The following is a 63782-nucleotide window of genomic DNA, read 5'->3' as shown; positions in this document are numbered from 1 at the left end:
GGGAATGGAGGGATATGGACATTGTGTAGACAGAGGGATTACATTTATTGAAATTACTGGTTTAATTAGTTTGACACAACATGGAAGGCTGAAGGGACCATTCGTATGTCGTAAATGCAATGACTCTGGTCTTTAAGGACTCAAATTTAATTGCCGAAGTCTGCAGCCGTTCCTCATTATAATTCCTCTTGTTTTGGACTCTGAACAGCCCCATTCTCTCCAGCCCCACAACACCTTGCTTCCCGCCTGCCAGCCTTCTGCTGATTTCCTCCATTTGTTTCTCAGTCCTTCGCGGCCGATTTCTGAAATACACCCAGACCCTGGCCCATGACCTCTTCTGTTAAGTTCACAATGCTGTTTTGTTTTCCTGAAGCTCTCTCAATGAATCACTTTCCTGTTGAGTTTCCGTACCTTGCAATACTTACTTTATACAACTTCAGTGTTATTTTTCTTAAAACGTTAACCATTGCCTGTCCCACCTTGCACACCAGTTGTCACTTTCTTAGGTTAAAGTTGGGCACTTTTTGTCAGACACTCTAACAAAGTCCTACAGATGTCCTGTTGAAAGTATCCTGTCTGGTTACATCACAGTCTGTACGGAATGTACCGGAATGGAAGAAGCTGTAGGGAGTAGTGAACTCAGCCCAATCCATCACAGACATATCCCTCCCCACCATCAGTAGCATCTACAGGAGATGCTGCCTCAGGAAGGCAACGTCTATCATCAAAGATCCCCACCATCCGAGCCATGCCATCTTCTCACAGCTCCCATCGGGCAGGAGGTACAGAAGCCTGAAGTCCCACATCTCCCTGTCAGGAACATCTCCTTCCCTTCAACCATTCAGTTCTTGAACCAACCAACACAACCCCAATGACTGCCTCAGTACGGCAACACCGTGACCACTTTGCACGAAACGGACTTTGTTCTAATTGTGTTCTTGCCTGTAATAACTGTATGATTATGCTTAGTTGACGTTCTTGTGAATGTTGTGTTTGTGAGACACTGTTTGTTGTAAGTACATTTTTGTTTATCATTGCACCTGTGCACATGGAGAAGGTTGATAGGTTCTTGATAAGTTCGGGCCTGAAAGGTTACAGGAAGGCGGCAGCAGAACGGGTTTGTGGGGAAAGTAACACCAAAGTTGCATAAAGTAAGTATGTGGGTGGTACAGGAACTCAACAAGAAAGTGATGATGAAATAGCTGAGAAGACTTGATAGGCTTAATGACCTAATTCTGCTCCTATGTCTTATGGTTGAATAAACACCACTGTGACTGTAATCTATAACCATCCCTTAGCCTAATCAATTCATGTCCCTTCACCCTAATCCTAGGCTCCTGCTTTGGGAGATGCACCGTGCAAAATTCCATATTCTGATCAATCTTTCCTAAAAACCACTTTATAATGACACCATCAATGAGCCAGAAAACATCCACATAAACCATGTCAGCAGTGTAACCAGAGTTTTATAGAGCTGCAACACCATCTTGTGGCTTTTGAACTCTGTCCCCTGACTAGTGAAGTTCAAGACACCGGTCTCCCAACTTGCACAGCTCTCCCCTCCCAGCCTTGGGAATTGTCTGGGGATCACTGGATCCGCAGCACATTCCACACACACAGCGCCTTCTGTGTAAAAAAATCTTTCCTCACACATCTCTTTTAAACATTCCCTCTCTCACCTTAAAAACATGTCCTCTGGCATTCATACTTCAACCCTGGGAAAAAGATAGTCCCTGTCAATTTTATCTCTGCCTCTCATAACCTTATAAACCTCTGTCAGATCTCCCGTTAGCTTCTGCAGAAAACAAAGCTAGTCTGTCCAACCTCTCCTTACAGCTCGTACCTTCTACTCCAGGCAGTAACCTGGTCATCCTCTTCTGAACCCTCTCCAGTCTCCACATCCTTCCTGTAGCAGGGAGAACAGAAATGCACGCCATACTCCAGATGCGGCCTAATTAGAGATTTATACACTAGTAATATAGCTTTCGGACTCCTGGACTCTGTGTCCTGAGTGAACTAGGCAAGCATGCCACACACTGTGTGGCTCCGGTTCACCTGCACCCCCTCTGTCCACAAAGTGAAAAAGAGGTCCTACTGACGGACAGGGGGAGAGAGGACCATCCTCACCCTTCCCAAGGAAATCACTCACCGGCAAGTTTTGTTTACATGTTGTTTATTATTAATAGATATAAAAATATATTAACTATTTTCATGTATATCACATCAGGAAAAGGTTAAAACCCCCCTTCCCCTCCTTTCTCAAAAGGGTTCATTTCAGAGCTTCCCCAAACTCAGCACAACTCTGCCAGCCATTTGACTACAGCAGGCAGCGCAGGGAGGACACCTGATAAACCCTGTAACAGCAGCAAGGAAGGACAGGAGACAGCGACAGGTTACCAGTTAACTTAGCTGTACACATTAACAGGGATGTAGATCCATCAGAAGTTTCTGATTCCCAGGAAACATCACAGACAGCCGTCAGTAGCTGGAGGGAGGGAGGGGCTGCATGTGGTTCAGAGGGGCACGTTCAGGTAGATGTGGGGCAAACTGTGTCGGGGGGACTGGGGGGGGGTGGGTCAACCTCACACCAGTGGCTGGAACACACACACACGCAGAGAGATCCATATTGACACACACACACACACACACACACACACAGATCCATATTGACACACACACACAGATCCACATTCACACACACACACAGAGATCCACATTCACACACACACAGAGATCCATATTGACACACACACACAGATCCACATTCACACACACACACACACAGATCCACATTCACACACACACACACACACAGAGATCCACATTCACACACACACACAGATCCATATTGACACACACACACACACACAGATCCATATTGACACACACACACAGATCCACATTCACACACACACACACACACAGATCCACATTCACACACACACACACAGAGATCCACATTCACACACACACACACACACACAGAGATCCATATTGACACACACACACACACACAGAGATCCACATTCACACACACACACACACAGAGATCCATATTGACACACACACACAGATCCACATTCACACACACACACACACACAGATCCACATTCACACACACACACACACAGAGATCCATATTCACACACACACACACACAGAGATCCATATTGACACACACACACACACACACAGAGATCCATATAGACACACACACACACACACACAGATCCACATTCACACACACACACACACACAGAGATCCATATTGACACACACACACAGATCCACATTCACACACACACACAGATCCACATTCACACACACACACAAAGATCCATATTGACACACACACACACACACACACACAGATCCATATTGACACACACACACACAGAGATCCACATTCACACACACACACACACACAGAGATCCATATTGACACACACACACACACACACACACACAGACACACAGAGGATGGAGCGATTAATGTGCATTGTGCCTAAGTGTGCCAGCGTGCACACACGTGACCTGCGTCACACACTCATTGCAAATGTCGCACCAATAGGTCACGCCCAACTGACAAACATGTCCACACCTGGGTGGAGGGACGGTGGAAGCCCTACTCCAAGGGTAGGGACCAGGGGCGGAGAGGTAGATCGGTTCTGGCAGGGTAGGTGGGGGGAGAGCACCCGAGACCCTGTCGCAGATCACTTGCGCCGTTTCCGTGTCCGAGGGAGGGGTGGCCCCCAGAGCGGGAGAAGGAGCCCGGGCGGAGGGCGCGGCACAGTGGGGAGCAGACACCGGCTGAGGAGTGGGGTCGAGGACACGAAGGCGGTGACTGGGAGCAGCTTGGGCGAGTAGGGAGGCCAGGGGAGGGGGGAATCCAGCAGAATGGGAACCTGCAGGAGAGACAGAGAACAGGAGCAGTCAATAAAGGAGGGAACAGTCCCACCCATCCCACGGCACGCTGCGGCATTCCCTTGTGGTCCCAGTTCACCAAGCTCTGGCCAGTTTCTGTGTGACTCAGTGCTGTCTCTTGGTGCACATGTCAACCTACTTGCAAAGCTAAACACGACCGCCACCTGCTGGATCCCCACATCAATGTCAGTACAGACACAGGAAGAGGATGGGCAGGGGTGTAGGGGTCATGGAGACGGGGAGGGGTGCAGGTCTCACGGAGACGGGGAGGGGTGCAGGGGACACAGAGACGGGGAGGGGTGCAGGGGACACAGAGACGGGGAGGGGTGCAGGGGGTCACGGAGACGGGAAGGGGTGCAGGGGACACAGAGACGGGGAGGGGTGCAGGGCTCACGGAGACGGGGAGGGGTGCAGGGGGTCACGGAGACGGGGAAGGGTGCAGGGGACACAGAGACGGGGAGGGGTGCAGGGGGTCACGGAGACGGGGAGGGGTGCAGGGGGTCACGGAGACGGGGAGGGGTGCAGGTCTCACGGAGACGGGGAGGGGTGCAGGGGACACAGAGATGGGGAGGGGTGCAGGGGACACAGAGACGGGGAGGGGTGCAGGGGGTCACGGAGACGGAGAAAGGTGCAGGGGGTCACGGAGACGGGGAAGGGTGCAGGGGGTCACGGAGACGGGGAGGGGTGCAGGTCTCACGGAGACGGGGAGGGGTGCAGGGGACACAGAGACGGGGAGGGGTGCAGGGGGTCACGGAGACGGGGAAGGGTGCAGGGGACACAGAGACGGGGAAGGGTGCAGGGGACACAGAGATGGGGAGGGGTGCAGGGGACACGGAGACGGGGAGGGGTGCAGGGGACACGGAGACGGGAGGGGTGCAGGGGACACGGAGACGGGAGGGGTGCAGGGGGTCACGGAGACGGGGAGGGGTGCAGGGGGTCACGGAGACGGGAAGGGGTGCAGGGGACACAGAGACGGGGAGGGGTGCAAGGCTCACGGAGACGGGGAGGGGTGCAGGTCTCACGGAGACGGAAAGGGGTGCAGGGGGTCACGGAGACGGGGAGGGGTGCAGGGGACACAGAGACGGGGAGGGGTGCAGGGGACACAGAGACGGGGAGGGGTGCAGGGGGTCACGGAGATGGGGATGGGTGCAGGTCTCACGGAGACGGGGAGGGGTGCAGGGGGTCACGGAGACCGGGAAGGGTGCAGGGGACACAGAGACGGGGAGGGGTGCAGGGGGTCACGGAGACGGGGAGGGGTGCAGGGGACACAGAGACGGGGAAGGGTGCAAGGGACACAGAGACGGGGAGGGGTGCAGGGGGTCACGGAGACGGGGAGGGGTGCAGGGGGTCACGGAGACAGGGAGGGGTGCAGGTCTCACGGAGACGGGGAGGGGTGCAGGGGACACAGAGACGGGGAGGGGTGCAGGAGGTGACGGGGAGGGGTGCAGGTGGTCACGGAGACGGGGAAGGGTGCAGGGGGTCACGGAGACGGGGAGGGGTGCAGGTCTCACGGAGACGGGGAGGGGTGCAGGGGACACAGAGACGGGGAGGGGTGCAGGGGACACAGAGACGGGGAGGGGTGCAGGGGGTCACGGAGACGGGGAGGGGTGCAGGGGACACAGAGACGGGGAAGGGTGCAGGAGGTCACGGAGACGGGGAGGGGTGCAGGGGGTCACGGAGACGGGGAGGGGTGCAGGTCTCACGGAGACGGGGAGGGGCGCAGGGGACACGGAGACGTGGAGGGGCGCAGGGGACACGGAGACGGGGAGGGGTGCAGGGGGTCACGGAGACGGGGAGGGGTGCAGGGGACACAGAGACGGGGAGGGGTGCAGGGCTCACGGAGACGGGGAGGGGTGCAGGGGGTCACGGAGACGGGGACGGGTGCAGGGGACACAGAGACGGGGAGGGGTGCAGGGGGTCACGGAGACGGGGAGGGGTGCAGGGGGTCACGGAGACGGGAAGGGTGCAGGGGGTCACGGAGACGGGGAGTGGTGCAGGGGGTCACGGAGACGGGGAGGGGTGCAGGTCTCACGGAGACGGGGAGGGGTGCAGGGGACACAGAGACGGGGAGGGGTGCAGGGGGTCACGGAGACGGGGAGGGGTGCAGGGGACACAGAGACGGGGAGGGGTGCAGGGGGTCACGGAGACGGGGAGGGGTGCAGGGGACACAGAGACGGGTAGGGGTGCAGGGGGTCACGGAGACGGGGAGGGGTGCAGGGGACACAGAGACGGGGAGGGGTGCAGGGCCCACGGAGACGGGGAGGGGTGCAGGGGGTCACGGAGACGGGGAAGGATGCAGGGGACACAGAGACGGGGAGGGGTGCAGGGGGTCACGCAGACGGGGAGGGATGCAGGTCTCACGGAGACGGGGAGGGGTGCAGGGGACACAGAGACAGGGAGGGGTGCAGGGGGTCACGGAGACGGGGAGGGGTGCAGGGGACACAGAGACGGGGAAGGGTGCAGGGGACACAGAGACGGGGAGGGGTGCAGGGGGTCACGGAGACGGGGAGGGGTGCAGGGGGTCACGGAGACGGGGAGGGGTGCAGGTCTCACGGAGACGGGGAGGGTGCAGGGGACACAGAGACGGGGAGGGGTGCAGGGGGTGACGGGGAGGGGTGCAGGGGGTCACGGAGACGGGGAAGGGTGCAGGGGGTCACGGAGACGGGGAGGGGTGCAGGTCTCACGGAGACGGGGAGGGGTGCAGGGGACACAGAGACGGGGAAGGGTGCAGGGGACACAGAGACGGGGAGGGGTGCAGGGGGTCACGGAGACGGGGAGGGGTGCAGGGGGTCACGGAGACGGGGACGGGTGCAGGGGACACAGAGACGGGGAGGGGTGCAGGGCTCACGGAGATGGGGAGGGGTGCAGGGGGTGACGGGGAGAGGTGCAGGGGGTCACGGAGACGGGGAAGGGTGCAGGGGACACAGAGACGGGGAGGGGTGCAGGGGACACAGAGACGGGGAGGGGTGCAGGGGGTCACGGAGACGGGGAGGGGTGCAGGTCTCACGGAGACGGGGAGGGGTGCAGGTCTCACGGAGATGGGGAGGGGTGCAGGGGACACAGAGACGGGGAGGGGTGCAGGGGGTCACGGAGACGGGGAGGGCTGCAGGGGACACAGGGACGGGGAGGGGTGCAGGGGACACAGGGACGGGGAGGGGTGCAGGGGGTCACGGAGACGGGGAGGGCTGCAGGGGACACAGGGACGGGGAGGGGTGCAGGGGACACAGGGACGGGGAGGGGTGCAGGGCCCACGGAGACGAGGAGGGGTGCAGGGGGTCACGGAGACCGGGAAGGGTGCAGGGGACACAGAGACGGGGAGGGGTGCAGGGGGTCACGGAGACGAGGAGGGGTGCAGGTCTCACGGAGACGGGGAGGGGTGCAGGGGACACAGAGACAGGGAGGGGTGCAGGGGGTCACGGAGACGGGGAGGGGTGCAGGGGACACAGAGACGGGGAGGGGTGCAGGGGACACAGAGACAGGGAGGGGTGCAGGGGGTCACGGAGACGGGGAAGGGTGCAGGGGACACAGAGACGGGGAGGGGTGCAGGGGGTCACGGAGACGGGGAGGTGTGCAGGTCACACGGAGACGGGGAGGGGTGCAGGGGACACAGAGACGGGGAGGGGTGCAGGGGACACAGAGACGGGGAGGGGTGCAGGGCCCACGGAGACGGGGAGGGGTGCAGGGCCCACGGAGACGGGGAGGGGTGCAGGGGGTCACGGAGACCGGGAAGGGTGCAGGGGACACAGAGACGGGGAGAGGTGCAGGGGGTCACGGAGACGGGGAGGGGTGCAGGTCTCACGGAGACGGGGAGGGGTGCAGGGGACACAGAGACAGGGAGGGGTGCAGGGGGTCACGGAGACGGGGAGGGGTGCAGGGGACACAGAGACGGGGAAGGGTGCAGGGGACACAGAGACGGGGAGGGGTGCAGGGGGTCACGGAGATGGGGCGGGGTGCAGGGGGTCACGGAGACGGGGAGGGGTGCAGGTCTCACGGAGACGGGGAGGGGTGCAGGGGACACAGAGACGGGGAGGGGTGCAGGGGGTCACGGGGAGGGGTGCAGGGGGTCACGGAGACGGGGAAGGGTGCAGGGGGTCACGGAGACGGGGAGGGGTGCAGGTCTCACGGAGACGGGGAGGGGTGCAGGGGACACAGAGACGGGGAGGGGTGCAGGGGGTCACGGAGACGGGGAGGGGTGCAGGGGACACAGAGACGGGGAAGGGTGCAGGGGACACAGAGACGGGGAGGGGTGCAGGGGGTCACGGAGACGGGGAGGGGTGCAGGGGGTCACGGAGACGGGGAGGGGTGCAGGGCTCACGGAGATGGGGAGGGGTGCAGGGGGTCACGGAGACGGGGAAGGGTGCAGGGGACACAGAGACGGGGAGGGGTGCAGGGGACACAGAGACGGGGAGGGGTGCAGGGGGTCACGGAGACGGGGAGGGGTGCAGGGGACACAGAGACGGGGAAGGGTGCAGGGGACACAGAGACGTGGAGGGGTGCAGGGGGTCACGGAGACGGGGAGGGGTGCAGGGGACACCGAGATGGGTAGGGGTGCAGGGGGTCACGGAGACGGGGAGGGGTGCAGGGGACACAGAGACGGGGAGGGGTGCAGGGCTCACGGAGACGGGGAGGGGTGCAGGGGGTCACGGAGACGGGGAAGGGTGCAGGGGACACAGAGACGGGGAGGGGTGCAGGGGACACAGAGACGGGGAGGGGTGCAGGTCTCACGGAGACGGGGAGGGGTGCAGGTCTCACGGAGACGGGGAGGGGTGCAGGGGACACAGAGACGGGGAGGGGTGCAGGGGACACAGAGACGGGGAGAGGTGCAGGGGGTCACGGAGACCGGGAAGGGTGCAGGGGGTCACGGAGACCGGGAAGGGTGCAGGGGGTCACGGAGACGGGGAGGGGTGCTGGTCTCACGGAGACGGGGAGGGGTGCAGGTCTCACGGAGACGGGGAGGGGTGCAGGGGACACAGAGACGGGGAGGGGTGCAGGGGACACAGAGACGGGGAGGGGTGCAGGGCCCACGGAGACGGGGAGGGGTGCAGGGGGTCACGGAGACCGGGAAGGGTGCAGGGTGTCACGGAGACAGGGAGGGGTGCAGGGGACACAGAGACGGGGAAGGGTGCAGGGGACACAGAGACGGGGAGGGGTGCAGGGGGTCACGGAGACGGGGAGGGGTGCAGGGGACACAGAGACGGGTAGGGGTGCAGGGGGTCACGGAGACGGGGAGGGGTGCAGGGGACACAGAGACGGGGAGGGGTGCAGGGCTCACGGAGACGGGGAGGGGTCCAGGGCTCACGGAGACGGGGAGGGGTGCAGGGCTCACGGAGACGGGGAGGGGTGCAGGGGGTCACGGAGACGGGGAAGGGTGCAGGGGACACAGAGACGGGGAGGGGTGCAGGGGACACAGAGACGGGGCGGGGTGCAGGGGGTCACGGAGACGGGGAGGGGTGCTGGTCTCATGGAGACGGGGAGGGGTGCAGGTCTCACGGAGACGGGGAGGGATGCAGGGGACACAGAGACGGGGAGGGGTGCAGGGGACACAGAGACGGGTAGGGGTGCAGGGCCCACGGAGACGGGGAGGGGTGCAGGGGGTCACGGAGACCGGGAAGGGTGCAGGGGGTCACGGAGACGGGGAGGGGTGCAGGGGACACAGAGACGGGGAAGGGTGCAGGGGACACAGAGACGGGGAGGGGTGCAGGGGACACAGAGACGGGGAGGGGTGCAGGGCCCACGGAGACGGGGAGGGGTGCAGGGCCCACGGAGACGGGGAGGGGTGCAGGGGGTCACGGAGACCGGGAAGGGTGCAGGGGACACAGAGACGGGGAGGGGTGCAGGGGGTCACGGAGACGGGGAGGGGTGCAGGTCTCACGGAGACGGGGAGGGGTGCAGGGGACACAGAGACAGGGAGGGGTGCAGGGGGTCACGGAGACGGCGAGGGGTGCAGGGGACACAGAGACGGGGAAGGGTGCAGGGGACACAGAGACGGGGAGGGGTGCAGGGGGTCACGGAGATGGGGCGGGGTGCAGGGGGTCACGGAGACGGGGAGGGGTGCAGGTCTCACGGAGACGGGGAGGGGTGCAGGGGAAACAGAGACGGGGAGGGGTGCAGGGGGTGACGGGGAGGGGTGCAGGGGGTCACGGAGACGGGGAAGGGTGCAGGGGGTCACGGAGACGGGGAGGGGTGCAGGTCTCACGGAGACGGGGAGGGGTGCAGGGGACACAGAGACGGGGAGGGGTGCAGGGGACACAGAGACGGGGAGGGGTGCAGGGGGTCACGGAGACGGGGAGGGGTGCAGGGGACACAGAGACGGGGAAGGGTGCAGGGGACACAGAGACGGGGAGGGGTGCAGGGGGTCACGGAGACGGGGAGGGGTGCAGGGGGTCACGGAGACGGGGAGGGGTGCAGGGCTCACGGAGATGGGGAGGGGTGCAGGGGGTCACGGAGACGGGGAAGGGTGCAGGGGACACAGAGACGGGGAGGGGTGCAGGGGGTCACGGAGACAGGGAGGGGTGCAGGGGGTCACGGAGACGGGGAGGGGTGCAGGTCTCACGGAGACGGGGAGGGGTGCAGGGGACACAGAGACGGGGAGGGGTGCAGGGGGTCACGGAGACGGGGAGGGGTGCAGGGGACACAGAGACGGGGAGGGGTGCAGGGCTCACGGAGACGGGGAGGGGTGCAGGGGGTCACGGAGACGGGGAAGGGTGCAGGGGACACAGAGACGGGGAGGGGTGCAGGGGACACAGAGACGGGGAGGGGCGCAGGGCCCACGGAGACCGGGAAGGGTGCAGGGGGTCACGGAGACCGGGAAGGGTGCAGGGGGTCACGGAGACGGGGAGGGGTGCAGGGGACACAGAGACGGGGAAGGGTACAGGGGACACAGAGACGGGGAGGGGTGCAGGGGGTCACGGAGACGGGGAGGGGTGCAGGGGACACAGAGTCGGGTAGGGGTGCAGCGGGTCACGGAGACGGGGAGGGGTGCAGGAGACACAGAGACGGGGAGGGGTGCAGGGCTCATGGAGACGGGGAGGGGTGCAGGGCTCACGGAGACGGTGAGGGGTGCAGGGGGTCACGGAGACGGGGAAGGGTGCAGGGGACACAGAGACGGGGAGGGGTGCAGGGGACACAGAGACGGGGAGGGGTGCAGGGGGTCACGGAGACGGGGAGGGGTGCAGGTCTCACGGAGACGGGGAGGGGTGCAGGGGACACAGAGACGGGGAGGGGTGCAGGGGACACAGAGACGGGGAGGGGTGCAGGGCCCACGGAGACGGTGAGGGGTGCAGGGGGTCACGGAGACCGGGAAGGGTGCAGGGGACACAGAGACGGGGAGGGGTGCAGGGGGTCACGGAGACGGGGAGGGGTGCAGGTCTCACGGAGACGGGGAGGGGTGCAGGGGACACAGAGACAGGGAGGGGTGCAGGGGGTCACGGAGACGGGGAGGGGTGCAGGGGACACAGAGACGGGGAAGGGTGCAGGGGACATAGAGACGGGGAGGGGTGCAGGGGGTCACGGAGACGGGGAGGGGTGCAGGTCTCACCGAGACGGGGAGGGGTGCAGGGGACACAGAGACGGGGAGGGGTGCAGGGGACACAGAGACGGGGAGGGGTGCAGGGGGTGACGGGGAGGGGTGCAGGGGGTCACGGAGACGGGGAAGGGTGCAGGGGGTCACGGAGACGGGGAGGGGTGCAGGGGGTCACGGAGACGGGGAGGGGTGCAGGGGACACAGAGACGGGGAGGGGTGCAGGGGACACAGAGACGGGGAGGGGTGCAGGGGGACACAGAGACGGGGAGGGGTGCAGGGGGTCACGGAGACGGGGAGGGGTGCAGGTCTCACGGAGACGGGGAGGGGCGCAGGGGACATGGAGACGGGGAGGGGCGCAGGGGACACGGAGACGGGGAGGGGCGCAGGGGACACGGAGACGGGGAGGGGTGCAGGGGGTCACGGAGACGGGGAGGGGTGCAGGGGACACAGAGACGGGGAGGGGTGCAGGGGACACAGAGACGGGGAGGGGTGCAGGGCTCACGGAGACGGGGAGGGGTGCAGGGGGTCACGGAGACGGGGAAGGGTGCAGGGGGTCACGGAGACGGGGAGGGGTGCAGGGGTTCACGGAGACGGGGAGGGGTGCAGGTCTCACGGAGACGGGGAGGGGCGCAGGGGACATGGAGACAGGGGCGCAGGGGACACGGAGACGGGGAGGGGCGCAGGGGATACGGAGACGGGGAGGGGTGCAGGGGGTCACGGAGACGGGGAGGGGTGCAGGGGACACAGAGACGGGGAGGGGTACAGGGGACACAGAGACGGGGAGGGGTGCAGGGCTCACGGAGACGGGGAGGGGTGCAGGGGGTCACGGAGACGGGGAAGGGTGCAGGGGACACAGAGACGGGGAGGGGTGCAGGGGGTCACGGAGACGGGGAGGGGTGCAGGGGGTCACGGAGACGGGAAGGGTGCAGGGGGTCACGGAGACGGGGAGGGGTGCAGGGGGTCACGGAGACGGGGAGGGGTGCAGGTCTCACGGAGACGGGGAGGGGTGCAGGGGACTCAGAGACGGGGCGGGTGCAGGGGGTCACGGAGACGGGGAGGGGTGCAGGGGGTCACGGAGACGGGGAGGGGTGCAGGGGACACAGAGACGGGGAAGGGTGCAGGGGACCCAGAGACGGGGAGGGGTGCAGGGGGTCACGGAGACGGGGAGGGGTGCAGGGGACACAGAGACGGGTAGGGGTGCAGGGCTCACGGAGACGGGGAGGGGTGCAGGGGGTCACGGAGACGGGGAGGGGTGCAGGGCTCACGGAGACGGGGAGGGGTGCAGGGGGTCACGGAGACGGGGAGGGGTGCAGGGGGTCACAGAGACGGGGAGGGGTGTCGTGGGGCTCTGTTGCTCACCTGACAAGTATTGTGTCGAAACCATTCGAGAGATTTCTGCGAGGCTGTCACGGAGACTGGCTGCTCCTCCTCATCAGATGTTCCCTCACTGCTGGATTCAGGCAGACTCTGATCGGAATCTCTACAGACACCTGCACCATCACCTCCTCTCCCCGTCTCAGAATCCTTGTCAAAGCAAGCAACGGTGAAGGGCTGGCTCCCCTCTCCCGAACTGTACAGACAGAAGTGTGATCAGGGATTCATCCGAATTGCGAATGGTGTGATCAGGGGGGATGGTGGCAGGGAGGTGGGGGGAGAGAGGTGGGGGTAGGGGGGGAGGGGGGAGAGGGGGGGAGGGGGGGAGAGAGGGGAGAGAGAGGGAGAGAAGGGGGGGAGGGGGGAGGGGGGGAGAGGGGGGGAGGGGGGAGGGGGGAGAGGGGGGGAGAGGGAGGGAGAGGGGGGGAGAGGGGGGAGAGGGGGGGAGATGGGGGGAGAGGGGGGGAGAGGGGGGGAGAGAACTTTGGGTTAGAGAGGGACGACGAGAGAGGGAACTTTGGGTTAGAGAGGGACGACGAGAGAGGGAACAGTGGGGTAGACAGGGACGACGAGAGAGGGAACAGTGGGGTAGACAGGGACGACAAGAGAGGGAACAGTGGGGCAGAGAGTGGGACAATGAGAGAGGGAATAGCGGGATGGAGAGGGGGGCAGTGGGACAGACAGAGGGGATGATGAGAGAGGGAACAGTGGAAAAGAGAAAGGGAGAAAGGCAGGCAGTGACAGACAGACAGATGGAGAGTGACAGTCATAGGGCTATAGAGCATTAACAGGTCCTTCGGCCCATCTGGCCCATGCTGACCCGATCTTTTTGCACCCGGACCATACCACCCTACTGCCAAATGTTTGTCCCATTCCTATCAGTCTCTGTGACCCCCTACACCCTTCGCCATCTCTGTGACCCCCTGCACTCCTCCCCATCTCTGTGACCCTCACAACCCTCCCCATCTCTGTGACCCCCACACCTCTCCACGTTTCTGTGACCTCCCACACCCCTCCCCGTCTCCGTGATCCCCAACACCTCACACTCGGCGACAATAATTTTCATCTGCCAATTTTCAGCAGATTTTTCCAGCTGATGCTGATCCCTCTGCAAGCCCCAATATCCTTCCTCGCAGTCCAGTGCACCCCTAGCCCTGATGTCATTTGTATATTTGCTGATTCAGTTAACCACATTATCATCCAGATAATAATTCGATTTAAAGAGAGATGGGCAGAGACGGACAGAGAGGGGAGGGAGGAGTAAGCAAGGGAGGGACCCCTCTGTGTACCTGGTGAGATTAAGAGGACAGAGATAGCTGGGCAAACATATGGTATCAGTGAACTTGGCCCATTCCTCCTGAGAACTAGATCTCCCACACATTTCCTTTCTCCTCCATTCCCCAGGTTTCTCCAACATTGGGAAAATTCCTAGTGGACTGAACCTCCCTCCCCAATCTTATATTAGGTTTTTTTTTAACCATAAGATTTGAACATCATAACATGGAATTATTTGAAGTCAACCTGTCACGTTATTTATATCACTTTAGAAGAAAATGCAGATATTACTGTGTAGATATATATCTGAAACTCTGAAGTCTTTATGAGTTTAGTACTTTTAGTAAACATAATGTGACAAAATGGAACCTGTGAGATCGCAGAGTGCTTTGCTACTTTGGTTGGGTGGCTTACAAATTTTATGATGGGGATGTTTATGTCTGGGATGTTTTCACAACGGGGAAAACAGGACATAACCTCTGAAGAGAAATGGACTTCTTGAAGTAGCCTTTAAAGAAGAAATGGCAGGAACCAGAGACGTTTGCAGATAATGGAGAAATGTTATTATGGAATGGAAAAACCTAATTACCGTTCTCCATAAAAAGTATAAAAGTGGTCTATTTGAGCTATAAGATTGAAGCTATTCTCCAACGATAATGTGTGGAGGTAGCTTACGCTGCAGGTAAATAATAAATGTGCCTATAATTTGATCCACTCTGAATTTATTGCTGTATATTAGGAGACCTAGCTGAACAGTACACAACGACTGTAAAAGGGGAAATACTGCTGTTCAAAAGCACCTGTTCACTTCTACAAATGAACTTTTCACTGTTTCAACTTATTTTCTAGACAGATTTATTTAAAAATTGAAGAAACCTGAATGTCTGGATTTTTTGATTTACAGATTTTTTGATCGTTTTGTGTCAAATCAAATCGATAAGGATTGAGTTGGGGACAGCCCACAATTGTCGCCAAGCCTTGGCAGTCTTCCTCACTGTCCACTACACCACCAATCTTAGTGTCACCTGCAAATTCACTGATCCCGCTTACATTATCATTTGTCGCCAACAGAGCATGCCCACAAAATAACTAAGAAAACATGGAAAAGTTCTGATTTTCTTTTGACTGATTAGAAATTGTTTAATTTCCATCCTCACTGAAGTTGCACTATATATCTTGCTTTCTCCTCCAATATCTTATGCCCCCCTCCCTGAAATTACTCAGCCCCTCAAACTCTGGATTCCACCTCCCCAGTCCTGAAGGTCCGGGACTTAGATGATGCAGAAAATTGGATGGTGAGGAGGTTAGGATGATAGCGTTTGTTTGGTGGAAGAACAAGCTGGACTAGAATAATCAGCAGTCATGCTATACAGGGACTTGGGCTATATTATATATGACCTTTCTTCCTGACTGTATGTCTTTTCTGAAATTGTATTTGTGCTATGTGCTACTTGAAGGGTGCTGTGTGTTGCTGGCAATGTGTTTTGCACCTTGGCCATGGAAGAACACGGTTTCATTTGGTTATATTCATTTATGGTTGAATGACAATTAAACTTGAACTTGAGCAGATGTCAACACTGGGCTGCCCTGAATGAGGACAGCACGCATCCCTCCCTTGGGTTCCCTAGACTCACCGACACCACACTTCTTGGGGATCGATCCACAGTGTCATCTCCTGTGGAAGCTGCAGCTGGCTGTAATCCACATTGCATTTCTGACAGGCAAGCAGTAACACCGGGTCCCTCCGCTGGCTCCCGTTTATACGGATACACCTGTGGTGCAGATGACGGGGGCAGGTGGTGAGGAAAATCCCTCCAAACACCAGCCACAGTTCCCAATACCCGATCCACGGCTCAGACCCACACCAGAAACACAGTTCCAGTCTCCGTATCCCTGGGTCAGAACCACACCGGGAGCACCGTGCACGGTTCCTGTCTCCGTATCGCTGGGTCAGACCCACACCGGGAGCACCGTGCACAGTTCCAATCTCCGTATCCCTGGGTCACACCCACACCGGGAGCACCGTGCACGGTTCCAGTCACCGTATCCCTGGGTCACACCTACACCGGGAGCACCGTGCACGGTTCCAGTCACCGTATCCCTGGGTCACACCCACACCGGGAGCACCGTGCACGGTTCCAGTCATTGTATCCCTGGGTCAAACCCACACCGGGAGCACCGTGCACGGTTCCACTTGCCGTATAACTGGGAGATCCCACTTCCTCTGACGGATGGAGCGTAGGGGCTCGGCAAAGTTGGTCTCCTAATCTATGTTGGGTCTCACCAATACACAGGAGGCCTCACTGAGAGCCCTGGATACAGCAGATGACCCCAACAGACTCACAGCTGAAGTATCGCCTGTACTCCTTAGTGGGATCCTGTTCGAGGGGCAAGTAAGAGGAGGCGTCTGAGAGTTGTCTCTGCGCATCAGTACGCACCCCCCCCCATCAGCCGTTTTGATAGGGGGTTAGGATTAGCACAGAGAGAGTGGAGAGCAGAGTGTTCGGAAGGAGTGAGATTGGAATTGAACAGATGAGTGGTGAAGTTGAGACATTTGATGTCCCAGTGGCATTTGTCAATGAATATATTCAGGGTAGGCAGAAGACCAGAGCTGGGTGTCCAGGAAGATGAGGAGGGCTGAAGGGGTCATTAATGTGGGGTGGAGAGTCCTTGCCAAAGAAGTCAGCTCGGAGACGGAAGTGGTGGAAGAAGAGCTCGGTGTCATGGCGGGGGCGGATCTCGATGAAGAGTGGGCACCTGGCCATTGACTCCCATACCATCACCAAACTTATTAACTTTAGGGATCTCCCATCCACTGCCACCAACCTCAGTTCCCGCACCCTGCACCTCCTGTTTCTACCTTCTTTCTGGACACCAGACCCAACCAGTTCCCCTCTACCACCACTCTCCTCCGCCTAGCGAAACTTGTCCTCACTCTTAACAATTTCTCTCTTGGCTCCTCCCACTTCCTTCAAACAAAAAGGGCAGCCATGGGCACTCACATGGGTCCCAGCTATGCCTGCCTGTTTGTTGGCTACATGGAACAGTCTATGTTCCAAACCTACTCTGGTCAACTTTTCTTACACGACATCGATGACTGCACTGAAGCTGCTTCCCGAGCCCACGTGGAGCTTGTCGACTTCATCAACTTGCCTCCAACTCCCACCCTGCCCTCAAATTTACCTGGTCCATTCCCTCCCCTTTCTGATCTCCCTGTTTCTATCTCTGGAGACAGCTTATCCACTGATGTCTTTTATAAACCCATTGACTCTCACAGCTACCTGGACTATATCTGTTAATTGTAAAAATGCCATCCCCTTCTCTCAGTTCCTGCACCTCCTCTGCATCTGCTCTCAGGATGAGGTTTTCACTCCAGAATGAAGGAGATGTCCTCCTTTTTCAAAGAAGGGGGCTTTCCTTCCTCCAACATCAACGCTGCCCTCAACCACATCTCTTCCATTTCACACACATCTTCTCTCACCCCATCCTTCTGCAACCCTACCAGGGAGAGGGTTTCTCTTGTGCTCACCTACTACCCCACCAGACTCCGCGTCCAGCACATAATTTTCCAAAACATCCGCCACCTCCAACTGCATCCCACCACCAAGCACTTCTTCCTCCCCCCCCCCAACTTTCTGCTTTCCACAGGGATTGCTCCCTACGCAACTCCCTTGTTCACTTGCCCCTTCCCACTGATCTCCCTTCTGGCACTTACCCTTGCAAGTTGAACAAATGCTACACCTCCTCCCTCACTACCATTCAGGGCCCTAAACAGTCCTTCCAGGTGAGGCGACACTTCACCTGCAAGTCTTTTGGGGTTATTTTCTGTGTTTGGAGCTCCCGGTGAGGCCTCCTGTATATCAATGAGACCTGACGTAGATTGGGAGACCGCTTAGCCGAGCACCTACAAGTTCGCCAGAAAAAGGGGGATCTGCCAGTGGCTGTCCACTTTAATTCCACTTCCCATTCGCATTCCAGCATGCTAGTCCATGACCTCCTCTACTGTCGCAACGTGGCCACACTGAGGTTGGAGGAACAACACCTTATATTCCGTTTGGGTAGCCTCCAAACTGATGGCATGAACATTGATTTCTCAAACTTCCAGTAATGTGCGTCCCCTCTCCTTCACCAGTCCCCATTCCCATTTCCCTCTCACACCTTACCTCCTTGCCTCCTCATCACCTCCCTCTGGTGCCTCTCCCCCTTTTCTTTCTTCCACGGCCTTCTGCCCTCTCCTATTAAGATTCCTCCTTCTCCAGCCCTGTTTCTCTTTCACCAATCAACTTCTCAGCGCTTTACTTCCCCCCGCCCTGTTTCACCCTGATTGTATTTCTTCCTCCCCTCTCACCACCTTCTTACTCTGACTCCTTGACTTTTTCTCCCCCCAGTCCTGATGAAGTCTTGGCCTGAAACAGCGATCTTTTCTATAGATGCTGCCTGGCCTGCTGAGTTCCTCCAGCATTTTGTGTGTGTTACTTGGATTTCCAGCATCTGCAGTTTTCTCTTGTATGTGATGGGACATGGACACTCCACCCCACCCCAGGGATCAGCCCTGTCAATCTCTCCTGGACTGCCCCTGGTGTCAGTCTATTTTCTCATTAATATTTCATATTTTTTATATCAAGGCAGAGTTGTGGATGTTGTCGACATGGATCTTAGTAAGGTGTTTGACAAGGTTCCTCCGAGAAGCCTCAGCCAGAGAGGAAACAGAAACATAGAAAATCTACAGCACAATACAGGCCCACAATGCTGTGCCAAACATGGACTTACTTTAGAAATTATCTAGGGTTACCCATAGCCCTCTATTTTTCTGAGCTCCATATACCTATCAAGGAGACTCTTAAAAGACCCTATCATATCCGTCTCCACCACCGTCGCCAGCAGCCCATTCCACACACTCACCACTCTCTGCATAAAAAACTTACCCCTGACATCTCCTCTGTACTTGCTTTCAAGCACCTTAAAACTGCCCTCTCGTGTTAGCCATTTCAGCCCTGGGAAAAAGCCTCTGACTATCCACACGATCAATGCCTCTCATCATCTTATACACCTCTATCAGGTCACCTCTCATCCTCTGTCGCTCAAAGTAAAAAAGGCCGAATTCACTCAACCAATTCTCATAAGGCATGCTCCCCAGTCCAGACAACATCCTTGTAAATCTTCTCTGCACCCTTTCTATAGTTTCCACATCCTTCCTGTAGTGAGGTGACCAGAATTGAGCACAGTACTCCAAGTGGGGTCTGACCAGGGTCCTATATAGCTGCAACATCTCAGCTCTTGAACTCAATCCCGCAATTAATGAAGGCCAATATACCATATGCCTTCTTAACCATAGAGTCAACCTGCACAGCAGCTTTGAGTGTCCTATGGACTAGGACCCCAAGATCCCTCTGATCCTTCACACTGCCAAGAGTCTTACCATTAACACTATATTCTGCCATCATATCTGCCACCTATCAAAATGAACCACCTCACACTTATCTGGGTTGAACTCCATCTGCCACTTCTCAGCCCAGTTTTGCATCCTATCAATATCCCACTGTAACTCTGACATCCCTTCACACTATCCACAACACCCCCAACCTTTGTGTCATCAGCAAATTTACTAACCCATTCCTCCACTTCCTCATTCATGATGAAAAGGAAGATGCATGAAAACCACAGTGAACTGGCCATTTGGTTTCAGGATTGTTGTGCCCACAACTGGGGGCAGTAGTCAGGATAGGGATTATTCTGGCTGGAGATCTGCGATTAGTGGTATTCCACAGGGATCCTTGGGTGAAAACATGGATGTGAGAGTTATTAAATTCGTAGGTGATACAAGGATTTGTGGCACTCTGGACAGAACGGACACTCTGCCAAAGGATGTAGAATATATGGGCAGAGCAGTGGCAGATGGAGTTTAACCTGGCCAAGTTGGAGCTGTTATACTTTGGGAGGTCAAATGTAAAAGAACAGGGCAAGGTAAATGGCAGGACCCTGTACAGTGTTGATGTACAGAGGGATCCTGGGCTCCCTGAAAGTAGCCGCACTAGTAATGGCCGGTAAAATGGCGACATGCTTGGTCACAGCTGCACACCCCCCGCCATTCCAACAAATAGTGCAAATGGTTGATTTAAACATTTCCTTGTGATTGCAAAACATTGGTAGTACAAAATACTCTAAGTCCAGTTTATTAGTTAATTGGCAAGTCCAAAAGCAGGAGACCCTCATGCTCTACAATACACACTACTACTCTCTGCAGCAGAGAAACGCTTATCATATCTTTCACCCAACTGTATTTGCCTTCCTCTTGACCAGTTGATCTCACGTCGATGGCCAGGACGCCTGGTTGGTTACTGTCGGCCTGTCCCCTGCTGGGGATTGGCTGGAGCCGGTTGCTAGGACGCCCAGTTGCTTACCTGTAGGCCTGTCCTTTGCTGGGATTGGCTGGGTACCAGTGGCCCTGGTAGGAGTGCTGGAGGACCCCAGTAAGCTTCTCGCCAAACTCCTCGATCTTCTCACGGCCCAGGCAACTCCGCCGCTTCACCAGATTGGTCAGGAAGACCACCCCGGCATCAATCTCCTCCTTCATCACCTTGGGCCTGCCTGGACAGCAGCAGAGGTGAAGAGTCAAAAAACATGATGCCACCGGGAGAGGGCTCCTTGCCCATCATCCACCACGGACAGACAGACGTCTGAAGCCTCTCACTGTCTCTGTAACCTTCTACACCCTTCCCCATCTCTGTGACCTCCCCCCCCCCACACCTCTCCTAGTTCCAGTCTGTGTGACCCCCCACACCTCTCCCAGTTCCAGTCTGTGTGACCCCCCTCACACCTCTCCCAGTTCCAGTCTGTGACCCCGCTACACCTCTCCCAGTTCCAGTCTGTGTGACCCCCCCCACAGCTCTCCCAGTTCCAGTCTGTGTGACCCCTCCTACACCTCTCCCAGTTCCAGTCTGTGTGACCCCCCTCACACCTCTCCCAGTTCCAGACTGTGACCCCCCTACACCTCTCCCAGTTCTAGTCTGTGTGACCCCCCACCACACCTCTCCCAGTTCCAGTCTGTGTGACCCCCCCCACACCTCTCCCAGTTCCAGTCTGTGTGACCCCCCCACACCTCTCCCAGTTCCAGTCTGTGTGACCCCCCCACACATCTCCCAGTTCCAGTCTCTGTGACCCCCCCCACACCTCTCCCAGTTCCAGTCTGTGACCCCGCTACACCTCTCCCAGTTCCAGTCTGTGTGACCCCCCCCACACCTCTCCCAGTTCCAGTCTGTGTGACCCCCCACACCTCTCCCAGTTCCAGTCTGTGTGACCCCCCCTACACCTCTCCCAGTTCCAGTCTGTGTGACCCCCCTCACACCTCTCCCAGTTCCAGTCTGTGACACCCCCCTACACCTCTCCCAGTTCTTGTCTGTGTGACCCCCCCACACTTCTCCCAGTTCCAGTCTGTGTGACCCCCCCACACCTCTCCCAGTTCTAGACTGTGTGACCCCCCGACACCTCTCTCAGTTCACATCTCTGTGACCCCCCCTACACCTCTCCCAGTTCCAGTCTCTGTGACCCCCCCACACCTCTCCCAGTTCCAGTCTCTGTGACCCCCCCACACCTCTCCCAGTTCTAGTCTGTGTGACCCCCCCACACCTCTCCCAGTTCCAGTCAGTGTGACCCCCCGACACCTCTCCCAGTTCCAGTCTGTGTGACCCCCCCCACACCTCTCCCAGTTCCAGTCTGTGTGACCCCCCCCACACCTCTCCCAGTTCCAGTCTGTGTGACACCCCCCACACCTCTCCCAGTTCCAGTCTGTGTGACACCCCCCACACCTCTCCCAGTTCCAGTCTGTGTGACCCCCCCACACCTCTCCCAGTTCCAGTCTGTGTGACCCCCCCCCACACCTCTCCCAGTTCCAGTCTGTGACCCCCCCACACATCTCCCAGTTCTAGACTGGGTGACCCCCCGACACCTCTCCCAGTTCCAGTCCTTGTGACACCCCCACACCCCTCCCAGTTCCAGTCTCTGTGACCCCCCCACACCTCTCCCAGTTCCAGTCTGTGTGACCCCCCCACACCTCTCCCAGTTCCAGTCTCTGTGACCCCCCCACACCTCTCCCAGTTCCAGTCTCTGTGACCCCCCCACACCTCTCCCAGTTCTAGTCTGTGTGACCCCCCCACACCTCTCCCAGTTCCAGTCAGTGTGACCCCCCGACACCTCTCCCAGTTCCAGTCTGTGTGACCCCCCCCCACACCTCTCCCAGTTCCAGTCTGTGTGACCCCCCCCACACCTCTCCCAGTTCCAGTCTGTGTGACACCCCCCACACCTCTCCCAGTTCCAGTCTGTGTGACACCCCCCACACCTCTCCCAGTTCCAGTCTGTGTGACCCCCCCACACCTCTCCCAGTTCCAGTCTGTGTGACCCCCCCCGACACATCTCCCAGTTCCAGTCTGTGACCCCCCCACACCTCTCCCAGTTCTAGACTGGGTGACCCCCCGACACCTCTCCCAGTTCCAGTCCTTGTGACACCCCCACACCCCTCCCAGTTCCAGTCTCTGTGACCCCCCCACACCTCTCCCAGTTCCAGTCTGTGTGACCCCCCCCACATCTCTCCCAGTTCTAGACTGTGTGACCCCCCGACACCTCTCCCAGTTCCAGTCTGTGTGACCCCCCCACACCTCTCCCAGTTCCAGTCTGTGTGACCCCCCACACCTCTCCCAGTTCCAGTCTCTGTGACCCCCCCTACACCTCGCCCAGTTCCAGTCTGTGTGACCCCCCCCACACCTCTCCCAGTTCCAGTCTCTGTGACCCCCCCACACTTCTCCCAGTTCCAGTCTCTGTGACCCCCCCCACACCTCTCCCAGTTCCAGTCTCCGTGACCCCCCCCACACCTCTCCCAGTTCCAGTCTGTGTGACCCCCCCGACACCTCTCCGAGCTCCAGTCTGTGTGACCCCCCACACCTCTCCCAGTTCCAGTCTGTGTGACCCACCCTACACCTCTCCCAGTTCCAGTCTGTGTGACCCCCCCGACACCTCTCCCAGTTCCAGTCTGTGTGACCCCCCACACCTCTCCCAGTTCCAGTCTGTGTGACCCCCCAACACCTCTCCCAGTTCCAGTCTGCGTGACCCCCCCTACACCTCTCCCAGTTCCAGTCTGTGTGACCCCCCTACACCTCTCCCAATTCCAGTCTGTGTGACCCCCCCACACCTCTCCAAGTTCCAGTCTGTGACCCCCCCTACACCTCTCCCAGTTCCAGTCTGTGTGACCCCCCACACCTCTCCCAGTTCCAGTCTGTGTGACCCCCCTACACCTCTCCCAGTTCCAGTCTGTGACCCCCCCTACACCTCTCCCAGTTCCAGTCTGTGACCCCCCCTACACCTCTCCCAGTTCCAGTCTGTGTGACTCCCCCCACACCTTTCCGAGTTCCAGTCTGTGTGACCCCCCCCACACCTCTCCCAGTTCCAGTCTGTGTGACCCCCCCACACCTCTCTCAGTTCCAGTCTCTCTGACCCCCCACACCTCTCCCAGTTCCAGTCTGTGTGACCCCCCCTACACCTCTCCCAGTTCCAGTCTCTCTGACCCCCCACACCTCTCCCAGTTCCAGTCTGTGTGACCCCCCCCACACCTCTCCCAGTTCCAGTCTCTTTGACCCCCCCAGACCTCTCCAGATTCCAGTCTGTGTGACCCCCCTCGCACCTCTCCCAGTTCTAGACTGTGTGACCCCCCGACACCTCTCCCAGTTCTAGTCTGTGTGACCCCCCTCACACCTCTCCCAGTTCTAGTCTGTGTGACCCCCCCACACCTCTCCCAGTTCTAGTCTGTGTGACCCCCCCACACCTCTCCCAGTTCCAGTCTGTGTGACCCCCCCACACCTCTCCCAGTTCCAGTCTGTGACCCCCCCCTGCACCTCTCCCAGTTCCAGTCTGCGACCCATCCCTGCACCTCTCCCAGTTCCAGTCAGTGTGACCCCCCCACACCTCTCCCAGTTCCAGTCTCTGTGACCCCCCCCCGCACCTCTCCCAGTTCCAGACTGTGTGACCCCCCCCACACCTCTCCCAGTTCCAGTCTGTGTGACCCCCCCACACCTCTCCCAGTTCTAGACTGTGTGACCCCCCGACACCTCTCCCAGTTCCAGTCTGTGTGACCCCCCCACACCTCTCCCAGTTCCAGTCCTTGTGACCCCCCCACACCTCTCCCAGTTCCAGTCTGTGTGACCCCCCACACCTCTCCCAGTTCCAGTCTGTGTGACCCCCCTCACACCTCTCCCAGTTCCAATCTCTGTGACACCCCCCACACCTCTCCCAGTTCCAGTCTGTGTGACCCCCCCCCACACCTCTCCCAGTTCCAGTCTGTGTGACACCCCCCACACCTCTCCCAGTTCCAGTCTGTGTGACCCCCCCACACCTCTCCCAGTTCCAATCTCTGTGATCCCCCCACACCTCTCCCAGTTCCAGTCTCTGTGACCCCCCCACACCTCTCCCAATTCCAGTCTCTGTGACCCCCCCACACCTCTCCCAGTTCCAGTCTCTGTGACCCCCCACACCTCTCTCAGTTCCAGTCTGTGTGAACCCCCACACCTCTCTCAGTTCGTCTGTGTGACCCTCCCTACACCTCTCCCAGTTCCAGTCTGTGACCCCCCCTACACCTCTCCCAGTTCCAGTCTGTGTGACCCCCCCCCACACCTCTCCCAGTTCCAGTCTGTGTGACCCCCCTCACACCTCTCCCAGTTCCAGTCTGTGACCCCCCCTACACCTCTCCCAGTTCCAGTCTCTGTGACCCCCCTCACACCTCTCCCAGTTCCAGTCTCTGTGACCCCTCCTACACCTCTCCCAGTTCCAGTCTGTGACCCCCCCTACACCTCTCCCAGTTCCAGTCTGTGTGACCCCCCCCACACCTCTCCCAGTTCTAGTCTGTGTGACCCCCCACACCTCTCCCAGTTCCAGTTTGTGTGACACCCCCCACACCTCTCCCAGTTCCAGTCTGTGTGACCCCCCCACACCTCTCCCAGTTCCAATCTCTGTGACCCCCTCACACCTCTCCCAGTTCTAGTCTCTGTGATCCCCCCACACCTCTCCCAGTTCCAGTCTGTGTGACCCCCCCACACCTCTCCCAGTTCCAGTCCTTGTGACCCCCCCACACCTCTCCCAGTTCCAGTCCTTGTGACCCCCCCAACACCTCTCCCAGTTCCAGTCTGTGTGACCCCCCCACACCTCTCCCAGTTCTAGTCTGTGTGACCCCCTCCACACCTCTCCCATTTCCAGTCTGTGTGACCCCCCCCACACCTCTCCCAGTTCCAGTCTGTGTGACCCCCCCACACTTCTCCCAGTTCCAGTCTCTGTGACCCCCCACACACATCTCCCAGTTCCAGTCTGTGTGACCCCCCCACACTTCTCCCAGTTCCAGTCTGTGTGACCCCCCCCACACCTCTCCCAGTTGCAGTTTGTGTGACCCCCCACACCTCTCCCAGTTCCAGTCTGTGTGACCCCCCCTACACCTCTCCCAGTTCTAGACTGTGTGACCCCCCCACACCTCTCTCAGTTCCAGTCTGTGTGACCCCCTACACTTCTCCCAGTTCCAGTCTGTGTGACCCCCCCCACACCTCTCCCAGTTCCAGTCTGTGTGACCCCCCCACACCTCTACCAGTTCTAGACTGTGTGACCCCCCCACACCTCTCTCAGTTCCAGTCTGTGTGACCCCCCCACACCTCTCCCAGTTCCAATCTCTGTGACCCCCCCTACACCTCTCCTAGTTCCAGTCTGTGTGACCCCCCCTACACCTCCCCCAGTTCCAGTCTGTGTGACCCCCCCACACCTCTCCCAGTTCCAATCTCTGTGACCCCACCTACACCTCTCCCAGTTCCAGTCTGTGTGACCCCCCCCCACACCTCTCCCAGTTCCAGTCTGTGTGACCCCCCCTACACCTCTCCCAGTTCCAGTCTGTGTGACCCCCCTCACACCTCTCCCAGTTCCAATCTCTGTGACCCCTCCTACACCTCTCCCAGTTCCAGTCTGTGACCCCCCTACACCTCTCCCAGTTCCAGTCTGTGTGACCCCCCACACCTCTCCCAGTTCCAGTCTGTGTGACACCCCCCACACCTCTCCCAGTTCCAGTCTGTGTGACCCCCCCACACCTCTCCCAGTTCCAGTTTGTGTGACACCCCCCACACCTCTCCCAGTTCCAGTCTGTGTGACCCCCCCACACCTCTCCCAGTTCCAGTCTGTGTGACCCCTCACACCTCTCCCAGTTCCAATCTCTGTGACCCCCCCACACCTCTCCCAGTTCTAGTCTCTGTGACCCCCCCACACCTCTCCCAGTTCTAGTCTGTGTCACCCCCCCCACACCTCTCCCAGTTCTAGACTGTGTGACCCCCCGACACCTCTCCCAGTTCCAGTCCTTGTGACCCCCCCCACACCTCTCCCAGTTCCAGTCTCTGTGCCCCCCCACACCTCTCCCAGTTCCAGTCTCTCTGACCCCCCCACACCTCTCCCAGTTCTAGTCTGTGTGACCCCCCCACACCTCTCCTAGTTCCAGTCTGTGTGATCCCCCCACACTTCTCCCAGTTCCAGTCTGTGTGACCCCCCCCACACCTCTCCCAGTTCCAGTCTGTGTGACCCCCCCCCACACCTCTCCCAGTTCTAGACTGTGTGACACTCCCCACACTTCTCCCAGTTCCAGTCTGTGTGACACCCCCCGCACCTCTCCCAGTTCCAGTCTGTGTGACCCCCCCCTGCACCTCTCCCAGTTCCAGTCTGTGACCCCCCCCTGCACCTCTCCCAGTTCCAGTCAGTGTGACCCCCCCACACCTCTCCCAGTTCCAGTCTCTGTGACCCTCCCCACACCTCTCCCAGTTCCAGTCTCTGTGACCCCCCTACACCTCTCCCAGTTCCAGTCTCCGTGACCCCCCCAACACCTCTCCCAGTTCTAGACTGTGTGACCCCCCCCGCACCTCTCCCAGTTCCAGACTGTGTGACCCCCCCACACCTCTCCCAGTTCCAGTCTGTGTGACCCCCCCACACCTCTCCCAGTTCCAATCTGTGTGACCCCCCCACACCTCTCCCAGTTCCAGTCTGTGTGACCCCCCACACCTCTCCCAGTTCCAGTCTGTGTGACCCCCCCCACACCTCTCCCAGTTCCAGTCAGTGTGACCCCCCCACACCTCTCCCAGTTCCAGTCTGTGTGACCCCCCCACACCTCTCCCAGTTCCAGTCTGTGTGACCCCCCCACACCTCTCCCAGTTCTAGACTGTGACCCCCCGACACCTCTCCCAGTTCCAGTCTGTGTGACCCCCCCACACCTCTCCCAGTTCCAGTCCTTGTGACCCCCCCACACCTCTCCCAGTTCCAGTCCTTGTGACCCCCCCAACACCTCTCCCAGTTCCAGTCTGTGTGACCCCCCCCACACCTCTCCCAGTTCCAGTCTGTGACCCCCCTACACCTCTCCCAGTTCTAGTCTGTGTGACCCCCTCCACACCTCTCCCATTTCCAGTCTGTGTGACCCCCCCACACCTCTCCCAGTTCCAGTCTGTGTGACCCCCCCACACTTCTCCCAGTTCCAGTCTGTGTGACCCCCCCCACACCTCTCCCAGTTCCAGTCTGTGTGACCCCCCCCACACCTCTCCCAGTTCCAGTCTGTGTGACCCCCCACACCTCTCCCAGTTCCAGTCTGTGTGACCCCCCTTACACCTCTCCCAGTTCCAGTCAGTGTGACCCCCCACACCTCTCCCAGTTCCAATCTCTGTGACCCCCCCTACACCTCTCCCAGTTCCAGTCTGTGTGACCCCCCTCACACCTCTCCGTTCCAATCTCTGTGACCCCCCTACACCTCTCCCAGTTCCAATCTCTGTGACCCCCCCTACACCTCTCCCAGTTCCAATCTCTGTGACCCCCCCACACCTCTCCCAGTTCCAATCTCTGTGACCCCCCCACACCTCTCCCAGTTCCAATCTCTGTGACCCCCCCACACCTCTCCCAGTTCCAGTCTCTGTGACCCCCCACACCTCTCTCAGTTCCAGTCTGTGTGACCCCCCCTACACCTCTCCCAGTTCCAGTCTGTGTGACCCCCCTCACACCTCTCCCAGTTCCAGTTTGTGTGACACCCCCCACACCTCTCCCAGTTCCAGCCTGTGTGACCCCCCCACACCTCTCCCAGTTCCAGTCTGTGTGACCCCCCCACACCTCTCCCAGTTCCAGTCTGTGTGACCCCCCCACACCTCTCCCAGTTCCAGTCTCTGTGACCCTCCCCACACCTCTCCCAGTTCTAGACTGTGTGACCCCCCCACACCTCTCCCATTTCCAGACTGTGTGACCCCCCCACATCTCTCCCAGTTCCAGTCTGTGTGACCCCCCCACACCTCTCCCAGTTCCAATCTGTGTGACCCCCCCTACACCTCTCCCAGTTCCAGTCTGTGTGACCCCCCCACACCTCTCCCAGTTCCAGTCTGTGTGACCCCCCCACACCTCTCCCAGTTCCAGTCTGTGTGACCCCCCCCACACCTCTCCCAGTTCCAGTCTGTGTGACCCCCCCACACTTCTCCCAGTTCCAGTCTGTGTGACCCCCCCCACACCTCTCCCAGTTCCAGTCTGTGTGACCCCCCCCACACCTCTCCCAGTTCCAGTCTGTGTGACCCCCCACACCTCTCCCAGTTCCAGTCTGTGTGACCCCCCTTACACCTCTCCCAGTTCCAGTCAGTGTGACCCCCCACACCTCTCCCAGTTCCAATCTCTGTGACCCCCCCTACACCTCTCCCAGTTCCAGTCTGTGTGACCCCCCTCACACCTCTCCGTTCCAATCTCTGTGACCCCCCTACACCTCTCCCAGTTCCAATCTCTGTGACCCCCCCTACACCTCTCCTAGTTCCAATCTCTGTGACCCCCCCACACCTCTCCCAGTTCCAATCTCTGTGACCCCCCCTACACCTCTCCCAGTTCCAGTCTGTGTGACCCCCCTCACACCTCTCCCAGTTCCAGTTTGTGTGACACCCCCCACACCTCTCCCAGTTCCAGCCTGTGTGACCCCCCCACACCTCTCCCAGTTCCAGTCTGTGTGACCCCCCCACACCTCTCCCAGTTCCAGTCTGTGTGACCCCCCCACACCTCTCCCAGTTCCAGTCTCTGTGACCCTCCCCACACCTCTCCCAGTTCTAGACTGTGTGACCCCCCCACACCTCTCCCATTTCCAGACTGTGTGACCCCCCCACATCTCTCCCAGTTCCAGTCTGTGTGACCCCCCCACACCTCTCCCAGTTCCAATCTGTGTGACCCCCCCTACACCTCTCCCAGTTCCAGTCTGTGTGACCCCCCCACACCTCTCCCAGTTCCAGTCTGTGTGACCCCCCCACACCTCTCCCAGTTCCAGTCTGTGTGACCCCCCCCACACCTCTCCCAGTTCTAGACTGTGTGACCCCCCGACACCTCTCCCAGTTCTAGTCTGTGTGACCCCCCCTACACCTCTCCTAGTTCCAGTCTGTGTGACCCCCCCTACACCTCCCCCAGTTCTAGTCTGTGTGACCCCCCCACACCTCTCCCAGTTCCAGTCTGTGTGACCCCCCCTACACCTCCCCCAGTTCCAGTCTGTGTGACCCCCCCACACCTCTCCCAGTTCCAGTCTGTGTGACCCCCCCCCACACCTCTCCCAGTTCCAGTCTGTGTGACCCCCCCTACACCTCTCCCAGTTCCAGTCTGTGTGACCCCCCTCACACCTCTCCCAGTTCCAATCTCTGTGACCCCTCCTACACCTCTCCCAGTTCCAGTCTGTGACCCCCCTACACCTCTCCCAGTTCCAGTCTGTGTGACCCCCCACACCTCTCCCAGTTCCAGTCTGTGTGACACCCCCCACACCTCTCCCAGTTCCAGTCTGTGTGACCCCCCCACACCTCTCCCAGTTCCAGTTTGTGTGACACCCCCCACACCTCTCCCAGTTCCAGTCTGTGTGACCCCCCCACACCTCTCCCAGTTCCAGTCTGTGTGACCCCTCACACCTCTCCCAGTTCCAATCTCTGTGACCCCCCCACACCTCTCCCAGTTCTAGTCTCTGTGACCCCCCCACACCTCTCCCAGTTCTGTCTGTGTCACCCCCCCCACACCTCTCCCAGTTCTAGACTGTGTGACCCCCCGACACCTCTCCCAGTTCCAGTCCTTGTGACACCCCCCACACCTCTCCCAGTTCCAGTCTCTGTGCCCCCCCACACCTCTCCCAGTTCCAGTCTCTCTGACCCCCCCACACCTCTCCCAGTTCTAGTCTGTGTGACCCCCCCACACCTCTCCTAGTTCCAGTCTGTGTGATCCCCCCACACTTCTCCCAGTTCCAGTCTGTGTGACCCCCCCCACACCTCTCCCAGTTCCAGTCTGTGTGACCCCCCCCCACACCTCTCCCAGTTCTAGACTGTGTGACACTCCCCACACTTCTCCCAGTTCCAGTCTGTGTGACACCCCCCGCACCTCTCCCAGTTCCAGTCTGTGTGACCCCCCCCTGCACCTCTCCCAGTTCCAGTCTGTGACCCCCCCCTGCACCTCTCCCAGTTCCAGTCAGTGTGACCCCCCCACACCTCTCCCAGTTCCAGTCTCTGTGACCCTCCCCACACCTCTCCCAGTTCCAGTCTCTGTGACCCCCCTACACCTCTCCCAGTTCCAGTCTCCGTGACCCCCCCAACACCTCTCCCAGTTCTAGACTGTGTGACCCCCCCCGCACCTCTCCCAGTTCCAGACTGTGTGACCCCCCCACACCTCTCCCAGTTCCAGTCTGTGTGACCCCCCCACACCTCTCCCAGTTCCAATCTGTGTGACCCCCCCACACCTCTCCCAGTTCCAGTCTGTGTGACCCCCCACACCTCTCCCAGTTCCAGTCTGTGTGACCCCCCCCACACCTCTCCCAGTTCCAGTCAGTGTGACCCCCCCACACCTCTCCCAGTTCCAGTCTGTGTGACCCCCCCACACCTCTCCCAGTTCCAGTCTGTGTGACCCCCCCACACCTCTCCCAGTTCTAGACTGTGACCCCCCGACACCTCTCCCAGTTCCAGTCTGTGTGACCCCCCCACACCTCTCCCAGTTCCAGTCCTTGTGACCCCCCCACACCTCTCCCAGTTCCAGTCCTTGTGACCCCCCCAACACCTCTCCCAGTTCCAGTCTGTGTGACCCCCCCCACACCTCTCCCAGTTCCAGTCTGTGACCCCCCTACACCTCTCCCAGTTCTAGTCTGTGTGACCCCCTCCACACCTCTCCCATTTCCAGTCTGTGGACCCCCCCACACCTCTCCCAGTTCCAGTCTGTGTGACCCCCCCACACTTCTCCCAGTTCCAGTCTGTGTGACCCCCCCCACACCTCTCCCAGTTCCAGTCTGTGTGACCCCCCCCACACCTCTCCCAGTTCCAGTCTGTGTGACCCCCCACACCTCTCCCAGTTCCAGTCTGTGTGACCCCCCTTACACCTCTCCCAGTTCCAGTCAGTGTGACCCCCCACACCTCTCCCAGTTCCAATCTCTGTGACCCCCCCTACACCTCTCCCAGTTCCAGTCTGTGTGACCCCCCTCACACCTCTCCGTTCCAATCTCTGTGACCCCCCTACACCTCTCCCAGTTCCAATCTCTGTGACCCCCCCTACACCTCTCCCAGTTCCAATCTCTGTGACCCCCCCACACCTCTCCCAGTTCCAATCTCTGTGACCCCCCCACACCTCTCCCAGTTCCAATCTCTGTGACCCCCCCACACCTCTCCCAGTTCCAGTCTCTGTGACCCCCCACACCTCTCTCAGTTCCAGTCTGTGTGACCCCCCCTACACCTCTCCCAGTTCCAGTCTGTGTGACCCCCCTCACACCTCTCCCAGTTCCAGTTTGTGTGACACCCCCCACACCTCTCCCAGTTCCAGCCTGTGTGACCCCCCCACACCTCTCCCAGTTCCAGTCTGTGTGACCCCCCCACACCTCTCCCAGTTCCAGTCTGTGTGACCCCCCCACACCTCTCCCAGTTCCAGTCTCTGTGACCCTCCCCACACCTCTCCCAGTTCTAGACTGTGTGACCCCCCCACACCTCTCCCATTTCCAGACTGTGTGACCCCCCCACATCTCTCCCAGTTCCAGTCTGTGTGACCCCCCCACACCTCTCCCAGTTCCAATCTGTGTGACCCCCCCTACACCTCTCCCAGTTCCAGTCTGTGTGACCCCCCCACACCTCTCCCAGTTCCAGTCTGTGTGACCCCCCCACACCTCTCCCAGTTCCAGTCTGTGTGACCCCCCCCACACCTCTCCCAGTTCCAGTCTGTGTGACCCCCCCACACTTCTCCCAGTTCCAGTCTGTGTGACCCCCCCCACACCTCTCCCAGTTCCAGTCTGTGTGACCCCCCCCACACCTCTCCCAGTTCCAGTCTGTGTGACCCCCCACACCTCTCCCAGTTCCAGTCTGTGTGACCCCCCTTACACCTCTCCCAGTTCCAGTCAGTGTGACCCCCCACACCTCTCCCAGTTCCAATCTCTGTGACCCCCCCTACACCTCTCCCAGTTCCAGTCTGTGTGACCCCCCTCACACCTCTCCGTTCCAATCTCTGTGACCCCCCTACACCTCTCCCAGTTCCAATCTCTGTGACCCCCCCTACACCTCTCCCAGTTCCAATCTCTGTGACCCCCCCACACCTCTCCCAGTTCCAATCTCTGTGACCCCCCCTACACCTCTCCCAGTTCCAGTCTGTGTGACCCCCCTCACACCTCTCCCAGTTCCAGTTTGTGTGACACCCCCCACACCTCTCCCAGTTCCAGCCTGTGTGACCCCCCCACACCTCTCCCAGTTCCAGTCTGTGTGACCCCCCCACACCTCTCCCAGTTCCAGTCTGTGTGACCCCCCCACACCTCTCCCAGTTCCAGTCTCTGTGACCCTCCCCACACCTCTCCCAGTTCTAGACTGTGTGACCCCCCCACACCTCTCCCATTTCCAGACTGTGTGACCCCCCCACATCTCTCCCAGTTCCAGTCTGTGTGACCCCCCCACACCTCTCCCAGTTCCAATCTGTGTGACCCCCCCTACACCTCTCCCAGTTCCAGTCTGTGTGACCCCCCCACACCTCTCCCAGTTCCAGTCTGTGTGACCCCCCCACACCTCTCCCAGTTCCAGTCTGTGTGACCCCCCCCACACCTCTCCCAGTTCTAGACTGTGTGACCCCCCGACACCTCTCCCAGTTCTAGTCTGTGTGACCCCCCCTACACCTCTCCTAGTTCCAGTCTGTGTGACCCCCCCTACACCTCCCCCAGTTCTAGTCTGTGTGACCCCCCCACACCTCTCCCAGTTCCAGTCTGTGTGACCCCCCCTACACCTCCCCCAGTTCCAGTCTGTGTGACCCCCCCACACCTCTCCCAGTTCCAGTCTGTGTGACCCCCCCCCACACCTCTCCCAGTTCCAGTCTGTGTGACCCCCCCTACACCTCTCCCAGTTCCAGTCTGTGTGACCCCCCTCACACCTCTCCCAGTTCCAATCTCTGTGACCCCTCCTACACCTCTCCCAGTTCCAGTCTGTGACCCCCCTACACCTCTCCCAGTTCCAGTCTGTGTGACCCCCCACACCTCTCCCAGTTCCAGTCTGTGTGACACCCCCCACACCTCTCCCAGTTCCAGTCTGTGTGACCCCCCCACACCTCTCCCAGTTCCAGTTTGTGTGACACCCCCCACACCTCTCCCAGTTCCAGTCTGTGTGACCCCCCCACACCTCTCCCAGTTCCAGTCTGTGTGACCCCTCACACCTCTCCCAGTTCCAATCTCTGTGACCCCCCCACACCTCTCCCAGTTCTAGTCTCTGTGACCCCCCCACACCTCTCCCAGTTCTAGTCTGTGTCACCCCCCCCACACCTCTCCCAGTTCTAGACTGTGTGACCCCCCGACACCTCTCCCAGTTCCAGTCCTTGTGACACCCCCCACACCTCTCCCAGTTCCAGTCTCTGTGCCCCCCCACACCTCTCCCAGTTCCAGTCTCTCTGACCCCCCCACACCTCTCCCAGTTCTAGTCTGTGTGACCCCCCCACACCTCTCCTAGTTCCAGTCTGTGTGATCCCCCCACACTTCTCCCAGTTCCAGTCTGTGTGACCCCCCCCACACCTCTCCCAGTTCCAGTCTGTGTGACCCCCCCCCACACCTCTCCCAGTTCTAGACTGTGTGACACTCCCCACACTTCTCCCAGTTCCAGTCTGTGTGACACCCCCCGCACCTCTCCCAGTTCCAGTCTGTGTGACCCCCCCCTGCACCTCTCCCAGTTCCAGTCTGTGACCCCCCCCTGCACCTCTCCCAGTTCCAGTCAGTGTGACCCCCCCACACCTCTCCCAGTTCCAGTCTCTGTGACCCTCCCCACACCTCTCCCAGTTCCAGTCTCTGTGACCCCCCTACACCTCTCCCAGTTCCAGTCTCCGTGACCCCCCCAACACCTCTCCCAGTTCTAGACTGTGTGACCCCCCCCGCACCTCTCCCAGTTCCAGACTGTGTGACCCCCCCACACCTCTCCCAGTTCCAGTCTGTGTGACCCCCCCACACCTCTCCCAGTTCCAATCTGTGTGACCCCCCCACACCTCTCCCAGTTCCAGTCTGTGTGACCCCCCACACCTCTCCCAGTTCCAGTCTGTGTGACCCCCCCCACACCTCTCCCAGTTCCAGTCAGTGTGACCCCCCCACACCTCTCCCAGTTCCAGTCTGTGTGACCCCCCCACACCTCTCCCAGTTCCAGTCTGTGTGACCCCCCCACACCTCTCCCAGTTCTAGACTGTGACCCCCCGACACCTCTCCCAGTTCCAGTCTGTGTGACCCCCCCACACCTCTCCCAGTTCCAGTCCTTGTGACCCCCCCACACCTCTCCCAGTTCCAGTCCTTGTGACCCCCCCAACACCTCTCCCAGTTCCAGTCTGTGTGACCCCCCCCACACCTCTCCCAGTTCCAGTCTGTGACCCCCCTACACCTCTCCCAGTTCTAGTCTGTGTGACCCCCTCCACACCTCTCCCATTTCCAGTCTGTGGACCCCCCCACACCTCTCCCAGTTCCAGTCTGTGTGACCCCCCCACACTTCTCCCAGTTCCAGTCTGTGTGACCCCCCCCACACCTCTCCCAGTTCCAGTCTGTGTGACCCCCCCCACACCTCTCCCAGTTCCAGTCTGTGTGACCCCCCACACCTCTCCCAGTTCCAGTCTGTGTGACCCCCCTTACACCTCTCCCAGTTCCAGTCAGTGTGACCCCCCACACCTCTCCCAGTTCCAATCTCTGTGACCCCCCCTACACCTCTCCCAGTTCCAGTCTGTGTGACCCCCCTCACACCTCTCCGTTCCAATCTCTGTGACCCCCCTACACCTCTCCCAGTTCCAATCTCTGTGACCCCCCCTACACCTCTCCCAGTTCCAATCTCTGTGACCCCCCCACACCTCTCCCAGTTCCAATCTCTGTGACCCCCCCACACCTCTCCCAGTTCCAATCTCTGTGACCCCCCCACACCTCTCCCAGTTCCAGTCTCTGTGACCCCCCACACCTCTCTCAGTTCCAGTCTGTGTGACCCCCCCTACACCTCTCCCAGTTCCAGTCTGTGTGACCCCCCTCACACCTCTCCCAGTTCCAGTTTGTGTGACACCCCCCACACCTCTCCCAGTTCCAGCCTGTGTGACCCCCCCACACCTCTCCCAGTTCCAGTCTGTGTGACCCCCCCACACCTCTCCCAGTTCCAGTCTGTGTGACCCCCCCACACCTCTCCCAGTTCCAGTCTCTGTGACCCTCCCCACACCTCTCCCAGTTCTAGACTGTGTGACCCCCCCACACCTCTCCCATTTCCAGACTGTGTGACCCCCCCACATCTCTCCCAGTTCCAGTCTGTGTGACCCCCCCACACCTCTCCCAGTTCCAATCTGTGTGACCCCCCCTACACCTCTCCCAGTTCCAGTCTGTGTGACCCCCCCACACCTCTCCCAGTTCCAGTCTGTGTGACCCCCCCACACCTCTCCCAGTTCCAGTCTGTGTGACCCCCCCCACACCTCTCCCAGTTCCAGTCTGTGTGACCCCCCCACACTTCTCCCAGTTCCAGTCTGTGTGACCCCCCCCACACCTCTCCCAGTTCCAGTCTGTGTGACCCCCCCCACACCTCTCCCAGTTCCAGTCTGTGTGACCCCCCACACCTCTCCCAGTTCCAGTCTGTGTGACCCCCCTTACACCTCTCCCAGTTCCAGTCAGTGTGACCCCCCACACCTCTCCCAGTTCCAATCTCTGTGACCCCCCCTACACCTCTCCCAGTTCCAGTCTGTGTGACCCCCCTCACACCTCTCCGTTCCAATCTCTGTGACCCCCCTACACCTCTCCCAGTTCCAATCTCTGTGACCCCCCCTACACCTCTCCCAGTTCCAATCTCTGTGACCCCCCCACACCTCTCCCAGTTCCAATCTCTGTGACCCCCCCTACACCTCTCCCAGTTCCAGTCTGTGTGACCCCCCTCACACCTCTCCCAGTTCCAGTTTGTGTGACACCCCCCACACCTCTCCCAGTTCCAGCCTGTGTGACCCCCCCACACCTCTCCCAGTTCCAGTCTGTGTGACCCCCCCACACCTCTCCCAGTTCCAGTCTGTGTGACCCCCCCACACCTCTCCCAGTTCCAGTCTCTGTGACCCTCCCCACACCTCTCCCAGTTCTAGACTGTGTGACCCCCCCACACCTCTCCCATTTCCAGACTGTGTGACCCCCCCACATCTCTCCCAGTTCCAGTCTGTGTGACCCCCCCACACCTCTCCCAGTTCCAATCTGTGTGACCCCCCCTACACCTCTCCCAGTTCCAGTCTGTGTGACCCCCCCACACCTCTCCCAGTTCCAGTCTGTGTGACCCCCCCACACCTCTCCCAGTTCCAGTCTGTGTGACCCCCCCCACACCTCTCCCAGTTCTAGACTGTGTGACCCCCCGACACCTCTCCCAGTTCTAGTCTGTGTGACCCCCCGACACCTCTCCCAGTTCTAGTCTGTGTGACCCCCCCACAACTCTCCCAGTTCCAGTCTCTGTGACTCTCCTCCAACTCGCCCCTCCGGGAGGACTTGGAAATATGGAAACAGGCCAAATCCATATTGACCCTCACACTCACACTCCGAATGTTTCCTCCCTCCCCCCCCCTTTCCACCCCTCACCCACACACCAGGGGCAATTCACAGCAGCTGATTCACACATCATTGGGATGTGGGAGGGAATGGGAACTCTCTGGGATTTCCCTATCACAAGGAGATTAGTGCCGGGGCAGGGAATTGAACCTGGGTCTCTCAGGTTGAGAGGCAGGTTCCAGCTGAGCCACCAGGGCTTCCAGTGCTAGAGGAAATAAACAACACGATTTAAACACGAGAGATTCTGCAGAAGCTGGAAATCCAGAGCAACGTACACATGCTGGAAGAACTCAGCAGGTCAGGCAGATCCACAGAGGAATAAACAGTTGATGTTTCATGCCGAGATCCTTCATCAGGAACACATTTTAAGTTGAATTTTAGCATTGTTAATAAGAAACTGAAGGTGATTTATTGTGCGAGTCCTTGACATCTAACGGTTGGTCTTTGAATAAGAAAGTAAAAGCCAATTAGTTCAAGGGAGGAGCAGCAGGAGGGAGGGAGGGACTTTATCACCAGGGTGAGTGTTCAGCTGCCAGTTCCAGCTGCACCGCGTGTCAGTGAGCTAGCCCCTGGAGCATGGAGATCACTTTGAGGCCCCTTTGTTGAAGGAAGACAGTTTGGAACTGGGAATAGTCCAGGAGATTCTTCGAGCTCACCACAGGGGTAGAGGTGGGCCCCATAATAAGAGATGGGCTTGCGTCCCTTGGAGTTGGAAGGACAAGGGGTGACCTCACTGAGCCATCTCAGACCCAGAGGGGACAGGACAAGGAGATATTACCCTGGGGGAAGGGTCTCGAGTTTCACAATTCCAGGCTGGGGGTGGGGTGGGGGTGAGGACTTCTGGCAATGTCAGGAATTCTCTGCCCAGAGGGAGGTGAGGAAAGATCACAGGGAGGATTAAAGAGAATGTTCAAGAGGTTGGGGAGGGTTTATAGAGGGTCATTGGGAACTGGGACAGGAGGGTCATCATGGTATAGAGCAGATCAGGAGGAGAGAGAGCAGCTCTCCGCATGTGCGCAGCCCCCCGGTGAAAAATGATATTGTATCCGTTAAATAGGGGCCGTGGACAATTCTGATTTGATGGAGATGGACGTGAAAGCACAGAGGAACATCTGATGAAATTTCTGAAACACTCATTCGCTGCTGTCATTACTGTGTGGTCGGGAATCTTTCGGAGGGTAGGCCTCAAAATCCCCAACTTTGCCTGCTGTTGGCGACCGAGGTTGAAGTCGAATCGTTCGGACAGAGGTGGCACTCGGTACTCAGTGTCGGAGAGCTGATCAGAGCTCGAAGTTTTCGGATGACCCAGAGTCAGACCGTGGTCGGGTATGGCAGGGAGAGTTTTTCTTCCTTCTCCCGTCTGCGTGAGATGTGAGACATTTGAGAGACTTTGAACTTTTACTGTGCTCATGGACTTCTTCATCAAGTTATGGTATTGTCGCACTGTTGTAACTATATGTTATAATTATGTGGTTTTGTCAGTTTTTTCAGTCTTGGTCTGTCCTGTGTTTTGTGATATCACACCGGAGGAAATATTGTATCATTTCTTAATGTATGCATTACTAAATGACAATAAAAGAGGATCGCGTGTCTTCATAATCTAAAAAAAATCAGTTGTAATCGTACTGAACTGTGGGTTCGAATAGAGGGGCAGAATGGTTTCTATTTGTTTAATGTAAACCTGCAAATTCTGGAAACCTTAAACAAAAACAGAGGTTATGGGCAATGCTCAGTGGGTCAGACAGCTTCTGTGGAGAGAAGGTCAACATTTCAGTTTCTCCACTTCCCATTGGGATTATATCTCCTAGTGTTTCATCCCAGCATAAACAAACGACCCCCACCTTCTTATACTGGCTACTGCCCAGCTTCCTTTCCAGTCCTGATGAAGGATCGACTGTTTATTCCTTTCCACAGATGCTGCCAGACCTGTTGAGTTCCTCCACTATTTTGTGTTCTGTTCATCTGTGATCCCGCGACGGCATTTCTGCCTTCTTTATGGGTTACGCACCTCAGTTGCTCAACTTCAACTTCGTCGCGGTTTTGGAATCTGGAGGTTTCGTAGCCAATGCCTAAATCGGCCTAGCTTCAGGGCGAAGGAAACTGAAAAGATAACAACCACAAATTAACTAGACAACCCGACCCACAGAACATCTACTGAGAGCTGCCTCGCGTGTGGACTTGTCCCAACAGCTTCACTTGCTGAGAGAAAGAGACGGAGAACGTGGGGCAAACAGCCCTGCATCGCTCATCTCTGTCAGGATGCCAATTCAAAATAAACTCTAAAACACAAAGCATGCTCAATCAGAAGAGAAAGTAAATTCGGATCTTACCTAATCTAATCTAAAACAAAATATTAACACCGGCAAAAAACCTTCCTAACTTTAATTTGTCAGTATTCAAAGGTTTAACACAAATTCTTAATGAACACCGTCTTATAACCCAAATCAAACCACGTGTATATGTTGATCACGGTAATTGTTATGAAGCAAGCACTGCTTAAAAACCTGATTTCCAAACGACCATACTGTTAAAAATACACTGCTGACGTTTCTCACATTTACAATAGTTTCAAAACCTGGCTTTTATTTCTAAAACTTCCGAATGACAAACTTTCTTCAGTACTTACAGGGGAAAAGCTCCACGCTCTGCCTGAACAGAGAGAGACTGAAACACGTGGGCGACACAGGAGATGAGCAAGCAAACTTACCAGCAACTTGCATCAGGAAGAGGTGGGGATTCCCAACTGAGTCACCGAACACGTCACTGCCCATATTAGGAAAGCATTTCCGATGGCCTCGCCCCCTTCCGCAATAAAGGCACATTGGAATATATCCCAAACCAGAGAAAATCCACCGTACCTTTCCCCGTAGACGCTGAGTTGCTCCAGCATTTTGTGTGTTATTCCGATACATCAGAGTGTCAAGAGGGGGAGGGGTTGGGGAGGCTAGGGGGGAGCGTGAGGGGATAGAGGGAGCGTGTCGGGGGGTAGAGGGACCGTGTAGGGGGGGTAGAGGGAGTGTGAAAGGTTGAGGGAAATGAGGTAGAATGAGAGTGGGGTAGAACAATGTGAAGGGTTGAGGGAAATGAGGTAGAGTGAGGGTGTGGGAGTACAGGGAGTGTGGGGCAGATAGTAGGAATGTGGACGGTGTCTCAAAAGGTGTCTCTCTCGTTTCAAGTGTCGACAATAGGCTTCACCTGGAAAGGGACGTACCTCCTCCTCACCCCCCTCCCACAGCATTCCCTCCTCACCCTATCCCATTGTGTTCCCTCCTCACCCTATCCCATTGTGTTCCCTCCTCACCTATCCCACTGTGTTCCCTCCTCACCCTATCCCACTGTGTTCCCTCCTCACCGTCCGTCCCACAGCATTCCCTCCTCAAACCCCCCTCCCGCAGCGTTCCCTCCTCACCCCCCTCCCGCAGCGTTCCCTCCTCACCCCCCTCCCACAGCATTCCCTCCTCACCCCCTCCCACAGCATTCCCTCCTCACCCCCTCCCACAGCGCTCCCTCATCAACCCCCCTCCCACAGCGCTCCCTCCTCACCCCCCTCCCGCAGCGTTCCCTCCTCACCCCCCTCCCGCAGTGTTCCCTCCTCACCCCCCTCCTGCAGCGCTCCCTCCTCACCCCCTCCCACAGCGCTCCCTCATCAACCCCCCTCCCACAGCGCTCCCTCCTCACCCCCCCCACAGCGTTCCCTCCTCACCCCCCTCCCGCAACGCTCCCTCCTCACCCCCCCACAGCGTTCCCTCCTTACCCCCCTCCTGCAGCACTCCCCTCCTTACCCCCCCCACGGCGTTCCCTCCTCTCCCCCTCCCAGTGCTCCCTCCTCACCCCCTCCCACAGCGCTCCCTCATCAACCCCCCTCCCGCAGCGTTCCCTCCTCACCCCCTCCCACAGCGCTCCCTCCTCTCCCCCTCCCACAGCGCTCCCTCATCAACCCCCCCTCCCGCAGCACTCCCTCCTCACCCCCTCCCACTGTGTTCCCTCCTCTGCCCCCTCCCCCTCCCACTGAATCAGAATCAGGTTTATTATCACTGGCATGTGTGGTGAAAACTGTTACCTTCGCAGCAGCAGGTCAGTGCAATACAGGAAGACAAAAAAAAATCAGTAAATCAATTACAGTAAGTATCTGTATATTAAATAGTTAGATTAAAAGTGGTGCAAATACAGAAATAATATTAAAAAGTGAGGCAAGGTTCATGGGTTTAATGTCCATTTAGGAATTGGATGGCAAAGGGGAAGAAGCTGTTCCTGAATCACTGAGTGTGTGCCTTCAGGCTTCTGTACCTCCTTCCTGATGATAACAGTGAGAAAAGGGCTTGCCCTGGGTGCTACAGGTCCTTAATGGGTGCCGCCTTTCTGAGACACCGCTCCCTGAAGATGTCCTGGATACTATGGAGGCTCGACCCAAGATGGAGTTGACTAATTTTACAACTTTCTGCAGCTTCTTTTGGTCATGTGCAGTAAAGCACTGCACCCCCTCCCCCCACAAAACCAGAGAGTCAGAGAGCTCTCCACGGTACTCCTACAGAAATCTGAATTACTTTAGGTGACAAACCGAATCTTTGGGCTGGAGTTAACAAACAGCATCCTTGCATAGGTGTTCATATTGTCCAGGTGATCAAAGGCCACGTGAAGAGCTACTGAGATTGCGTCTGCCCTTGACCTATTATGGCAATAGGCAATTTGCAGTGGGTTCAAGTCCTTGCTGAGGCAAGGGTTCAGTCTAGTTATAACCAACCTCTCAAAGCATTTCATCACTGTAGATATGAGTGTTACCAGGCGACAGTCATTAAGGCAGCTCACATTATTCTTAGGCACTGGTATAATATGCGCAAGTGGAAGAAGTCAAAAGCTTTAAGTTCTTCAGGGTCAATATCACAAATGACCTGATTTGGTCCAACCAAGCAGAGTTCACTGCCAAGAAGGCCCACCAGCACCTTTACTTCCTGAGAAAACTAAAGAAATTTGGCCTGTGCCCTAAAACCCTCACTAATTTTTATAGATGCACCATAGAAAGCGTTCTTCTAGGGTGCACCACAGCCTGGTATGGAAGTTGTCCTGTCCAAGACTGGAAGAAGCTGCAGAGGATCGTGAACACAGCGCAGCACATCACACAAACCAATCTTCCGTCCGTGGACTCACTTCACACCGCATGCTGTCAGAGCAGTGCTGCCAGGATAATCAAGGACACGACCCACCCAGCCAACACACTTTTCGTCCCTCTTCCCTCTGGGAGAAGGCTCAGGAACTTGAAGATACGTACGGGCAGATTTGGGAACAGCTTCCTTTAAAATGTGATAAGACTGCTGAACGGATACTGACCTGGATCTGGGCCGTACCCTCCAAATATCCAGGACTGCCTCCCGGTTTTTTGCACTACCTTACTTTCCATTTTTCTATTTTCTATTAATGATTTATAATTTAAATTTTTAATATTTACTAATTTTTACTATTTTAAATATTTTTAATATTTAATATTTGTAATCTAGGGAGTGGGAAGCACAGAATCAAATATCGCTGTGATGATTGTATGTTGTACTATCAATTGTTTGGCGACAATAAAGTAAAAAGTAAAAAGTATAAAGTATAATTGTTGCCTTTTTGAAACAAGTGGGAACTTCCACCCGTAACAGTGAGAGGTTGAAAATGTCCTTCAGAACTACCGCCAGTTGGTTAGCACAAGTTTTCAGAGCCTTACCAGGTTCTCCATCGGGACCTTTCGCCTTGTGAGGGTTCGCCCTCCTGAGAGACAGCTTGACATCGGCCTCCAAGAGAGAGATCACAGGGTCACCGGGTGCAGCAGGGATCTTCACAGCTGTAGTTATATTGTCCCCTTCAAAGCAGGTTTATAGAAGGCGTTAAGTTCATCTGGTAGTCAAGCATCACTGCCATTCATGCTGTTGGGTTTCACTTTGTAGGAAGTAATGTCCGAGTTGTTGTACATTCAGTGTCACCTCCAGCCTCACTCAGAATTGTCTCTTCGCTCTTTAAGTAGCTCTCCGCAAGTCATACCTGATTTTCTTCCACAGACCTCGGTTGTCAAACTTAAATCTAGCCCCCAGCTGACCCCTCTTCGCCCCCTCCACACAACTCACTACTTAGCCCCTCCCACAGCGTTTCCTCCTCACCCCCTCCAAGTGTTCCCTCCTCACCCCCTCCAAGTGTTCCCTCACCCCTCCCACAGCGTTCCCTCCTCACCCCCTCCAAGTGTTCCCTCCTCACCCCTCCCACAGTGTTCCCTCCTCACCCCCTCCAAGTGTTCCCTCCTCACCCCTCCCACAGTGTTCCCTCCTCACCCCCTCCCACAGTGTTCCCTCCTCACCCCCTCCCACAGCGTTCCCTCCTCACCCCCTCCAAGTGTTCCCTCCTCACCCCCTCCAAGTGTTCCCTCACCCCTCCCACAGCGTTCCCTCCTCACCCCCTCCAAGTGTTCCCTCCTCACCCCTCCCACAGTGTTCCCTCCTCACCCCCTCCAAGTGTTCCCTCCTCACCCCTCCCACAGTGTTCCCTCCTCACCCCCTCCAAGTGTTCCCTCCTCACCCCCTCCCACAGTGTTCCCTCCTCACCCCCTCCCACAGCGTTCCCTCCTCACCCCCTCCAAGTGTTCCCTCCTCACCCCCTCCAAGTGTTCCCTCACCCCTCCCACAGCGTTCCCTCCTCACCCCCTCCAAGTGTTCCCTCCTCACCTCTCCCACAGTGTTCCCTCCTCACCCCCTCCAAGTGTTCCCTCCTCACCCCTCCCACAGTGTTCCCTCCTCACCCCCTCCAAGTGTTCCCTCCTCACCCCTTCCACAGTGTTCCCTCCTCATCCCTCCCACAGCATTCCCTCCTCACCCCCTCCAAGTGTTCCCTCCTCACCCCCTCCAAGTGTTCCCTCCTCACCCCCTCCCACAGCGTTCCCTCCTCACCCCTCCCACAGCGTTCCCTCCTCACCCCCTCCAAGCGTTCCCTCCTCACCCCTCCCACAGCGTTCCCTCCTCACCCCCTCCAAGTGTTCCCTCCTCACCCCTCCCACAGTGTTCCCTCCTCACCCCCTCCCACAGTGTTCCCTCCTCACCCCTCCCACAGTGTTCCCTCCTCACCCCCTCCCACAGCGTTCCCTCCTCACTCCTCCCACAGCGTTCCCCCCTCACCCCACCACAGTGTTCCCTCCTCACCCCCTCCCAGTGTTCCCTCCTCACCCCCTCCCACAGTGTTCCCTCCTCACCCCCTCCCAGTGTTCCCTCCTCACCCCCTCCCACAGCGTTCCCCCCTCACCCCACCACAGTGTTCCCCCCTCACCCCACCAGTGTTCCCTCCTCACCCCCACCAGTGTTCCCTCCTCACCCCCTCCCAGTGTTCCCTCCTCACCCCCCCCACAGTGTTCCCTCCTCACCCCCTCCCACAGCATTCCCTCCTCACCCCTTCCCACAGCGTTCCCTCCTCACCCCCTCCCACAGCGTTCCCTCCTCACCCCCTCCCACAGCACACCCTCCTCACCCCCTCCCACAGCGTTCCCTCCTCACCCCCTCCCACAGCGTTCCCTCCTCACCCCCTCCCACAGCGCTCCCTCCTCACCCCCTCCCACAACACAGCACTCCCTCCTGCCCCACCCCTCCCTACGAGTGAAGACTGCGTGGTTTTGAAAACGAGATGGTGGGGTGGGGTTTATTCACTGGCTGTGATTCAGCATGTCACCACCTGGTGACGTTGCTCTCCGGCCTGCCTCATCAATGGACATCCGCCCATTGTCCACCTGTCGTCACGACACCCATCGGTACAATCCCCTATGGGAGGGGAGAGAGAGGTCAGTGTAATCACCACCCAGGGGAATGCCACCGACTCACTGGGTGGGTCGCGAGGGTCGGGACCCACACTGACCAATCACCCCAATTATCCGCCTGCAGCCACAGAGAGGAGGGACATCTCCTGACCCCATCAACTCCCTCCAAACATTACCGGGCACCAGGACAGTACAGACACAAACTGAGGAAATCTGCAGATGCCGGAATTTCAAGCAACACACCTAAAAGTTGCTGGTGAACGCAGCAGGCCAGGCAGTATCTCTAGGAAGAGGTACAGTCGACGTTTCGGGCCGAGACCCTTCATCAGGACTAACTGAAGGAAGAGTGAGTAAGGAATTTGAAAGTGGGAGGGGGAGGGGGAGATCCAAAATGATAGGAGAAGACAGGAGCGGGAGGGATGGAGCCAAGAGCTGGACAGGTGATTGGCAAAGGGATACGAGAGGATCATGGGACAGGAGGCCCAGGGAGAAGGGGGAAACCCAGAGGATGGGCAAGGGGTATAGTGAGAGGGACAGAGGGAGAAAAGAGAGAAAAAATATATAATAATGATAAATAAATAAATAATGGATGGGGTACGAAGGGGAGGTGGGGCATTAACAGAAGTTAGAGAAGTCAATGTTCATGCCATCAGGTTGGAGGCTACCCAGACGGAATATAAGGTGTTGTTCCTCCAACCTGAGTGTGGCTTCATCTCTACAGTAGAGGAGGCCGTGGATAGACATGTCAGAATGGAATGGAACATGGAACTAAAATGTGTGGCCACTGGGAGATCCTGCTTTCTCTGGTGGACAGAGCGTAGATGTTCAGCAAAACAGTCTCCCAGCCTTCGTCGGGTCTCACCAATATATAAAAGGCCACATCGGGAGCACCGGACACAGTATATCACCCCAGCCGACTCACAGGTGAAGTGTCGCCTCACCTGGAAGGACTGTTTGGGGCCCTGAATGGTGGTAAGGGAGGAAGTGTAAGGGCATGTGTAGCACTTGTTCCGCTTACAAGGATAAGTGCCAGGAGGGAGATCGGTGGGAAGGGATGGAGGGGGACGAATGGACAAGGGAGTCGCATAGGTAGCGATCCCTGCGGAAAGCAGGAGGGGGAAAGATATGCTTAGTGGTGGGATCCCGTTGGAGGTGGTGGAAGTTACGGAGTCCTAGTGGGGTGGCGGGAGGATGGGGTGAGAGCAGATGTGCGTAAAATGGGAGAGATGTGTTTGAGAGCAGAGTTGATTGTGGAGGAAGGGAAGCCCCTTTCTTTAAAAAAGGAGGACATCTCCCTCGTCCTGGAATGAAAAACCTCATCCTGAGAGCAGATGCGGCGGAGACGGAGGAATTGCGAGAAGGGGATGGCATTTTTGCAAGAGACAGGGTGAGAAGAGGAATAGTCCAGGTAGCTGTGAGAGCCCGTAGGCTTATAGTAGACATCAGTAGATAAGCTGTCTCCAGAGACAGAGACAGAAAGATCCAGAAAAGGGAGGGAGGTGTTAGAAATGGATCAGGTAATCTTGAGGGCAGGGTGAAAGTTGGAGGCAAAGTTAATGAAGTCAACGAGCTCAGCATGTGTGCGGGAAGCAGCACCAATGCAGTTGTCAATGTAGCAAAGGAAAAGTGGGGGACAGATACCAGTATAGGCTTGGAAGATGGCTTGTTCCACAAAGCCAACGAAAAGGCAGGCATAGCTGGGACCCATACGGGTGCCCATGGCTACACCTTTAGTTTGGAGGAAGTGGGAGGAGCCAAAGGAGAAATTATTAAGAGTAAGGTCTAATTCCGCTAGACGGAGCAGAGTGGTGGTAGAGGAGAATCCAGAAAGAAGTGGGGAGCTTTGAGACCTTCCTGGTGGGGGATGGAAGTATATAGGGACTGGACATCCATGGTGAAAATAAAGCAGTGGGGGCCAGGGAACTTAAAATCATCGAAAAATCATACAAACACATTGGGCTGAATGGCGGGAGGTGGGGTGGGGGGGCCTGAGGATACCAGTTTTTCATTTTGTACCCAAGGGGAGGATGCATCATCTTGTGTTTGCTATGCAAATGAAGGCTATATTGGCCCCATTTAATAAGCCAGCAGAAGGCACATCAAACAACAGGAATTCTGCAGATGCTGGAAATTCAAGCAACACACATCAAAGTTGCTGGTGAACGCAGCAGGCCAGGCAGCATCTATAGGAAGAGGCGCAGTCGACGTTTCAGGCCGAGACCCTTCGTCAGGACTAACTGAAGGAAGAGTGAGTAAGGGATTTGAAAGCTGGAGGGGGAGGGGGAGATGCAAAATGATAGGAGAAGACAGGAGGGGGAGGGATAGAGCCGAGAGCTGGACAGGTGATAGGCAAAAGGGGATACGAGAGGATTATGGGACAGGAGGTCCGGGAAGAAAGACGGGGTGGGGGGGGGTGACCCAGAGGATGGGCAAGAGGTATATTCAGAGGGACAGAGGGAGAAAAAGGAGAGTGAGAGAAAGAATGTGTGCATAAAAATGAGTAACAGATGGGGTACGAGGGGGAGGTGGGGCCTAGCAGAAGTTAGAGAAGTCAATGTTCATGCCATCAGGTTGGAGGCTACCCGGACGGAATATAAGGTGTTGTTCCTCCAACCTGAGTGTGGCTTCATCTTTACAGTAGAGGAGGCCGTGGATAGACATGTCAGAATGGGAATGGGATGTGGAATTAAAATGTGTGGCCACTGGGAGATCCTGCTTTCTCTGGCGGACAGAGCGTAGATGTTCAGCAAAGCGGTCTCCCAGTCTGCGTCAGGTCTCACCAATATATAAAAGGCCACATCGGGAGCACCGGACGCAGTATATCACCCCAGTCGACTCACAGGTGAAGTGATGCCTCACCTGGAAGGACTGTTTGGGGCCCTGAATGGTGGTAAGAGAGGAAGTGTAAGGGCATGTGTAGCACTTGTTCCGCTTACACGGATAAGTGCCAGGAGGGAGATCAGTGAGGAGGGATGGGGGGGACGAATGGACAAGGGAGTTGTGTAGGGAGCGATCCCTGCGGAATGCAGAGAGAGGGGGGGAGGGAAAGATATGCTTAGTGGTGGGATCCCGTTGGAGGTGGCGGAAGTTGCAGAGAATAATATGTTGGACCCGGAGGCTGGTGGGGTGGTAGGTGAGGACCAGGGGAACCCTATTCCTAGTGGGGTGGTGGGAGGATGGAGTGAGAGCAGATGTACGTGAAATGGGGGAGATGCGTTTAAGAGCAGAGTTGATAGTGGAGGAAGGGAAGCCCCTTTCTTTAAAAAATGAAGACATCTCCCTCGTCCTAGAATGAAAAGCCTCATCCTGAGAGCAGATGCGGCGGAGACGGAGGAATTGCGAGAAGGGGATGGCGTTTTTGCAAGAGACAGGGTGAGAAGAGGAATAGTCCAGATAGCTGTGAGAGTCAGTAGGCTTATAGTAGACATCAGTGGATAAGCTGTCTCCAGAGACAGAGACAGAAAGATCTAGAAAGGGGAGGGAGGTGTCGGAAATGGACCAGGTCAACTTGAGGGCAGGGTGAAAATTGGAGGCATCAGCTTTCATTCGGCATAAGAGAGCTCAAGAGGAGGGTATATTGTCCAGGATTTGCCCCCACCCAAAGGGAGACCTCTGCATTTGGTATGAGGGGGGTGGGGGGGGAGGTCTCCATGGATACCAAACCCTGAGGGTTTTGGCCAATGTTCCCTCCAGTTTGTAATGACCAGTGGGTGCAATTTTTTCCCAGTGACAACTGCATACACACACTTCAATTAAAAAAAGAGTATAAATAGTCAGTTCTAAAATCTGCAGGCAAATCATCACAAACTCCAGGTTTTCAACACCGTCCATATCAGGAACTGGAAAAAGAAATGTGATTGTGTATTTACTTAACATGCCATCGAGGTAGAGGGTGACCAGCTTTTGTGTGCAGTTTAAATTCTCTTGTGGGCTCACACACTTTTGAGGGAAAACGGTGACGGCCTGTATTTGGGACCCCCACGGCATGGTACGCGAGCAGAGGGTGTCTGGTTTCCGAGGGAGGGCCGTTTCCCCCCACCCCTCACTTACCCCAGGCCAAGGATGAAGAGGAAGGTGGCAAGGGCAACGGCAGCTGTGAGCTGGGACTCTGTCCGTCTCCGCAGACGCTCATCCTCCTTCAGCAATGGTTTGGCAACTGGAGGCTTCAGGGAACCTCGCTCCTCCCCTAGAACTTTCTGGAACATCACCTGCAGGTCCTTGCTACTCTGCAGAGTAGTGCGGGTCACTGGTGGGGGAGTGAGAGACAGGGTGAAGCCAAACTTCCTCTCTCCTCATCGCCCCTCGCACGGCACACCCACCTCACTCCCCCTCCCAGAGTGACCCCCCTCACTCCCCCTCCCACAGCACACCCTCCTCACTCCCCCTCCCAGAGTGACCCCCCTCACTCCCCCTCCCACAGCACACCCTCCTCACTCCCCCTCCCACAGCACACCCTCCTCACTCCCCCTCCCACGGCATCCTCTCCTCACCACCCGTCCCACAGATCTGACCCTGTGGGTGAATGGAATCTCCTTCCTATTTGGCTGACCTCTCGTTCCGAGACCAGAACCCCTGTTCCTAGTCTCCCCCGCAGGGGGAAGGGAGGGGAGAGGAGGGGGAACTCTCTTCACACATGTCCAGATCACCTGGTGAGAGCCCCTCTCATTTCCTGCATATTTGTGTACATTTTGAGTCACCCCATTACAGGAAAGGTGGGGGGCTTTGGGGAGGGTGCAGAGGGGTTCAGCAAGACGCTGACTGGATTAGAGGGCGTGAAGAAAAGGAGAGGCTGGACTAACTGGGGTTGCTTTCTCTGTAGCAGCAGAGGCTGGGGGAAGACCTGATCGAGGTTCATAAGTTTAGGAGAGGCACAGATAGAGCAGACAGCTCTATCGTTTTCCTTCCAGGGTACAACTGTCAATCGATCAGAGAGGTAAGTTCAAAGGACATGATGGGGCAAGTATTTTTACATCGAGTGGTGGGTGCTGCCAGTGGTGGTAGTGGAGGCAGATATGGTAGAGGTGTTTAAAAGGCTCTTAGACATGTGAATGTGCAGAGAACAGAATGATATGGACACATGGTCTTGAAACTAACCCTTCGGCCCACTATGTTGTGACAAACCAATTAAATGAGTAACCACAGGGATCGCTCCCTACACGACTCCCTTGTCCATTCATCCCCCCCATCCCTCCCCACTGATCTCCCTCCTGGCACTTATCCGTGTAAGCGGAACAAATGCTACACATGCCCTTACACTTCCTCCCTTACCACCATTCAGGGCCCCAAACAGTCCTTCCAGGTGAGGCAACACTTCACCTGTGAGTCGGCTGGGGTGATATACTGCGTCCGGTGCTCCCGATGTGGCCTTCTATATATTGGCGAGATCCGATGCAGACTGGGAGATCGTTCCGCTGAACACCTACGCTCTGTCCACCAGAGAAAGCAGGATCTTCCAGTGGCCACACATTTTAACTCCACATCCCACTCCCATTCTGACATGTCTATTCACGGCCTCCTCTACTGTAAAGATGAAGCCACACTCAGGTTGGAGGAACAACACCTTATATTCCGTCTGGGTAGCCTCCAACCTGATGGCATGAACATTGACTTCTCTAACTTCCGCTAATGCCCCACCTCCCCCTCGTACCCCATCTGTTACTTATTTTTAAACACACATTCTTTCTCTCACTCTCCTTTTTCTCCCTCTGTCCCTCTGCCCATCCTCTGGGTCACCCCCCCACCTCATCTTTCTTCCCGGACCTCCTGTCCCATGATCCTCTCGTATCCCTTTGCCAATCACCTGTCCAGCTCTTGGCTCCATCCCTCCCCCTCCTGTCTTCTCCTATCATTTTGGATCTCCCCCTCCCCCTCCAACTTCCAAATCTCTTACTCACTCTTCCTTCAGTTAGTCCTGACGAAGGGTCTCGGCCTGAAACGTCGACTGCACCTCTTCCTAGAGATGCTGCCTGGCCTGCTGCGTTCACCAGCAACTTTGATGTGTGTTGCTTGAAATGAGTAACCAAATGACCAACCGCACTAATCCCTTCTGCCTATGCAATGTTCATATCCTTTCATTTTCCTCACATTCATGTGCCTATGTAAACGTCACTTAAAATCCCTGATGTATCAGACTCTACCAGCACCCCGGACAGCACATTCCAAACACCCCCTTTGAAATTACCCCCCCCCCCACCCACCTTCAATGCGTGCTGTCTGGTGTGAGACTTTTCAGCTCAGGGGAAATTATAGAATCTGTCTGCTCTACCTCTGCCTCTGCGAATCTTATATCCCTCATTGCATCGGCAGAAGGGTTTTAGTTTATGAGAGACTCCCGATGCCGGAAGGAGGAATAACTACAAGCTGCTGGAGGAAGAGTAGGTCAAGCTTTGGGAGGGGGAAGGAATTGTTGGTGTCTTGGGTCGTCAGTTCTGAGCCGGTGGGCTGAGGGGCCTGTTCGCGGCTGTATTGTTCTGTTTTCTAGATGCTGCTCCATGTGCTGATCTCCCCGACATCTGATAATCTTGTACCACACCCTCCCTGTGGTTATACGCCAATGCAGGCATCAGAGGTAGCAATGGGTTGTCACTGACCGTTCACGACCATGTGGCCAGATTCTACATTCGCGAACGACACCACCACGGTGGGCCGTATCAACAAATAACAAGTCAGAGTACGGGAAGGAATTGGAGAGATTAGTGACATGGTATCATGACAACAATGTCAACTAAACAAAGAGCTGGTCATTGACTTCAGGAAACGTTGGGGGAGGGGGAGATGATGCACATCCTCCTGCCTACATCAACAGGTTGAGAGATTAAAGTTCCTAGGAGTGAACATCACCCGCAGTCTGTCCCGGTCCAACCACAGAGATGCTACAGTCAAGAGAGCTCATCAACTCCTCTACTTCCCCAGGAGGCCAAACAAATTTAGCCAGTCTCATTGACTCTTACCAATTTTTAATCAATGCACTATTGAAAACATCCTATCCGGATGCATGGCGGCTTGGTACATGAGCCAATGAATGAACACTTGAAACTGCAGAGGGTTACCAACACAGCTCAGCTCAGCACATCACATCACAGAAACCAACCTCCCTCCCTACCTCTGTAAAGCAGGCAGCATCATTAAAAACCTCACTCACACTAGACATTCTCTCATTCCCCCCCTCCCATCGGGCAGAAGGTACCACCAGGCTTGAGGACAGCTTGTACCCCGCTGTAATCGGACTCTTAAACAGTCCCCAGAACAATAAGATGCACAGTAATGATCTGACCTGTGTGCATGTCAATCTTCTCACTGCTTCCTACTTCTCCTTAGCGATAGCCCCCTCTCCCCTTTCTCTCTCCAAGCTCAAGGAATGAATGAACGGTATTGAATGGACTCAACCTCACTTTGAGCCATGCACCACGCTGCCTGCCTGCACCGCACTTTCCCTGTAACTGTAACACTTTATTCTGCACTCTGTTATTGGTTTCTCGATGTACTGATGTGCTGAAAGTAGCTGCTGGTTTTCACTCTACCCATGACAATAATAAACCGATGTACACTGGCGGCTGACTGACCAATGAGGTGGAAGAACTGGCGTAAGAGGATGGTGTCTTTGCTGATAATGTCACAGGCGTAGGTGCCGCTGTTCTTGGTCTTCACGTTGTTGATGCTGAGGGTGTCATCAGTGCCGACGTGCAGGACTTTGAACTGTTGGATGATGTCACTGCGGACCTGAGTGCCAAGGGGTTGACAGTCACACTCCGGGGTGAGGGTCACACTACACCCCGTCGTACGGACGAGGGGGAAATGTAGACGAGTAGAATCATAGAGCACTACAGCACTGGGACAGGTCTCTAGGCCCATCAGATCAGTTCTGGCTTAATCTTCGTCCCAGGCTCATCAACCTGCACCTGGACCAATCCCCTCCGATGCTTCTGATAAATGTCATAACGGAACCCACACCCACCACTCCTTCCACACTCACAACACCGTATGAGTGAACTCCTCAAGCTCTCCTTAAATATTTCACCTTTCACCCTTAACCAATGACCTCTTGTTCTAGGCTCACCCAACCTCAGTGGAAAAAGCCTGCTTGCATTTACTCTATCTATACTCCTCATATTTTTGCCTACCACTATCAAATCTCCTCTCATCTTTTTGTGCTCCAGGGAGTAATGTCCTTACCTACTCAACCTTTCCTTATAACTTAGGTCCTGGAAAATTTCTCTTCACTCTTCCAATCTTTTCTGCAGGTAGGTGACAGACTGCTCAGAACTTTCAACATACTCACATCCTATAGCATCCCACCTCCCATACTCTGTGCCCTGAAAGTCCTAAAATCTTTCTTTATCACCCTATCCACCTGCCACACCACTTTCAAGTATTTATGCATCTGAATCCGAAGGTCCCTCTGTTCGGCATTCCTCAGGACCTTACAGGAACAGGCCATTGCTCTGCACAGTTAAACACCTAACTGATCCTTTCTGCCGGCACAGGGTTCATATCCTTTCATTCTCTGTACATTTATGTGTTTATCTAATAGAGTCTGAAATGCCTGCATAGTATTTGCCTCCACCACCAATCTTTGTGTAAAAGAAAACCCACCTTTAAAGTTTCTCTTCCTCTCATTTCAACACTGGAGGGAAAAGAACACCAATTATCTACCCTATCTATGCCTCTCATAATCTTATAAACCTCTACCAGGTCTCCCCTCAGTCTTCTACTGCTCTAGAGAAAACAACCAAAGTTTGTCCAAACTCTTCCCATAGCCCACACCCTCGAATCCTGGCGAACCTGTTCTGCACCCTCTCCAAAGCCTCAAAATTGTTCATAAGCCTTTCAGTATCTGGGAGATTTCAACATGATCCAAACTCTCCCCTACATTCTTCTGAGTACAGGGCAAGAGCTCCTCATATATTAACCCATCCATTCCCATGATCATTCTCGCGAACCCTTTCCAATGTCGGCATATCTTTTCTTAGATAAGGTGCCCAAAACTGCTCACAATACTCCAAGTGTGGTCTCACCAATGCCTTATAAAGCCTCAACATTACATCCTTGCTTTTATATTCTAGTCCTCTCGAAATGAATGCTAACATTGTATTTGCATTCCTCACCACCAACTCAGCTTGGAAAGTGACCTTTAAGAATCCTGCAAGGACTCCCCAGTTCCTTTTACCTCAGATTTTTGATATTTTCCCTGTTTAGAAAATAGTCTATAGTCTTTATTCCATGCACCAAAGGGCGTGAACATAAACTTCCCTACGTTATATTCGACCAGCCACTTCTTTGCAGAGTTGTTGGCGGGCAGCAAAAGTCATCATGAGGCACAGAAAGGAAAGGGAGAGATGGATCATCGGCACAGCGGAGGGGGAGTGGGGGGAAGAGATGGGTCATGGGCAGATGAAGCTTCATCCCAGCAAGGATGAGATAAAAATGTGACCTGACCAACACCTCAGCGGCCATGACATGACCTGACCCTCGGCGGCCCTAACCTGGCTTTAAGATTCTGGTCCTCTTGAAATCAACACTGGAGTAATGGAGGAAAAGAGCGGAATTGCAGATTGAAGGCTTACCTTAGCAATCCTCCAGATGACAGTGTTGATCTTCGGAAGGTTAAAGGATGCTTGACATTTCATTGACACATGCCCCGTCTCATTGACCTTCACATCTTCGACTGCAAGGATCACAAACAATATCAAAAATTTGGTGAACTAGTTTCTGCCCACCCACCGCATTCAGAGTGTATGGTGCCCAGCGAGTGTGTCGGTGTGCAGAGTGAGTCCAAGAGAGCGTGTCGGTGTGCACTGTGGTTCCAGCGAGCGTGACGGGGCGCACAGCCGGAGCCCGCGAGCGTGTCGGGGCGCACAGCCGGAGCCCGCGAGCGTGTCGGTGTGCACTGTGGTTCCAGCGAGTGTGTCGGGGCGCACAGCCGGTCCCCGCGAGCGTCTCGGGGCGCACAGCCGGAGCCCGCGAGCGTCTCGGGGCGCACAGCCGGAGCCCGCGAGCGTGTCGGGGCGCACAGCCGGAGCCCGCGAGCGTGTCGGGGCGCACAGCCGGAGCCCGCGAGCGTGTCGGTGTGCACTGTGGTTCCAGCGAGTGTGTCGGGGCGCACAGCCGGTCCCCGCGAGCGTCTCGGGGCGCACAGCCGGAGCCCGCGAGCGTCTCGGGGCGCACAGCCGGAGCCCGCGAGCGTCTCGGGGCGCACAGCCGGAGCCCGCGAGCGTGTCGGGGCGCACTGTGGTTCCAGCGAGTGTCTCGGGGCGCACAGCCGGTCCCCTCGAGCGTCTCGGGGCGCACAGCCGGTCCCCGCGAGCGTCTCGGGGCGCACAGCCGGAGCCCGCGAGCGTCTCGGGGCGCACTGTGGTTCCAGCGAGCGTGTCGGGGCGCACTGTGGTTCCAGCGAGCGTGTCGAGGCGCACAGCCGGTCCCCTCGAATGTCTTGGGGCGCACAGCCGGTCCCCGCGAGCGTCTCGGGGCGCACAGCCGGAGCCCGCGAGCGTCTCGGGGCGCACAGCCGGAGCCCGCGAGCGTCTCGGGGCGCACAGCCGGAGCCCGCGAGCGTGTCGGGGCGCACAGCCGGTCCCCTCGAGCGTGTCGGGGCGCACAGCCGGTCCCCTCGAGCGTCTCGGGGCGCACAGCCGGTCCCCGCGAGCGTCTCGGGGCGCACAGCCGGAGCCCGCGAGCGTCTCGGGGCGCACAGCCGGAGCCCGCGAGCGTCTCGGGGCGCACTGTGGTTCCAGCGAGCGTGTCGGGGCGCACTGTGGTTCCAGCGAGCGTCTCGGGGCGCACAGCCGGTCCCCTCGAGCGTCTCGGGGCGCACAGCCGGTCCCCGCGAGCGTCTCGGGGCGCACAGCCGGTCCCCGCGAGCGTCTTGGGGCGCACAGCCGGAGCCCGCGAGCGTGTCGGGGCGCACAGCCGGAGCCCGCGAGTGTCTCTGGGCGCACAGCCGGAGCCTGCGAGCGTGTCGGGGCGCACAGCCGGTCCCCTCGAGCGTGTCGGGGCGCACAGCCGGTCCCCGCGAGCGTCTCGGGGCGCACAGCCGGAGCCCGCAAGCGTCTCGGGGCGCACAGCCGGAGCCCGCGATCGTGTCGGGGCGCACAGCCAGAGCCCGCGAGTGTGTCGGGGCGCACAGCCGGAGCCCGCAAGCGTCTCGGGGCGCACAGCCGGAGCCCGCAAGCGTCTCGGGGCGCACAGCCGGTCCCCGCGAGCGTCTCGGGGCACACAGCCGGAGCCCACGAGCGTCTCGGGGCACACAGCCGGAGCCCACGAGCGTGTCGGGGCGCACTGTGGTTCCAGCGAGCGTGTCGGGGCGCACAGCCGGTCCCCTCGAGCGTCTCGGGGCGCACAGCCGGTCCCCGCGAGCGTGTCGGGGCGCACAGCCGGAGCCCGCGAGCGTGTCGGGGCGCACAGCCGGAGCCCGCGAGCGTCTCGGGGCGCACAGCCGGAGCCCGCGAGCGTGTCGGGGCGCACTGTGGTTCCAGCGAGCGTGTCGGGGCGCACAGCCGGTCCCCTCGAGCGTCTCGAGGCGCACAGCCGGTCCCCGCGAGCGTGTCGGGGCGCACAGCAGGAGCCCGCGAGCGTGTCGGGGCGCACTGTGGTTGCAGCGAGCGTGTCGAGGCGCACAGCCGGTCCCCTCGAGCGTCTTGGGGCGCACAGCCGGTCCCCGCGAGCGTCTTGGGGCGCACAGCCGGAGCCCGCGAGCGTCTCGGGGCGCACAGCCGGAGCCCGCGAGCGTGTCGGTGCGCACAGCCGGTCCCCTCGAGCGTGTCGGGGCGCACAGCCGGTCCCCGCGAGCGTCTCGGGGCGCACAGCCGGAGTCCGCGATCGTCTCGGGGCGCACAGCCGGAGCCCGCGAGCGTCTCGGGGCGCACAGCCGGAGCCCGCGACGGTGTCGGGGCGCACTGTGGTTCCAGCGAACGTGTCGGGGCGCACAGCCGGTCCCCTCGAGCGTCTCGGGGCGCACAGCCGGTCCCCGCGAGCGTGTCGGGGCGCACAGCCGGAGCCCGCGAGCGTGTCGGGGCGCACTGTGGTTCCAGCGAGCGTGTCGGGGCGCACTGTGGTTCCAGCGAGCGTGTCGGGGCGCACAGCCGGTCCCCTCGAGCGTCTCGGGGCGCACAGCCGGTCCCCGCGAGCGTGTCGGGGCGCACAGCCGGAGGCCGCGAGCGTGTCGGGGCGCACAGCCGGAGCCCGCGAGCGTCTCGGGACGCACAGCCGGAGCCCGCGAGCGTGTCGGGGCGCACAGCAGGAGCCCGCGAGCGTGTCGGGGCGCACTGTGGTTCCAGCGAGCGTGTCGAGGCGCACAGCCGGTCCCCTCGAGCGTCTTGGGGCGCTCAGCCGGTCCCCGCGAGCGTCTCGGGGCGCACAGCCGGAGCCTGCGAGCGTCTCGGGGCGCACAGCCGGAGCCCGCGAGCGTGTCGGGGCGCACTGTGGTTCCAGCGAGCGTGTCGGGGCGCACTGTGGTTCCAGCGAGCGTCTCGGGGCGCACAGCCGGTCCCCTCGAGCGTCTCGGGGCGCACAGCCGGTCCCCGCGAGCGTGTCGGGGCGCACAGCCGGAGCCCGCGAGCGTCTCGGGGCGCACAGCCGGAGCCCGCGAGCGTGTCGGGGCGCACAGCCGGAGCCCGCAAGCGTGTCGGGGCGCAGTGTGGTTCCAGCGAACGTGTCGAGGCGCACAGCCGGTCCCCTCGAGCGTCTCGGGGCGCACAGCCGGTCCCCGCGAGCGTCTCGGGGCGCACAGCCGGAGCCCGCGAGCGTCTCGGGGCGCACAGCCGGAGCCCGCGAGCGTCTCGGGGCGCACAGCCGGAGCCCGCGAGCGTGTCGGGGCGCAGTGTGGTTCCAGCGAGTGTGTCGGGGCGCACTGTGGTTCCAGCGAGCGTGTCGAGGCGCACAGCCGGTCCCCTCGAGCGTCTCGGGGCGCACAGCCGGTCCCCGCGAGCGTCTCGGGGCGCACAGCCGGAGCCCGCGAGCGTCTCGGGGCGCACAGCCGGAGCCCGCGAGCGTCTCGGGGCGCACAGCCGGAGCCCGCGATCGTCTCGGGGCGCACAGCCGGAGCCCGCGAGCGTGTAGGGGCGCACTGTGGTTCCAGCGAGCGTGTCGGGGCGCACTGTGGTTCCAGCGAGCGTGTCGGGGCGCACAGCCGGTCCCCTCGAGCGTCTCGGGGCGCACAGCCGGTCCCCGCGAGCGTGTCGGGGCACACAGCCGGAGCCCGCGAGCGTATCGGGGCGCACAGCCGGAGCCCGCGAGCGTCTCGGGGCGCACAGCCGGAGCCCGCTAGCATGTCGGGGCGCACAGCCGGAGCCCGCGAACGTGTCGGGGCGCACTGTGGTTCCAGCGAGTGTGTCGGGGCGCACTGTGATTCCAGCGAGCGTGTCGAGGCTCACAGCCGGTCCCCTCGAGCGTCTCGGGGCGCACAGCCGGTCCCCGCGAGCGTCTCGGGGCGCACAGCCGGAGCCCGCGAGCGTGTCGGGGCGCACAGCCGGTGCCCGCGAGCGTGTCGGGGCGCACAGCCGGAGCCCGCGAGCGGCTCGGGGCGCACAGCCGGAGCCCGCGATCGTCTCGGGGCGCACAGCCGGAGCCCGCGAGCGTCTCGGGGCGCACAGCCGGAGCCCGCGAGCGTGTAGGGGCGCACTGTGGTTCCAGCGAGCGTGTCGGGGCGCACTGTGGTTCCAGCGAACGTGTCGGGGCGCACAGCCGGTCCCCTCGAGCGTCTCGGGGCGCACAGCCGGTCCCCGCGAGCGTGTCGGGGCGCACAGCCGGAGCCCGCGAGCGTGTCGGGGCGCACTGTGGTTCCAGCGAGCGTGTCGGGGCGCACTGTGGTTCCAGCGAGCGTGTCGGGGCGCACAGCCGGTCCCCTCGAGCGTCTCGGGGCGCACAGCCGGTCCCCGCGAGCGTGTCGGGGCGCACAGCCGGAGGCCGCGAGCGTGTCGGGGCGCACAGCCGGAGCCCGCGAGCGTCTCGGGACGCACAGCCGGAGCCCGCGAGCGTGTCGGGGCGCACAGCAGGAGCCCGCGAGCGTGTCGGGGCGCACTGTGGTTCCAGCGAGCGTGTCGAGGCGCACAGCCGGTCCCCTCGAGCGTCTCGGGGCGCACAGCCGGTCCCCGCGAGCGTGTCGGGGCGCACAGCCGGAGCCCGCGAGCGTGTCGGGGCGCACTGTGGTTCCAGCGAGCGTGTCGGGGCGCACTGTGGTTCCAGCGAGCGTGTCGGGGCGCACAGCCGGTCCCCTCGAGCGTCTCGGGGCGCACAGCCGGTCCCCGCGAGCGTGTCGGGGCGCACAGCCGGAGGCCGCGAGCGTGTCGGGGCGCACAGCCGGAGCCCGCGAGCGTCTCGGGACGCACAGCCGGAGCCCGCGAGCGTGTCGGGGCGCACAGCAGGAGCCCGCGAGCGTGTCGGGGCGCACTGTGGTTCCAGCGAGCGTGTCGAGGCGCACAGCCGGTCCCCTCGAGCGTCTTGGGGCGCTCAGCCGGTCCCCGCGAGCGTCTCGGGGCGCACAGCCGGAGCCTGCGAGCGTCTCGGGGCGCACAGCCGGAGCCCGCGAGCGTGTCGGGGCGCACTGTGGTTCCAGCGAGCGTGTCGGGGCGCACTGTGGTTCCAGCGAGCGTCTCGGGGCGCACAGCCGGTCCCCTCGAGCGTCTCGGGGCGCACAGCCGGTCCCCGCGAGCGTGTCGGGGCGCACAGCCGGAGCCCGCGAGCGTCTCGGGGCGCACAGCCGGAGCCCGCGAGCGTGTCGGGGCGCACAGCCGGAGCCCGCAAGCGTGTCGGGGCGCAGTGTGGTTCCAGCGAACGTGTCGAGGCGCACAGCCGGTCCCCTCGAGCGTCTCGGGGCGCACAGCCGGTCCCCGCGAGCGTCTCGGGGCGCACAGCCGGAGCCCGCGAGCGTCTCGGGGCGCACAGCCGGAGCCCGCGAGCGTCTCGGGGCGCACAGCCGGAGCCCGCGAGCGTGTCGGGGCGCAGTGTGGTTCCAGCGAGTGTGTCGGGGCGCACTGTGGTTCCAGCGAGCGTGTCGAGGCGCACAGCCGGTCCCCTCGAGCGTCTCGGGGCGCACAGCCGGTCCCCGCGAGCGTCTCGGGGCGCACAGCCGGAGCCCGCGAGCGTCTCGGGGCGCACAGCCGGAGCCCGCGAGCGTCTCGGGGCGCACAGCCGGAGCCCGCGATCGTCTCGGGGCGCACAGCCGGAGCCCGCGAGCGTGTAGGGGCGCACTGTGGTTCCAGCGAGCGTGTCGGGGCGCACTGTGGTTCCAGCGAGCGTGTCGGGGCGCACAGCCGGTCCCCGCGAGCGTGTCGGGGCACACAGCCGGAGCCCGCGAGCGTATCGGGGCGCACAGCCGGAGCCCGCGAGCGTCTCGGGGCGCACAGCCGGAGCCCGCTAGCATGTCGGGGCGCACAGCCGGAGCCCGCGAACGTGTCGGGGCGCACTGTGGTTCCAGCGAGTGTGTCGGGGCGCACTGTGATTCCAGCGAGCGTGTCGAGGCTCACAGCCGGTCCCCTCGAGCGTCTCGGGGCGCACAGCCGGTCCCCGCGAGCGTCTCGGGGCGCACAGCCGGAGCCCGCGAGCGTGTCGGGGCGCACAGCCGGTGCCCGCGAGCGTGTCGGGGCGCACAGCCGGAGCCCGCGAGCGGCTCGGGGCGCACAGCCGGAGCCCGCGATCGTCTCGGGGCGCACAGCCGGAGCCCGCGAGCGTCTCGGGGCGCACAGCCGGAGCCCGCGAGCGTGTAGGGGCGCACTGTGGTTCCAGCGAGCGTGTCGGGGCGCACTGTGGTTCCAGCGAGCGTGTCGGGGCGCACAGCCGGTCCCCTCGAGCGTCTCGGGGCGCACAGCCGGTCCCCGCGAGCGTGTCGGGGCACACAGCCGGAGCCCGCGAGCGTATCGGGGCGCACAGCCGGAGCCCGCGAGCGTCTCGGGGCGCACAGCCGGAGCCCGCGAGCGTCTCGGGGCGCACAGCCGGAGCCAGCGAGCGTCTCGGGGCGCACAGCCGGAGCCCGCGAGCTTGTCGGGGCGGACTGTGGTTCCAGCGAGCGTGTCGGGGCGCACTGTGGTTCCAGCGAGCGTGTCGGGGCGCACAGCCGGTCCGCTCGAGCGTTTCGGGGCGCACAGCCGGTCCCCGCGAGCGTGTCGGGGCGCACAGCCGGAGCCCGCGAGCGTCTCGGGGCGCACAGCCCGAGCCCGCGAGCGTCTCGGGGCGCACAGCCCGAGCCCGCGAGCGTCTCGGGGCGCACAGCCCGAGCCCGCGAGCGTCTCGGGGCGCACAGCCGGAGCCCGCGAGCGTCTCGGGGCGCACAGCCGGAGCCCGCGAGCGTCTCGGGGCGCACAGCCGGAGCCCGCGAGCGTCTCGGGGCGCACAGCCGGAGCCCGCGAGCGTCTCGGGGCGCACAGCCGGAGCCCGCGAGCGTCTCGGGGCGCACAGCCGGAGCCCGCGAGCGTCTCGGGAGCCTGCGAGTGTGTCGGGGCGCACAGCCGGTCCCCGCGAGCGTGTCGGGGCGCACAGCCGGAGCCTGCGAGCGTGTCGGGGCACACAGCCGGAGCCCGCGAGTGTCTCGGGGCGCACAGCCGGAGCCCGCGAGCGTCTCGGGAGCCTGCGAGTGTGTCGGGGCGCACAGCCGGTCCCCGCGAGCGTGTCGGGGCGCACAGCCGGAGCCCGCGAGCCTGTCGGGGCAAACAGCCGGAGCCCGCGAGTGTCTCGGGGCGCACAGCCGGAGCCCGCGAGCGTCTCGGGAGCCTGCAAGCGTGTCGGGGCGCACAGCCGGTCCCTGCAAGAGCGGGTCTGTGTGCAAAGGAGGGACTAGGGTGCATATTGGTATTGATGTCGGGTCCTGGGGAATGCTGTTGGTATTTGCTGGCGGCCCCAGGGACTGTGTATGTATTCAGAGTCTCCGGGAATATGGCCCAATTCACAGAAGTTCCATTGAGCATGTTAGTATTTACAGGGGTCCTGCGTATTTAAAGGGGTTCCGGGGGAGCATTTCAGTAATTGTGGGGAACTCAGGGAGGATGTTGTTGTTTACGTGGGTCTTGGAGAGCATGTCGGTCGTTAGAGGACCCGAGGAGAGTTAGAGAGTTAGGTACTTACAGGGGGTCCCAGGAAGCCTGTCTTTATTTACAGAGAGTCCCGAGGCCAGTGTCATTATTTCCGGGGGGGGGGGAGGGTGCAGGTATCTTTGAGCATGTCAGTATTTACAGGAGGTCCCGGGGAGTGCGTCCGTATTCACAGGGGGTCCTGGGGAGTGTGTCAGTATTTACAGGGGGTCCCGGGGAGTGCGTCCGTATTCACAGGGGGTGCCGGGGAGTGCGTCCGTATTCACAGGGGGTCCCGGGGAGTGCGTCCGTATTCACAGGGGGTCCCGGGGAGTGTGTCCGTATTCACAGGGGGTCCCGGGGAGTGCGTCCGTATTCACAGGGGGTTTCGGGGAATGTGTCGGTCTTCACAGGGGGTCCCGGGGAGTGTGTCCGTATTCACAGGGGGTCCTGGGGAGTGTGTCAGTATTTACAGGGGGTCCCGGGGAGTGCGTCCGTATTCACAGGGGGTCCCGGGGAGTGCGTCCGTATTCACAGGGGGTCCTGGGGAGTGTGTCAGTATTTACAGGGGGTCCCGGGGAGTGCGTCCGTATTCACAGGGGGTGCCAGGGAGTGCGTCCGTATTCACAGGGGGTCCCGGGGAGTGCGTCCGTATTCACAGGGGGTCCCGGGGAGTGTGTCCGTATTCACAGGGGGTCCCGGGGAGTGCGTCCGTATTCACAGGGGGTTTCGGGGAATGTGTCGGTCTTCACAGGGGGTCCCGGGGAGTGCGTCCGTATTCACAGGGGGTCCCGGGGAGTGCGTCGGTATTCACAGGGGGTCCCGGGGAGTGCGTCCGTATTCACAGGGGGTCCCGGGGAGTGCGTCCGTATTCACAGGGGGTCCCGGGGAGTGCGTCCGTATTTACAGGGCGTCCCGGGGAGTGCGTCCGTATTCACAGGGGGTCCCGGGGAGTGCGTCCGTATTCACAGGGGGTCCCAGGGAGTGCGTCCGTATTCACAGGGGGTTTCGGGGAACGTGTCGGTATTCACAGGGGGTCCCGGGGAGTGCGTCCGTATTCACAAGGGGTCCCGGGGAGTGCGTCCGTATTCACAGGGATCCCGGGGAGTGCGTCCGTATTCACAGGGATCCCGGGGAGCGCGTCCGTATTCACAGGGGGTCCCGGGGAGTGCGTCCGTATTCAGAGGGGGTCCCGGGGAGTGCGTCCGTATTCACAGGGGGTTTCGGGGAATGTGTTGGTCTTCACAGGGGGTCCCGGGGAGTGCGTCCGTATTCACAGGGGGTCCCGGGGAGTGCGTCGGTATTCACAGGGGGTCCCGGGGAGTGCGTCCGTATTCACAGGGGGTCCCGGGGAGTGCGTCCGTATTCACAGGGGGTCCCGGGGAGTGCGTCCGTATTTACAGGGCGTCCCGGGGAGTGCGTCCGTATTCACAGTGGGTCCCGGGGAGTGCGTCCGTATTCACAGGGGGTCCCGGGGAGTGCGTCCGTATTCACAGGGGGTCCCGGGGAGTGCGTCCGTATTCACAGGGGGTTTCGGGGAACGTGTCGGTATTCACAGGGGGTCCCGGGGAGTGCGTCCGTATTCACAGGGGGTCCCGGGGAGTGCGTCCGTATTCACAGGGGGTCCCGGGGAGTGCGTCCGTATTCACAGGGGGTCCCGGGGAGTGCGTCCGTATTCACAGGGGGTCCCGGGGAGTGTGTCGGTATTTACACGGGATCTAGGAAGGGATTACCAGTTGGACAGAGGGAAAAGGTTCGGGAAGATGCTTCAGGTCTCATGGTGTGCCCGCTGAGTGCTGAGTGATTCTGCACTGATACGGGGACCAGTGGCATAGGGCTACAGTCCCACTGTGCTCCACCTAGCCCTCCCCAGCACCCTGT

The 63782-nt window shown here is 59.2% G+C and overlaps 1 protein-coding gene across 2 annotated transcripts; it reads right to left on the bottom strand.

Moving 5' to 3' along the window:
• Positions 1-3254: 3254 nt before the first annotated feature.
• LOC134341179 (maternal B9.15 protein-like) lies at positions 3255-39829 on the bottom strand. Of its 2 annotated transcripts, none has more exons than XM_063038989.1 (6): positions 39769-39829; positions 38984-39242; positions 20497-20683; positions 15730-15867; positions 12806-13016; positions 3255-3905 (listed from the first exon to the last, which is right to left on the bottom strand). In XM_063038989.1, exons 3-6 carry the CDS (start codon positions 20667-20669, stop codon positions 3714-3716), a joined length of 714 nt encoding a protein of 237 aa, XP_062895059.1. In that variant the 5' UTR covers positions 20670-20683; positions 38984-39242; positions 39769-39829; the 3' UTR covers positions 3255-3713. The 2 variants fall into 2 exon arrangements, with proteins under 2 accessions (XP_062895059.1, XP_062895060.1); XM_063038990.1 differs by having other exon boundaries at positions 39151-39242.
• Positions 39830-63782: the final 23953 nt, after the last annotated feature.

Source organism: Mobula hypostoma (assembly GCF_963921235.1).
Source record: "Mobula hypostoma chromosome 8 unlocalized genomic scaffold, sMobHyp1.1 SUPER_8_unloc_2, whole genome shotgun sequence".
Lineage (NCBI taxonomy): Eukaryota > Metazoa > Chordata > Chondrichthyes > Myliobatiformes > Myliobatidae > Mobula > Mobula hypostoma.
Note: the sequence above shows the minus strand (reverse complement) of the source record. Positions and strands in the feature narration are given on the sequence as shown.

What these genes read in the sequence shown, in the direction of transcription:
- LOC134341179 (XM_063038989.1), bottom strand. Translation starts at nt 20,669, where the DNA reads ATGAAGGAGGAGATTGATGCCGGGGTGGTCTTCCTGACCAATCTGGTG. An exon ending in AGCAAAGGACAGGCCTACAG is followed by an intron (nt 15,868 to 20,496) that starts GTAAGCAACTGG and finishes TCTGCACCACAG; the next exon opens with GTGTATCCGTATAAACGGGA. An exon ending in TTCGACACAATACTTGTCAG is followed by an intron (nt 3,906 to 12,805) that starts GTGAGCAACAGA and finishes TCTCTCCTGCAG; the next exon opens with GTTCCCATTCTGCTGGATTC.